Raw genomic sequence first — 72,089 nt, 5'->3', positions numbered from 1 at the left:
TTTTAAAGTTCATGGCTCAATAAAATCTGAACTAAATGGATGAATGAAAGTGAGTATTGTACAAGATTTTGTAATGGTATAATTAAATTAGCTTTTAAACAATAATTTCGAGTCGAATAAAACACCTAGATCAGAATTTTCGCCAATACTGGTTAACCTGCAACCACCTATATGAGAGGAAGTAAGGATAAAGGAACGAATTTTGGAGAATGAGATTTGAAAACACGTCTTTATGTTTAAATTTAGATTATTTTTACGACACCAAGCAAGCACATTAATCAGTTTGCATATTGAATGAGACTGAGAGACTTCTAACTACATTGTAGATTTTAAAATCATCAGCGTATAAAAGAAGTGACAACACAGATCCTGTTGTGTGGAAATTTATACAAAATCAGTATTTTAAAATTGTGGGCATCAAAACTCAGCAATTTACTGCCGAAATCAGTGTATATGCCAACAGTCAAATCTAGTGCAGGGAAGAAAGGTTGATTTTCCAAAAATATAATGAGACAAATATTATTAGTACTATTATTGTTCCTATATCTATTTTTATTATTTATATTTATTTTAACCTATTATTTGGTTTACAAAAAGCAAAAGTTATAATTTTAAAGAGATAGAACCTTCAATGAACTTTACAACAATAACATCGCACTTACATACATATACTTGGATCGTTTGAAAAGTTCGTGTTCAAGGTTATTGATCTAAATCGAATTTGTTCGAAAAATAGCCATTCGTTTCTACTAACTTCTACTTCTTCTAACTCGTTTCTGAATAAACGATTTTTTCCCGCCTGCTATTTCATCAATTTGGGGAACAAATAGTAGTCCGAGGGATCTGAAGGAGCCAAGTATGAAGAATATATCCTCTATTCGGGGATGTCAGACGAGTTAAAACCCTATTTCCATTGATTTTGCAACCACAACTCCTGTGGCGTGCGCTGGCGTGCTGTCCTGATAAAAAAGAAAAATCACACGACTTCCTCGATTTAAACGAATGCCAAACACAAAGAAATCGACCGATCTGGCTGAAACTTCCTATGTATTCTTCCAAGAGATGCTACTAAGTGAACATACGCGCTAGTGTCATTCTCCCTGACTTTTCCAAATATGATCTTTAAAGGAAAAATAGTTCGCAAAAAAATTGCATATACATATATTATTACACATTATACCTATATAACAAGCAGACCCACAACAAAAAAAAAAACAAAAAAATTGACTTGCAAATGTGTTTTAGGCTCAGGAGCGTAGGGCACATTTTTTCCGTACGACCCAGGGCACAGTAGGGGAAAAACAACAAGCGCAATGTATCTTGTTTTTGCTTTTTAATTCAAATTTCAAAATCTATTAACAAAAATTTACAGTTTCGAATAATTTAAACAAACATTGATTGTACGAGTATTCGGAATTAAATTCTCTTCTAGTTGAACCTAAAAAACCTTAAGAAAGTTATAATTAACCCACTTTTTACACAATCTAAAGTGAATTTGTTTTTCCAAAAAACATTTTTTTTTTAATAAGGGAAAAATTGTTCAATTTCTCACTTTTTGTTTAATTTTCTTTGTTTAACTAGAAGCTATACTATACTAAAATAAAAAATTGTTTGGGTTTTTTGTTTCAGATGAAAATTGCGACCTGCATCTTTCCCGCCGCACGACACATGCACACTCGAGGCGCCTCGGCAAAATGCTTGTACCAGGCATAATATGACATATATTTTAACGAAAAATTTTGAGAAGACTGCTGAAAGTTTCGTTTCAATCGAATAGTTTTTTCCTTCCCAAAAAAATCCACGAAAAAATCGATTTTTTGAAGCCTCTAAAGCAAGCTCCTCTCTTAAATCACCTGCTCTACCCCTACTACCTATCCTGAGGACCTTGGCCTATTGCACATCCAATGTAAAACTTTTTTCTATTTTGTCGAAAAGTGTTGGGTTTGAAGTGATTTTTTATATGGAAAAAATAATCTCAGTCGGGACCGGAGCAGTGATTTCTGCGATTATATTGATTTTAACATCGGTTTCTGAAAATCTAGAATCTGACTGAACGCCTTCCGCGTTATTACTTTGAGGAATTCAATTACTAAACTCAGCAATATTGCTGAGAAATTGCTGGATATATGTCCACATGTGCATGCATATGTATCTGTAATATAAGAACATATAACAAATAAAAAAAGAAATACCGCCTGAAAACTGACAGCTTGCGGACTACTTCCACGCAGACAATGCGATAAAAAACCATAATCGCATTTATCGAATTTAAACAAATTACAAAGTCGCATTTACGATAGGTTACAATGATAAAATTTTAACTGGCGCCCGATTCGATTTTCGCAATAATCAACAAGACACTGAAATTCAATTAAATAACGTATACGCCCCACCCCACCACTGATTTTGATTGGCATACACACATATAAAGAGCTTACATAGAGATTACTTCCAACGCTTGTTGACAGACTTCAACAAAAAATGAACTTTACTGTACAGACTCACAAGAGAGCGCAGCATGAAAAAGTCCCATGAAATTTAAATACGTGCAAAATTCACTGTTACGCACTAAGGCAGAAAAACAGGTAAACACCGAAATTTCCGACTTTTTATATTCAAAATAATATTTTTGTTCTGCTTTTACCATAACTCATAAATGTGTACACATTTACAAATACATTACTATATAGTACCTTCAACATGCGCACTTTTCTATATTTTTCTTTCCATCCTCTACTTAAGTTCATAATTTCGTACCTTTGCTAGTTTATTTTTTGCCTCCAACTACATGCAAAGCCTACTTTTCGGTGCCTTTTTTAAACACAATCGCACAGGGAGTTTCAAGTTCGAGATCTTTTTTGGCAGAGTTTTATTGTGACAGCAGTTGTTGTTATAGTTGCAATAACAAACACATTCTCCCAAAATGATTGAGGAATGCTGCTGAAGCGACAATCCTTGGCCGAATATAAATTCGTGTTATTCCGGTAACGTAAAACAGGTACTGTCGTGGGATCGATATTTTAATCATGGCGATGCAATTACATCTCAGAGTGAGCCTTGACTCTGTGCACACTACTCTTCCATTCTGTACGATTGCTAGCAATAAACCTTCAGCTTCTAACGCGTAGTTTTTTTCAGATAGGCTATAACTTGGTCACGCCAGCTTAACCTTAGACGTCATCGGGCCCGTGTCGTTAGGGAATTCGTTGCTAAAAAAGAGTTTTGAGGGCGCAAAATGTATGCTCTGCACAGTCTGTCTTAACCATCGAAGCCTTTAGGATATTATGTGTTTAACGACGTCTTCTCCCCGACATAAGTTCAGCTAATAGAAAAAACTGTTCTACAATTTGGTGTTTGATGCCCACAGCCGATTTCGAACCCGGACCGTCCCGTATAACCCCATTCGAATACGACAGCTGCCAACAAAGCACAGAATAAAAAAGTGAAACGCAAGAAATGTTATTCAATTGGCTAGCAATTACCAGGTTCGTATTCCAGGTTCTTCAATTGAAAATATCACTGAGGGCAAGGAAAAGTATTCGCATTAGACAAATTTACTGGAGATGATATCATTAAGTCATATGCATAGGCGCGGTATACGATCTAATGACCCCTATAGATTCTGCGACCTATTCTCAGAAAGATCATCACACTTGTTTCTCGAATGTAATGCCATATCGAGAAGAAGAAGTAAACATCTCTGCCTGGTATGGATGGAGGGGAGGCACATACGCTCATCTCAGCCCAGTACAACCTACGGTTTATTGAAAAAAACTGAGTCTGGATGAGGTATCAGGAAGAGTAGAAAGCTACTACTCGTACATCTTAAGGCTGAAGTACTTGCCTCTATTTCTATTCACTCATTCTTCTATTCATGAGGCGGTATTGAAGAAGTTTAAAATTGTCAATTGCACGGTTGGATTACGATGTCGAGGTATAATATATTAACATTTTTTTAGGTCTACTGTTGATGGGATGTATACTGGTCATAAGTGTTTTCACCAAGACAAAGCGACGCCAATTCCACTTAGCCAACGAAAGTCATTTATTTCAAATTAAACTTCCGTAATTAACTTAATTAACTATTCATGGCGGCCGCCGTAGGCGAATATGTTGATGCGTGACTACCATCCGGGAGTGCTTAGGTTCGAGTCTCCGTGCATGAAACAGGAAAATGACAAAACGTTTTTTCTAATGGCGGTCGCCCCTCGGCAGCCAATGGCAAACCTCCAAGTCTATTTCTGCCATGAAAAAACTCCTCATAAAAACTATTCGCCGTTCGAAGTCAACATAAAATAGTAGGTCCCTCCATTTGAGGCACAACATCAAGACGTACACCACAAATATGAGGAGGAGTTCGCCCAAACACATAACAGAAGTGGACGCGCCAATGTTTTATTTATAAAAAAACTAAACCCTAACTTGCAAGACCTTGTACCAAACGCACAGATCCACACATACACAAATTGAAATATACAAACATATTACAAATACAGCCAAGCGGAGAGTACGTGTAAGTACAATACGTTGACACAATAAGCACTCGAGTCCTTTTAACCAACTTATATAATTCAAGCATTGTTCCGTTGATGTTGTTGTCGTTAAGGTTGTTGCTGTATTGAATTTTTCGTTGACTCACTTGTTGTTATTATTGTTGTTTATTTGCTTTTGTTGCTTAGTCACCCGAGGCAAGTAAATAATAGAAAAGTGTGGCAAGTGGGTATTAGGCCGCAGAGGAACACAAAACCAAAAGTAGGTCCATATGATATTGAAAATGGTTTTGCATAGCTGCAACCCAGAAATGGGGCACAGCAGAATCGTATTTGCAAAAACGTACTTGTATGCATACACATGCTAGAGCAGCGGTTCTCAAACGTCGTTAAAGGTACGCACATTTGTATGTATCTTTGTGTAATATAAATCAAATGCTATAAAAAATGTGTAGCATGTAAAACGTGCGTCTGGTAAGCTGTGGTAATGAAGTTCCGAGTCAATAAAGCACAATCAAATTAAGATTGAGCAAAATCTTATTATTGTCCTTCACAATAGTCTCCCTCTAACTCTACACAATGACTCCAACGTTGCTTCTACATTAGGAAGCACCTGTAATTGACCTCCATAGTTAGCCCATTCTGCTTTCTTGACTTCCGGCATGCCGCTGTGATGAGCTCCCTAGAGGTGCTAACTCATTTAACAGAATTAGAAAATATCACACAGGCGACTTTAGGACTATAAAGACGGAATCTTGGAACGCCTTTTTTCGCGCTTGTTGTCATTTTATAACATCCAGTTGTTCACTCAGCCACTAAACAAATTTACTTTCGAAGAATGACCTAAGGATTATTGGTCAACTGATCCATTTATTGAAACACCAATCTTTTAATGAACTTTAATGATCGCAAAACCGGTCCGGTTTAGGTGCAATCTGCTATCCAATTGCCCGTACATAAAGTCTTAATAGGACCCGAGCCTTTCCTTGTCATAAGACAACAGACCATCAAGGAGAATATCAAGAGTGAACAGCTCTTACTGGGAGGGTACAACCAAAAGAGGTTTAAAATACTCCTAACCCACCCCAAGGATAATCTGAGAATGCTCACGGGCATTCTCACAGGCCACTGCAGACTGCGAAGTCCTCTGCACATGATCGAGATTTCGTCTACGGATTTTTGCCGTTTCTGCCACCAATCCTAGGAGATTCCAATGCACCTTCTGCTGGAATGCAGCGCTATAGCGCGGAGAAGGTTGAGACATTTAGGCCACATGCAGCCAGAGGAAAGTCACATACGTTAAATCCAACCTAGTTCTATCCTGAGTTTAATAACTCTGGGCTTAGATGCGTTATTGTGATGAGTAGAGGGAGCAAAAGACCATGAGACCGAAGTGCAAACCTCATTCATATATCTATCTATCTATAAAACAATTTAAATGCTGCCAAAAGGGCGAAATTTGTTATTTTTGTGGGAAATTGGTGTATCGACGTCTTTAACGAACTGTTAAGCAGGCAGTTAAAGTTCATGTTTGGGGTGTTTCAGATAAATAGCCATAAATAGCTACCCTACGGGTTCAGAAAATTGTTGTATAAACTTAAGTTAAACTATAGCCTTAAAAAATAAATAAATGAGTACGCATAAAAATTTACACTACAAAAACAAAACCTATAAGCATATTTAATCGACTGCCAAAGGGTAGTGATTAGCCATTTGAAGATAAGAACCCTTTCCTCCACCATTACAAAATATTATTATATTAAACTACTTTTTTGTTTGAGTGAAGGCAGTTCGCGTAGTTAGATTTAATAGATTATGTAACTTTTCGTTAAAACTTAGTTTCGTTTACATTAGTGGTGCAATAAGTACGTTCAATTAAATTTTTTCACAAAAAGTGGCAGGCTGTAATTTTTTGAGTATAGTTTCAAGCTCTTTCGTAGTTGTAGTCAAAGATGGCATTTTTCAAAGTTTTTACTTCATTGATATGTACGAGGCACGCGCTGTAGCAACCGCCAGCTATAACTAAATGCCAGGAACTTAATTTCCACATCTCGAACAGTTAACTGAAGCTAGCTGACTTTGGCTTTCAAAAGTATTCAGCTGCAAAATTGATCGAGTAGTGATTTCAAAATCCTCAGTGGAGCATTTACTCGCATTTTGTGTTTTTTAAGGTACTCTATTTTTATGATGCCCCTAATTCCGTGTATGTGAAGGGTTTTCCAATAAGAGGTGTTATTTTGATTTTCAAAGAAAAATGTTATTTTTCGGATGTTTATTTAATTATAAAGAGAATGGTATGCCGTTAATACTGGAAAATAACATCAGGCAAATGACTACCACGACCACGATTACAGGACAATATCCTTTTCATGAAATTTTCCATAACCGAATTGCAAAGTGGCTGCCCTATGTCCTCGATAGCCTCACGAATTCCACCTTTGAGGTATTGAATCGACCCTGGGCTGTTGGCGTAGACCTTCTCTTTCACGTGACCCCCAAGAAAAAAAGTCACAAGGTGTTAAATCACAAGATCTCGGAGGCCAATTGTGATCACCTCTTCGAGAGATAACACGGTCCGGAAACTTTTCCCGAAAAAGATCAATGGTTTCGTTGCTTTTGTGGCACGTAGCGCCGTCTTGTTGAAACGTTGTCCAGATCAAAACCATCCAATTCCGGCCATAAAAAATCCTTAATCATCTTTCGATAGCGCAATCACATTCAAAATAACTCCTGTTATTGGAAAGCCCCGGCGGCCGCCGTAGCCGAATGGGTTGGCGCGTGACTACCATTCGGAATTCAGAGAGATAACGTCGGTTCGAATCTCGGTGAAAGATCAAAATTAAGAAAAACTTTATTCTAATAGCGGTCGCCCCTCGCCAAGCAATGGCAAAGCTCCGAGTGTATTTCTGCCATGAAAAAGCTCCTCATAAAAATATCTGGCGTTCGAAGTCGGCTTGAAACTGTAGGTCCCTCCATCCATTTGTGGAACAACATCAAGTCGCACATCACAAATTAGGAGGAGGAGTCCGGTCAAACACCCAAAATAGGGAGTACGCGCCAATTAATAGGACTATGAATAAGTTCGTGCGGTTTTACAACAGATGGCGTAACTTGATTATTATTCCATCGATCCACATTTCCAAACATTCATTGGAGAGCTACTGTCGTAAGGCACAAACGTCAGTATAAGTTTTTTATTTGAAGCGTAAACAACAATATTTTTACCACACTTGAAAATGTCGAATTTCGTGCCAAATAATGTGTTTTTGCGGGGAATTTTTTAATATGAAGAAAAAAGCAGCCGAAAGTCATCGTATCTTGGTGGAAGTTTATGGTGAGCATGCTCTAGCTGAGCGAACGTGCCAGAAGTGATTTGCACGCTTTAAAAGTGGTGATTTTGGCTTGGAAGACGAAGAACGCGAGGGTGCGCCGCCAAAGTTCATGGATACCGAATTGGAGGAATTGCTCGATCAAGATCCGGCTCAAACGCAAGAAGAGGTTGCAAAAACTTTGGGAGTTGATCAATCAACCATTTCCAAACGTTTAAAAGCCATGGGAATGATCCGAAAGGTAGGCCATTGGGTGCCGTATGAATTGAAGCCAAGAGACGTTGAACGCCGTTTTATGGCATGCGAACAACTGCTTCAACGGCACAAAAGAAAGGGTTTTTTGCATCGAATTGTGACTGGCGATGAAAAGTGGGTCCATTACGACAATCCAAAACGTCGGGCAACGTATGGATACCCTGGCCATGCTTCAACATCGACGTCGGCGCAGAATATTCATGGCCTGAAGGTTATGCTGTGTATCTGGTGGGACCAGCTGGGTGTTGTGTATTATGAGCTACTGAAACCGAATGAAACGATTACGGGGGATGTCTACCGACGACAATTGATGCGTTTGAGCCGAGCACTGCGAGAAAAACGGCCGCAATACGCCGATAGACACGGCAAAGTTATTTTGCAACATGACAATGCTCGGCCACATGTTGCACAAGTGGTCAAAACATACTTAGAAACGCTCAAATGGGATGTCCTACCCCACCCGCCGTATAGTCCAGACCTTGCGCCATCCGATTACTATCTCTTCCGATCGATGCAACATGGCCTGGCTGACCAGCACTTCCGTAATTACGATGAAGTCAAAAAATGGATCGATTCGTGGATTGCGGCAAAACCGACCGAATTTTTCACAAAGGGAATCCGTGAATTGCCAGAAAGATGGGAAAAAGTAGTAGTAAGCGATGGACAATACTTTGAATATTAAATTTGTAACCATTTTACGTCAATAAAGTTTCAAATTTCGAAAAAAAGCCCTTTATATATGGCTAATATGACCTTAAACTGAATGAAAATCGTAAAATTCAATGTGTGTTTCGACAAGATAACGACCCAAAATAGGAGTCGAAATGGTCCAAAGAATGGTTACACAAGAACAATTTCGAGATTTTAAGCTCAAGTGATTTCGGGTGGCGCTGTCTTTCCGTTAGACTTTTGCAATGATTCTGCGAGACTTTGAAGATTATAAAGTATTTATATTAAATATTCTTTACTGATGCATTCGTCTTTTACTTACGGCAATGAAAAGTAGAGTTTCCTCCTAGTCCTCCAAATTTGGAACAGCCACGTCAATGGAATAAACTCTGTCTGTAGTCGGATAGTGTCTGAACGTTTCTCGTGTTTTTTTTTTTTGTTTTGCAACAGATTTTGCATCACCGCCTAATGCTTCAAATTCACAGCAAAACTTATGAACGAATGAACGGGCGCACGTAAGAAAATAAAATATTTCTAAATAAAAGATATCCGCATGTCTCTTAATTTCTTGAGCTAAGTCGTAGTCCTCCATGTCTTTTCTGAAACAGAGCAAAGAGAAAAATAATGGTTTCGGGAAGTTATAGCCACATTTGTATTATATAAGCTTAAATCCGCTGTTTTTTAGTAAAAAAAAAACATTTTTTTTTATAGAAAGCAAAAAAATAATTTATTCAAAGTATTTGCCCTCGCTAGCTATACATTTTTCCCATCTCTCGGGCAATTTGTGTATACCACGCCAAAAGAATTCTTCATCTTTCGAGGCGAACCACTCGTCAAGCCATTTCCGGACGTCTTCGTACGAATCGAAGTGCTGTTCGGCGAGCGCGTGACCCATCGATGAAAACAGATGATAGTCCGAAGGGGCCAGGTCTGGTGAATAAGCGGGATGAGGTAGCACCTCCCAATTGATTGTCTCCAAGTAGTTTTGGACCATTATTGACGTGTGCGATGGGGCGTTGTCGTGGAGGAAAATCAGCTTCTCAAGTCTTTGTTCATAACGAGGCCTTTTTTCACGCAAAGCACGGCGCAATTTGATGAGTTGTTGGTGGTAGCGATGAGAATTAACAGTTTCACCAGGTTTCAACAGCTCATAGTAAACGACACCCTGCTGATCCCACCAAACGCACAGCATCGTCTTGCGTCCAAAGCGATTAGGTCTTGATGAAGAAGTTGATGGTTGGCCGGGATCGACCCATGATTTTTTTCGTTTAGGATTCTCAAAGTATATCCACTTTTCATCGCTAGCCACCACAAGATGCAGGAACGACTTTCTTTTATGCCTAGCCAGCAAGATTTCGCATGTGTTTTGGCGTCGCTCCATCTGTCTATCGTTCAATTCATGGGGTACCCATTTTCCGACTTTTTGGACCTTTCCCATGGCACGTAAACGCATGGAAATGGCTGGTTGAGTGACACCTAACTGCTCAGCAAGCATTTTTTGCGATTGGGTATCGTCCTCATCCAAAAGAGCCTGCAATTCATGGTCCTCAACTTTTCTGGGCCGATTTTCACGCTTCTTGTCACTCAAGTCAAAATGGCCATCTTTGAACCGACGCAACCAGTCTCTGCAAGTTGTTTCCGATAATGCACTGTCACCATAGGCCTCCACAAGCATTCGATGCGATTCGGCAGCCGATTTCTTCAAATTAAAGCAAAAAAGTAGAGCTTCCCGCATATGCTCTTTTTTTGGCACAAAATTAGACATGATTACGCAAGGAAAAAAGTGTGTTGCTGTATGAAATCACTGATGATGTGCAGTGATTGATGTAAACAGGTGTCGAACCCATGCAAAAAAAAATATGGCATTTCTATGGTAACTTGATATGCTCACTAACGCCATCTACGAGCAATCAGCGGATTTAAGCTTATACACCTGGTATGCACCCTGTATTTGTTGTACACCTATACATACATTTTTATTGAATGTGAGGCGAATCGAACCATAACATTATCATTCACATTTTCAGGATAAAAAGTAGTCGACAACCTGCCGAGAAAATGTTTTCTCTTATCATTGAAAATCCTGACATATTCGTTTCATCCGTTCGAGAGGTAACCACGTTAAAACAATTCAATTGGAACATTGGAATCAATGACCAATTTGTTGATTAGCTAAGCATATGACGCGCCATCATAAGTATGCCGAAGATTATTCAAGTTTATATTATCAATTTCGGGCCCAAAAAGTTGGTAACTATGGCTCCGTAACGTAAATACCACAGTTTAAGAAACGCTGAGGAACAGCAATTCAACCTTTTTTGGTAAAATGTAATAAAACTTTCTTTAACTTTTATTTAATTTTTCCAGCATTTATGTACCTACAAGAAATATACCATGCAATTAAAACCATATAACTCAAAGTTTCAAACTTTCAAACATGGACGGGGGCGTGATGCTACCATTTCAGAACTTAGCGTGCAAGCGACCGACTGATGGAATTTTCAGAATGGCAGGTCAGTCCATTTAAATCAAAGATTTTCAAGCCAGTTCAACGTTTACCGGAACTTCGAAAAACACAATAATGTCCTCCTTACTCAACAATTTCAATCGGTTTTCCCGATACTCAGATATGTACATATATTTTGCTAGTTAACCCAGTCAGCGCAATGAAAATGCCACAAGCCTGCAAAAACATATACTTTTGTCTCCGACAGCTAATAATAGATATCAAGCGATAGTTAAGAATTTAAGCAGAAAAAGAGTTGTCCGCATCAAAACAGCCTGTGATTAAAAATTAACTTTCATTTGGCCCACTCTCTGCACTTGTTATTCGCATTGTTGCTATTGCGAAACCGGGACCAAATGCATTGCGAGGACTCAATGTGGAACATTTTAAAGCGGCAGGAATATTTTATGATCTGAATTTGTATAAGTAAATTTATGGACAAATTTGAATGGCGCCACACTGTAACAGCATAAAAGCAGACAACGTAAAAAAAATGATTTTAAAGCATTCTTCTTATTCAGCTCTACAGTTTTTGGTTCTACTATCGTACTATGGCTATTTTCTACTGTGCAATGGCAAAATTACCTGAATTAGATTATAAATCGCTCCCTCATTCAGCATATTTTCCAGATTTCGCTTCCTGTGTCTAAATATTCGGAAATGGCTTCGCGGCTGGACATTTCCTTCGAGCGAAGAAGTCGTTTATAGAATGAGGGAACAAAGTAATCGTATTATTCGGAAAGCATTGAGAAATTGGGAAAACGTTGGGTAGAGTGGATGGAATGGATGGAGATAGAAAAAGGATATGTTGAAAAATATTTTTTTTTACCGAAAAGAGAATAAGTCATTATGTACTTGACTAGCCCATATATTTCAAATTCGTCGAAGTTATTTATTTATTTTAGTAATCAACAACAACAACAAAAGTTACTATGATACATTAGCCCTGTAAATCAACCAACAAAGTGTTCTCTTTCAGGCAAATCTCTGCCGGTCCTTAAAAATAAACGTCTAATTTCCATCCACCAATTTGGTTTCAGAAAACATCATTCAGCGTTCGATCAAATGCACAGCTTTAGTACTTAACCCACATTGTTTCATTCTCATTGCCATGACTCTGATGCCATTTAAATTTTTGATCAGAATTTTGTCAGTCAGTTGCAATAAAGGTCTGGCTGTGTTCGTAAATGCAACATGACGCGCAAACTACAATTGCATAACAAACAGAATGTTCAGAAATGCCAATATCGCAGCACTGCAATAATCAAGCGTTCAAAAAGACAACAATTCTATCAGTTGTCACATATAATTTCTATCAAAAAATTGTTTACTGCATTTACTGCATTTAACTACGATGTCTGATGAAAAGTAAGCAAAACTGTTTTATTTTAATTTTTGTATTGAAATTTAGTTAAATTATGTTAATAATAATTGTATAGATTACTATTTTTACATTTTTAGTGAAAATCTCAGTAATGCGGAGACACAGTTATTGCTGAGAGTACGGTTGAATATGGAGGACGAGTTTAAATCGGGTAGAAGGAAAAAAAATGTATTGTGGAAGAAAGTTGTGACCAAAGTTAAAAATGTAAATCCCAATATAAGACTGGACAGTACCACAGCGCAGAGAAAATGCTTAAATCTCTTGGTAACGTACAAGCGCATTAAGAAAAGAAATAATTCTTCCGGTAGAGAAGCTACATCCTAGAGGTATTTTGAGGACTTCGGCGAAGTTTATGGTACAAGGCACTCAATGACTCCTCCAACAGCAAATTATTAAAGTGAAACTATAAATTATTAATTTTCATAAAACTTATAAAACCTTACTTTAAAAGTGGCCCAATTCATTCGGAAATGGGAATAGAAAATGTCCTCGGGAAACGACTTTATTGTTTTAATAAACGATTTGTTTTTTGGTATTTTCCTTTTTAAAGACAAACATTTGTACCTAAACGTTTTTCTCTTTGACTTCAATAGCCTTCTTTTTCTTAAATTTAAAGAAAATCTATATTTTCTTTGCTCACAAATTTCGTCTAGTGTTAGATTCAGCAAAATTTCCATTTTCCAAAAATGCAAACAAACGTATTTGCAAATTGTCAAAAATTGTATAAGAAGTATCAAATGTCAAACTTGCAGTGTTGCCACTGATGCTTATGCTGCAAGTCATGTTGCATTTACGAACACAGCCTCTGTTGAATAAAGCCTCACTGAAGTACTAAATATTATTAACTAAAAATACATGCCTTGCGCAGGCCAGTTGCTGTATAACAAGCACCAGTTTGGAAAAGTGTCGTAAGAGTGTTGGAAAATGTTCTCTTTCAGCAGATAAATAACTTAACACATTAACTGAAAAGTTCCGGGCCTAAGACGACAATTAGTACTAACCTTAAAAAGACAGCTTTTAAAATTTCATGATATTCTATTTATTAAATCGTGAGTTAGGTGAGTGCTAAGAGTGACCCTACTTTTTTTTATTTCCAAGACAATCATATTTTAATCTTACACTGTTCTTGATGGGAAAAAATACCGTTCAAGCAGAGCAAAGGCTTGAAAAGTATTATGGGAACTCCGCTCCATCAGAAACAACACTAAAGCGCTGTTTTGCTAACTTGAAATGTGGTCGGAGAGGTACCGATGATGCACAACGCAGTGGACGTCGAAATGAGGCGGTAACACCAGAAAACATAAAAAAACACAAAATCGATTTGAATGATCGAAAAGTGAAGTTGCGTGAGTTAGCTAACATCGTAAAGATATCAAAAGAACGTTTTGGTTTTATATTGCATGAGCATTTGTTCAAAGTGGGTGTCGCGTTTGCACACTGTTGACCAAAACCAAGAACGTGTTGATGATTTTGAGCATGAATTGAACATCGAATTACTCCCACATCCACCGTATTCACCAGATTTGGCTCCCAGGGACTACTGACTAGTGCAGACCTAAAAAAGAAATGACCGCTGGTAAAAAATTTGCTCGAATAAAGAGGTTATCGCTGAAACTGAGGACTATTTTGAGGCAAAAGATAAATCGTTCAACAAAAATGGTAATGGAAATTACGTTGATGAATTCAGCTAATTTTGAACAAAAAACAAACCCTGTTTTCTTAGTTAAGCCCGGGACTTTTCAGCCCATGTGTTATATCAGTTGCGCTAAAATGGAAAATCTGTGGTAGTTACAATAAATATCTCATAGGGAGGAGAGAAAGCGTACGAAAAATAACCAAAAGGAGGCAAATTTCGCCCAGAATTCTGGCGAGAGTACAAGGTTGTTCAATAAGTTTTGCGGTTCGATAAGAGAGTTTGCTACTAATCTATATTTTGTTTTGTTATGTTGGTACACTCTTTATATGAACGTATGGGAAGTTTCGTTTCAATCTGTCAATTTATTATTTAATTACAAGCCATTTAGTATCGACGTGTCACAGTATTTTCTACAATGACAAAAATCAAGTATCGTAAGTACATATAAGTAATTAAATTTTTATTTTTTCAAATCTTTAAAGCAAAGGAAATTTATGAACGAATATTTAATGTGAAGAACTTTTCGCCAGCAATTAGTACAGTAGAAAGATGGGTTGCTCAATTTAAACGTGGTCGTACAAGCCTCGAAGACGACCCAGTCAAGGACGTCCAAAAACAGCAATAACACCAGAAATCGTACAAAAAGTACAGGAAATGGTATTGAAAAATTGTCAAGTGACTGAAAGAGATTTAGTAGAAGCTCTAAGCATCTCATTGGGAGTGTAAGCAATACTTTAACTGAAGTATTGGGTTTCAGAAAGCGGTGTGCACAATGGGTGTCCCATTGGCTAACAATGGTACAAAAACACATTCGAATGCGAACTTTCTCAGCAAAGTTTTGTGTGTTTGGATTTTGTGCGTTCATTCATAACTACGAATGAGACTTGGGTCTATTACCACGATTCTAAACCAAAACGGGAGGCTAAAGAGTTGCGTGAACCTGGCTTTTCCGCTCCGAAACGAGTTAGTGTTCAGAAATCGGCCAAGAAGGTGTTGTGGATTACTAACAAACTGGTAAAGCAATAAATTCTGAATATGAATGTAACCTTTTAGATCAACTGATGGAAAAAATTCGTAAAAAAATACCCAGTTTGCAAAAAAATAAATATTTTTCATCAGGACAATGCACCGTGTTACAAGAGCATTTTGACAATGGCTAAAATCTATGAATTAAAGTTCGAATTGTTGGAGTATCTAACGTATTCCCCATTTTTAGCCCCCAGCAACTTCCATCTGTTTCAAGACCTAAAAAAATGCATGCGTAGGAAGCTCTTTTCATCAAATGATGAGGTCATAATAGCTGAGGAAGCGCATTTTGCAGCTCTTCCAGATTGTCACTTCAGAGATGGAACTCATAAATTGCAATCTCTTCGGAACAAGTGTATTCATGTTCAGGGAGACTACACTGAATAATGAAGTGGATTTCAAACCATAAAATCCGGTTGTTCCTATCGAACCACAAAACTTATTGAACAACCTAGTATATCCCTTAACAAATGAGAAAAATATTGAAAGGTGGTTATCATTTTCAGCGTTGTATCAAATTAAACCAGATGTTTATTAGAATGACGTAATTGTTTCAGATGAGATCATAATGATGTTCTACTTCAATTAGCACAATTTTTTATCATATATATATTTTTTATTTCTCGAAAACTTTTATTACAATTTACATAACGCAACACTGGGTTGAGAGCTGGATTTCGGCAGTAACTTTGTTTCGCGGAACGGTGGCATAAGTTCTATGAGATGAGGAAACGTGAGTTAAGGTTGCTAAGGTGAATTTAGGTGGAGTGGGGAGTTTTGAGGTTTTCTATTTGCCAAAAATTAAAAATTAATTTTTATTTCTGAAACAAGAAATAACTCTCCCCATTTCTTGATCCAAGAAATAAAACTAAAAACGAATCAGTGTTTTTAAACGAAAAAATAACTACTTCATACACTTTTTTAGAGCCAAATATATCATTTATTTCATCATTCAATCATTGTACAGGGTTTGATTGAAAAGTAATGAGCCTTATTTTTTAAGCAGTTTTATTAAACCTTTTGGCTTATACAACTAATATCCTTCAAAATAGGACCCTTGAGCGTCAATACACCGCTGGTAGCGGTCCTTCCACTGCAGGAAACATTTTTTAAATTCATCCGCCGAAATCGCGTTCAATTCGGCTGTCACAGTTTTTTGGATCGCCTCGATGGAGTTGAAACGCCTCCCCTTCAGCTTTCTTTTTAGGCGCGGGAACAAAAAGAAGTCCGGAGGGGACAGGTCTGGGCTGTAGGGAGGGTGGGGAAGCACCGGAACCCCCATCTTGGCCAATGCAGAGGTGCAGAGGAAGACGGTGTGCGCCGGCGCATTGTCGTGATGAAGGGTCCAATTGTTGACGAGGTCGGGCCGAACCCGGGCGACGCGGTTTTTCACCGTTGTGCCACCGTTTTACCTGGACACTGGACAGAGATTGGTTCCCGTAAGCCTCCTTGAGTAGCCCAATGGTTTCGGTACTCGTTTTTGTTCCCCCACCAGCCGATTCGGTTGATCGCTTGTCAGACGCTCCGCGCGGGAAGGCTCATTACTTTTCAATCAAACCCTGTATATGGGTTAACAGCTACACATTTTTTTAAATTCAATGTAATAGATTGTTTATATCCACCTTGGGCAAAATATTTTGAAGTGTTCGAAAGTTTCACTATATCAGTTATTGCGGTAGATCTTTGCAAGCATTCAAATCACTTTTTATACAGTCCAACACGTATTTAAATGCTTCGTATCTCAGCCGAAAATGTTGCACAAAAACAAGGGTATAAAATTGAAATTTGTATGCGGGGTAATACCACATTTGAACTCACCTTTTAGCACTGAGTGTCATTATGTTTGAGTTATCCATTCTTTGAGCTATTCTCTTTTAACCCGCTCGTCATTCTGAAAATCATCCCATACAAACAGAGAATCCGTCTTTTAAATAAGCCAAATTAAATTATAAGTTTTTTTAATTCAGGGTTTTATTAAGTTTTTACAACTTTAAACCGTGAAATTTTGGCTTGCCATGAAATGTTGCTAGTAACATTGACTGTCAAATGAGAAAAAACGTAAAATTTATGAACATCACCCCAGAAGCAATTTTGAAGAAGTGATTTTAAACAAATTAACAAAAAAAATATAAAAAATATAAAAAATATAAAAAATATTTACTTACACTCTTTGCGAAGAACTTTGAACTTATGCATTCGTAAACGAATTGTCAGTTTTCGCTCAATTTTAAATGTCATATTTATTTTAAATAGGTGTGAAAAATGAGAACTGATGAGTACTACTTTGCCGTGAGACGCATATTTGACGGCAACGCATTTGTATGGATTTTGACAGCCATTTCACGTGAAACGCGAACTTAGTACTATGCTTCAGGAAAAATAAGCGAAAAACTAAAGTAGACATGCGAAAGCAATAGAGAGTGCCAAATTTCTCTCCCATCGAGTTTACAGAATAGCCCCCATATTTTATTACTTTACCTGTTGTTGCAGACCAATTTTTGACTTCCCAAAGTAGTGGACAATTTTTGTTTAATTTTTGTTAATTATGTAAGTTTAGAAACAGCACAAAGAATTTCAAATTGGATTTTGTTTTTTATTGTCAGCGATTTTAGAGTGAAAAACAACTTAAATGTAAATGTACAGTTAAATTTACATAAACATAAGAATATAAACACAAAACTAATAATAGGTAGGAGAGATTGTTGGAGGTGGGGAATAGGCCGTATTAACCATACATACGATATCATAAGAGGACATATAAAATTTGTTTTTCGTAATTAACTTTAATTGTGTATAAAAATACGGAAAGTGCAAATAATTTGCCTGACATTCTCATGCTTATTTTCCCACTTTGCTGAAATATGCAAATTAAATTTCTAGATATTTGTAAAGATGTATAAATATTAAATCGATTTTTTTTTTACTGAAATTGCACATACATACATAGCCTTATTTGTAAATAGGTATGTTCACACATATGTGCGGTTATACACAAATATTTGCGGTTCGGCCGCTAGGTAGTCACTATGCCGCAATTAAACATCTATTTTTTTTAATTTGATTTATGTCTTTATGGTATTTTTTTGTTTACTTTCGTTTTTTAGAGTAACGGGGTAATATGCTAATGAGGTTTAGGGCTCTCAATTCAAAAAATATCAATTACATTAATATTCAACATAGGTATTGTATAGTCGTAATAAAAATACGATAATAATATTATTAAAAAATAAATTACTTTGCGGACGAGAGAGCAAAATGCACATATTTTCCCGAATAATTCACATATACAAATTTACATTCAATAAGTATTTAGCTACACTATATTGTATTAATATTTATTTAAATATATTTTTTTATGTAAATACAAATACACATACACGCATATGCATTAGTGTTGATTCTATTTTGCTTTATTTTATGACCCACGCCCTTTCATACTCATCTATTTTTTATAATTTATTACTATTTTTCATTTATTACATTATTTTCATTACATTTATTATCATTTATTACTATTATTTTTAACTACTAAATATATACTAATTATTTATATATTAAAAGCTCCTTAAATTCTTGTTCTTAGATTTTTAAAATTATTAAAGCATATAGAATTAAAAAAATTAATACAAATTTACTAAATATTATTTAAGTCAAATCGCAACAAATACTCGTACATAGATAAACTTAATAAAAAGTGGTAGATATTTACAATTAAATTGAGCTGAAAATTGCATTTATGTATGTACATATATTTGAAGGTCATATTGTAAGTAAAAGTGCGTATGAGTTCGTATGCACGCATATGTATGTATGCATACAAACACGTACACTAAACACGTAAAAACTTAAGTAGCTTAAACACTTTGAAGCAGACAAACTCTTTTGTTTGGCGGAAATGATAGATTATGTCCGAATTATTTGCTTTGGTAACCAGTTATTCCCACACAAACACACATAGCACACAAATTATGCGAAAAATTATTAGACCTGCCATTTTAAGGTGTCTTTTTTAATGTACATATGTAGTAGCCGTAGCCGAATGGGTTGGTGCGTGACTACCATTCGGAATTCACAGAGAGAACGTAGGTGGAACAACATCAAGACGCATGCCACAAATAGGAGGAGCAGCTCGGCCAAACACCCAGAAAAGGGTGTAAGCCGTTAGACGTAAATTTGGCAGAGTTCAAAACCGATGATTTACATTAAATTGTTGAAAAGAATAAGCTTGCGCCTAAAAATAGACAAGCAGTTTTAGGTATTTATTCGTTTGAGATGGCCGACCTCTTGTCTGGTAGCTGATAAAAATTACTTTTCCATCGGAGTAATTGCAATGATTGAAAGTCCGTCCGTAAGTAGCTCTATGAACTTCTTGGAATTTTTTTATTGAAAGAAAATTTTTCTTTTATAGAAATATAAGTAGTAAGCTTCAGAATTTAATATACTGCGTTAAATAACTACTTGAACAGCAAGGAGGCGGTATGTCCAGAATTTTTCTAAAACTTCTGAAAACTTAAAAAATTTAAATTTTGATGAAAATTTTTGGAAATTTTCAAAATTTTGTACAATTTGCTGCTATTATTGCGAACAAGTGTATTGTCTGTATGTATCAATTAAATTACCAAATATTTCTTTACTTGCTTCACGAAACTTTTCATTTAACTTGTTTACTTTCCTGTGCTTAATTTTATTTTCATTATTTAATCAATTAATTAATTTATTATTAATTAGTTTTTTTATTATTCATTTGATTATATTTTTAATTAAGTTATTTAACAACTTTAATTTAATTAAATTTCGTTTCGCTTAGTTTTATTTAATTTAGTTTTATTTTATTTAATTCAGTTTGTTGTAGTTTAAATAAATTTAGTTGAATTTTTCTACTAAATTTTTTTCACATTTTTTTATTTTAGTTTATTTTCTTATTATATTTTATGTTTTTTTTATTATAACTTACGTTTTCCTTTTTTCATTTTATTATATATATATTTATTTTTTTATTATAAATAATTTTTCATTACATATTAGTTTTTTATTTATTTAAAAAGAAAACATTATTTACTTATAAAAACAAATTTGTTATATTTTATTAAATTTTTTACTGTATTTTATTGATTTCTTATTATATTGTATATTATTTATTTATTATTTTGATTTCAATTATTCCACTTCGTTTCATTCGTTTTATTTTAATTTATAAAAAATTCCCCTCTTATATTTATTTTATTTTATTTTATTCAATTTTTTTCTTTTTCTTTTTATTTTTTCCTTTATTTATTTAATTTTTTATTCAAACATAATTACATATTTTATTATACTGTATTTTTAATTATATTTTAGTTTTTTATTACATTTTATTTCATCTTTACTTTATTTAAATAATATTTTTTCTTCTTGTATTTTTTATTATATTGTATTTTTTATGATTTATCAATTTTTGTTACGTTTTTTTTATTCCATTTGATATATTTTTTTATTATGTTGAACTTTTTTATGACATTTTTTAATACATATTATTTTATTTTTATGTTTTTTAATTTCTTTTCATATTTTTTTTTTAATTTTTTATTATATTTGATTTTAATTTTTTCTTATTATATTTTATTTTTTTTTTTATATTTGTTTTTTATTACAGTTTTTTTAATTATATTTGTTTTTTCTTTATTACATTTTCTATTATATTTTATTTTATTTTTTTACATTTCACTTTTTAATTATATTTTATTTGTTTTCATTACATTTAAGTTTTACTTTTTATTATATTTGATTTCAAACATCCTACACATCATTTCTAGTTTTTGTTTCATTAAATTAAATTCTATTTTACAGAAAAATTGGACTTAGATATCATTCCCCATCAAACAAAAGACCTCTTTTCTGCGAGCTAATTATATTAAGAAGAAAATAAGGAATAAAAATGTACTTATTTTATTGGTAGGTTGCTTGTTGGTCGGTCGGTTTGTCGCTTAGTTTTAGTTACTTAGTTGGGCATTTAATGCAGTTCGGTCAATTAAAATTCGAGGGCAGGCCACAGCTAATCCCATTCACAACAGTTAGTTTGACAGTTTTCTCTTACTTTTATTATTTTATTATTTGTTGTCCTTATTCATGCTTTTCAGTTCATTTGCATACACAAACGCACACATACACAGTGGGATTTGATTGAGTTTGTATTTCCTATTTTCTTTTTTCTCCTATTTTTCGCACCTTACATCACTTCCACTATTTTTTATATAGTCTGTTTTTATTTGTTTTTGCTTTTTGCCATTTTAGCTGTCATTCCATTGCTTTTGTTATTCCAACAAACCATTCAATTGAAAGTTACGTTTATTTCTCATTTATTGTAAACTGCCGTCGTAGACTTCCGTTTCCGCTGCGCGTTTTCCACTCAATGGGATTGTCACCACAGTCATTGTCATTTTCAGTGGATGTGCGGCTGTATGGACCGCGGATCAACACCTCAGTTCACTTCAGTTCGTTTTAGTTCAACGCAATTCAGCATAGTTCAGTATGCGTGCACGTCCATGTGAGTGTGAGTGCGTGTGTGTGTATTTATTAGTATTCTATAAATGTATGTATGCGTGTATAAATGTGGGTTGGTGTCAGTTGGGAGATTCAATGATTTCGACGCAAGCGACGCCGATAACTCGAACGACGTTGCAGCGCAATCCGTTGCTGGTGTTGTTGCAGATATTTGGATTGTTGTTGTTGCTGCTTTTGTTGCGGCTGCACGACATCGCCAAATGGCTGATATCATGTACGCTGGTCTTGTGCATCCGTATCACTACTGGTGCTAAAGTGTGCACCCTTTCCTAATCGCTGTCCATTGACACTGCCGCCGCCATTTAACGGCCTTACCCACACAAGATTATCATCCTGTGTTTCGTCGCGCTCCTGTGGTGATGGATTATTGTTGTTATTGTTGTTTTGGTCGGCGTTGTCATCTTCATAGTCCATTATTGCCTGGTTGGCATTGTCATTATTGTTATTTTCGTTGTTATTGGTATGACGCCGTCGTTGTTTATTGTTGTTGTTATTATTATTATTGTTGTTATCGTCCGCCTCTTGTGATTTGGAATCTTTTGGTACTTGATGCTGGACCAGATGCAACTCATTCCTCGCTTTATTTTCCCATTGTTGCTGGTTGGCCTTTACCTATTTTTTATTATTCACGTATTTTTTGTTGTTTGTTGTTTTTAATGCAGCGTAAGGATAAAAAAATTATATATGAAAATCTAAATCAATATAAATATCGATAAAGGCTTGCAAATTGAAAGCAAACAAAGCCAATGCCAAAGGAAAACACCAAAAACGCAAACACAAATGTAGGAAATTTATTCAAAGCATTAGTGGATTGTTAGATGAAAAGCGAAAGAAGGGGTAGAGAGGCAAGAGCATAGAGCGCCAACACCTTCCCGTATGCGTATGCATATCTAACATACATACATAACCACATAGCCACATTTATTTGCTCTAGTTTATTCAAAGGCAAAATTTAGCATTATATGCATGCATACCTACATATGTATGTATGTATGTATGTATGTATGTATGCGTCAGCAAATATCTGTCTCAATTTTGTGCATATGTATGTATGTATTAATCAAGGTATGTTAGTTTACGTGTGGATATATATAAATATGTGAGTGTATGTAGGTATGTATATATAAATGTATGTATGTATGTACGTGCGGCATTTAATAATTAAAGCCAAAGCGAACAGAGAGTGAACACAGCTGAACACGCTTATACCGCATTCGAATTGCGGATGAAAGCTTCAACATGGGAGAGAGGTGGTTCGCATAGCTGGCTCACAATTAATTCCTAAAACGCATTTGAACAATTGACAAATCGCAAGAAAATACACATTCCAGGTAACCACAAATGAGTTCAAATTGAAATTGAAACGCAACCTACACATAATTGTAAACAAATATTTCTTCCAGCCTCAAAACGCTATAGCTTTTGAGTGTCTCAATGTTAGAAAGACAGCTTTACGGAAATTTGAAAAGGAAAGAAATTCTATTATAATATAGAACAGAAACCAAAAAATGATTATTTCAAATAAATTTAAAACAAAATAAATTAAAATAAATTTAATTTAAATTTAACATAACCTAAAAGAAATAAAATAAAAAAATTAATAAAATGTAAATTATACTAAATTAAATGAAATCAAATTAAATAGAACAAAATACACAAAAAACCCACATAAACCAAATAAAAACAATAAGCAAATCCAATAAAAAATATTTAAAAAAGAAATTCCAAAGTTTAAGAAGGAAAGAAGTAATAAAGAAATAATAATACAGTACTGAAATAAACAAAAATTATTTAAAATAGATTTAAAACAAGATAAAATAACCTACAATAAATAAAATAAAAAAACTATATTATAAAACAAAAATAAATATATACAAAAACATAAAAAAATGAAATTAAAAAGCACAAAATACTTTTGTAAATAAAACACAATAAACAAATAAATACAAAAAAAAACAAAATAAAAAAAAAATAATAATATAACCCAAAAATAAACAAAAATGGAATTAACGAAAACAAATTTAAATTCAGCAGAATACAATAAAATTATAAAACTAAAAAGAAATTAAATTCAAAAAACTAAAAAGAAATAAAAACAAATACAAAAACAAAAATAGAATGAAAAACAAAATGAAATAAAAAATGAGTTAATCAAAATAAAATAAAAAACCGAAGAAAAAAACAAAAAGGAAAATAAAATAGTAATAATAATACACAAAACACCAAGTCAATGCAAAACTAAAATAAAATTACAATGAAAAAATTAAAAAGTACCATTATGAAAAAAATGGAACCAAAAAATTTATTCAAAATAGCAATAAAAATAAAATAGAATAAAAAAGGAAGTAAAATATGTACTACAAAATAAAATAAAAAAGAATACAAAAACATTGAGTCAAGTCAAAACTATAATAAAATTACAGTAAAAAATTAAAAAGAAAAAAGTATTCTAAAACAAAAATAAATACGTAAAAAATAAATAAAAACTAAAAAAAATAGTATATAAAAATAATAAATGTAAAAATAAAACAAAAAATAATTATATTAAATTAAATAATATAAAATAAAAATTAACCAAATAAAAAAACAAACAAATCAAAGTAAAATAAAATGATATAAAAATAATAATTAAGAAAACAAAATAAAATATAACATAAATAACAAAAACAACAAAAATAGAATTATGGGAAAACACACAAAAAAAACACAAAAATGAGTAAATAAAAAACAATAAAAACTAAGATAGAATATAATAAAATTTAAAAAAATTATAATTAACAAAAAAAAAAAAATATATATAACAAAACTAAATAAAAATAAAAACAAAATGTACAAATTAAATTAAACAAAAACTTAAGTAAAATATAACAAAAAAATTCAACAAAATAAAGTGGAATGCAAAATCATTGAGTTAATTCAAAACTAAAATAGAGTTACACTAAACATTGAAAAGAAAATAGTATTATAGAACAAAAATAAGTAAATACAAAATATATATAAAAATGAATAAGAGGATTAAACAAAAAAAAACTTATGAAAAACATTAATAAAAAATTAATTATAATAAATTAAATTAAATAATATAAAAAAGAGGAACAAAGTAAAAAAGTAAAATAAAATGAAATAAAAAAAATAATTAAGGAGAGAAAATAAAATTTAACAGAAAGAAAAAAACACAAAATAGAATTATCGAAAAAAATGCTTAATTAAAAAAAATACAAAATAGGATACAGTAAAAAATAAACAAAAATAAATAAATTAAAAACATTAAAATAAAAACAAAATATAAAAAATTAAACAAAAATAAAAAATAAATAAATGATAATAAAAACAAAAAACTACATTAAATTAAAAATTTAGTAAAATATAACAAAATGAAATAATTTAGAATAAAAAATGAAGTAAAATAAAAAAATAAGGAAATACAAAAAATATAAAAAATTAAATTACTTTAAAACTAAAATAGATAAAATAACAAGAAAAAATAAAAAAATTACATTCTACATAAAACAAAACAAAATAAAATAAAAAAGGAATTGATTAGACAAAAACAGATGAGGTTGCAAAAATTTATATTTTAAAAAGTGGCTACGTAGTTTTGCTCTTTGTAGAAAAAACACTATTGGAATAATTTTACTCAATACGGGCTCTTACGCCATCGTTCGTACATACATACCTCTTCTAGGTGAGCTGGTACTAACCTATCTATTTATGAGGCCTTGTGTAATGGATAAAAGAAAGGAAGCATCATTGATCAATTTAGTTTGAAGTGCGACTGGAACACGTTAAAGAGAAAATCCATAAGAAAAGTCTCTTGGAACGGAATACATACGTTACTCAACGTATACGTTGCTCTACTTTATAAATTAAATTTACATTTAAAGAGTACTTGAACAGATCTTTACGACAAAATCTCCCTAGCATACAAGTTGAAGGGCTTCACTATGACAAATAATGGGCTATACACCTCCTAAAAGCAACAAATCCAAAAACTAAATCCAAACTAGTTCCAATAATCAAAGAAGTCCTTGCATAGGAAAGGTTACAGATGTGATGTGGAGAATCACTTCTATTACTAATAAATGGCCATGGCATCTGAAAGTGGAATTAACAACAACTAAGTTGACGAGCTGCTTAATAAATACAAGTACCTATATAAGTAAGCTGTTCAAAGCTAACGGTAAGAAGCTAGTCATACTTAAGACGCCCAAAAAATTTATTAAATATTCGAAATCAAGTAACAGACTCTCATTGGAGGATCTTGTCATCGTTGTGCTCAACGCATCAGATTAGGTACGAAATCAGAACCTCCTTTTAAAAACCTTTGTTTCAGTGGTACACAATATTTAGTAGACAATCAGATTTCATTTTTAAATAGAACTTTTCACTGAATTTAGGGTTTGCACTAAGATGCAAAAACTGCTAATTCCCAGCTTTTGCGGCGTTGTTTTTCAGGAAACTTTTTCTATCATTAGATATTTCATGCACACAGCAGGCATCGAACCAGAGTCCTGTAACCAAATAAAACCTGAATATGCTAATATGCTATTGCGTACCAAATTTTGTAAAACAAAATTGGTAACAATTTCGTCTTCCGGCTATGTCCCATTCCAATCAGCCACACATTTTTTGCTGGAAATTTGATAGTCTTAATAGGCATCTCATGCATCAGCTGATTCAGCACATCAAGCACAATAATACCCAAATGTAATACGTATGAATGATGACAACGCTTGTGATTGTAGTATATGTGCGTGTATGTGTGTGTGTGTGTAAGTATGATAGTGAGTTTTAATGTATTGTAATCTAAAGGACATTTAGAGCAGCGCGACATTGAAGTCTATAATCAAAGATTTGAATAGCAAATGGCTAAAAACACACACACATACACACGCATTTGCAATGAAAATATTTTACGTTAGCAAACATTCTTACTTTGAAGATGTACATATGTATGTATGTATATAGTATGTGTGTGCGTGTACATCAACTTGACTCATAGAAGGGAAATTCGTATTTAATGGACTGGAAATAAATCAAATAAATATGTATGAATTCAGGATGAACAAACATAAATAAACAAATCAACGAGTTAGTGCCTAAAGTAATCACGAATCGCATTTAGCAAATTGGCCAAACGCAGAACGCACAGCGAACATTTGATATTCAATTCAAAGCCGAGCTGATGAACTAAATAAAGTAGCAGCAACAAACTCGAACTTAAAATGAACCTTCATTTTCTTTATAGGGGCAAATCAGTGACTCAATATGCGTTAAATGAGTGCTACAAAACATATGAACAAAATCAATACTGAACGATGTTTTCTCTAAACTAACACGTAGCGAAAAACAAAAACAAAACTAGACACACAAATTAACACAAAATTTTGACGAAAGGACTGCTGCACATTCATACATACCTTAAACGTATTGTCCTGTACCCAAGCATCTGGCTTACCATAATCCGGCGGATTCGCATAGGGATCATACCCCAGAATAGACAACATTGGCGCAATATCGGCCATATCGCGCACCACATTTTCGGGTATGTTACCCACCCACTTGGACATCGCTTCTAAATTCACGGGCTTGATAACCTGATCCGAGGAACGCTCGACCCTAAAAAAGGTAAAGAGAACGTATAGAGATATTTTAATTAAATATGGGTTACAAATTAATTAATAATATTATAATAATATTGCTGTACGAGGTATTGCTTTAAAGAAACCAGGGTTGTAATGGGTCTTTCAAAAGATATGCCCAGATGTTGTTTTAAAATAAGACATGTAAAAATTTAGATTCTTTCGGGTTTCACTATCTTTTCTCAAAATAAGGCTCTTAAAAATTATATCTGAAAAATGACAACATTTAAATGCTCCCATGAGCACATCTGAGAGCAAACTCCGCCAAACAGTCGATTCATGAATGCCTAATTGTGGAGAACGTCAAGAAATAGATGTTTGAGGTGGTTCAGTAACACTTTGCGCTACAGCAGAAATATTCTCGACAGAACGTACAGTTTTTGGTCTGCCAAATGGCAAAGATAACATACAAAAAAGGTACCGTCTAGAAATTAGGCGACTCCAAAAGAAAATTTAAATACCAAATATATATGAAAGGTTAAGGGTTAGATTTTATCTACAGTAAATAAATCTGACAACTACGTAAATAACGGTTGTTTATTGGCGTCGTTGCATTTTTAATACAACATTGAAATAGCAGTGTCTTCAGTTTTTTAAGGTTAATACAATTTTGCACAGATTTAGACGAAAACACGTTTCTTGTATAAAGGTATAGGGATGTTTCTCATATTATGGCGCAGGTCCAATACGCAAAATTGAGGGCACAACGGACACCAATATTTATGTGGAAATAATGCAGAATATCATGCTTCCGTGTTGCAGACAGGAAATGACAATCTACCAGCAGGGTAATGATCATAAACAAACAAGTTGGAAGGCCAAAGATTGCTTTCGCGCATATAAAATTGAGGTTATGGAATGGACAGCTCGACACCCTAACCCCAGATTTTATATAGGAAATCTGTGGACGAACTTAAGAAGTCCCGGTGGTCTAGAATTTTCTAAAAATCGATTGTTTTTCATATTTCAAAAGTGTAGGCCTGTAAGAATATACTGTCAAATTTTTGGAAGGAAACTCCCAGTATTTTCGATTCTAAAGCCGTTTTAGCAAATAGAGTCAGATTCGCCACGCGGCCACTGTCAAAACTTTAAACTCAATTATCTCAACTACTTTTTTCGGCCTGGTGTTGTCAAAAAAAAACTATTCAACCGGATCGTCTAACATATACGTCGTTAATATGTTGTTCACAGCATCAATGGCTATCGCCCGTACTAGAATCTTATTATTATTTCTATTATTTCGTATTTTTTTATTAAAAACTGAAAAAAACCGAATTCCAAATCGCGCCATTTTTTCAAATTTTTGTTTTTTCTTATCCTACGGGACATAGCTGCAGTCATACTGATTAATAATTTTTTTGGTTTTTGTGTTTCAGATAAATAGGTCCGATTTATCAGGAGAGTCAACTTCAGCACCATTTTTAAAATTATTAAAATTAAAAAAAAAAATTCAGTTTTGTATGTCAAAGAAATTAAATAAAACGCCTAAAACATTTAAATATCGTTTTTCATTTTTTTTTATTGTAAAAAAATTCCTGAAAATATCCTACATTTTTGAGCTCCAGACCACCGGGTCCCCTTAATATGAGCTGTAAACAATGCCAAACCGAATAACAATCAACAGCTTTAGGAAATTGTCAAAGATGTATGGCTGTAAGATTCCGAAGCAGCAATATGAGCACTTGATGCACTCAATGCCCCTCCCTTCTGCTGCCGCAACAAAAAATTTAAGAAATTCAACTAAATATTAGTTTCAACTGCGTATCTGCAAACTTTTTCAATACAGTTTTCTTAAATTTTTTTATAAACTTGACCAGAGATTGCGTTCTTATATCCGTTGCTATTTTAATGTTAACGCTGAATTAATATTTTTTGTTACACAAATTTTTGTTTTTCGTTAAAGAATTATTTAAGCCAATTGTGTGTAAAGAATATAATATTTCAAAATATTAATAAAAATCTTTTAACTACATCATCGATTAAATGTTTTTTTTTTTTTTAGTACTGCTATTTGTGTTCGCAACTGTAATTGTTAAGCGCCGTATTTTGAACCAAGATAGTAAAACCTGAAGGAATCTAAATTTGCACATGTTTTATTTAAAACAAAAAACATCTTTTGAAAGATTATTTAGTTTTGATTTATGAAAAGTGAAGTTTTTGTTTTGCTTTTTTTTTGTAGTTTGAATAGAAATACAGATATATTTTTTTCACACTTACTTGGACAGCGGCACACCATTTGGTTTGTTAATGAATTCCTCGTGATGCAGCACCGCATCGTTCCATGGTACATCCAGAAATTTTAATATTTTTCGCATCCACTCCTCGGGATGTAAAACTAATTGTTCATAATAAACCTGTCAAATAGTAGAGACAAAGCGAACAAATGGATTATCGACATTGGCCACAGACAGAACAACAACAAGGCTACAAGAACTATTTCAATTTTAATTTAATTAAGAGCGCAAATAAAATGTAAAAATCGCTTTTTTCCTCAGCTCGCTTGCAAATGTAGTTTATTTTGATTTTACACACGGTATAGACTTAACCATTAAGTCATCAATCAAATGGGAAATGTGAATTGAAAATTAAAATGTGAAATGTGAAAAGTAAAGTCACTAAAACCAGCGCAATTCTGGCAACAAAGCGCAAATAATGTAAAAGTTTCACATTTTTACACTTCTACACTCTGACATTTTACTTTTTATTGGCAGCTTCACGTTGTTTTTGTGCTGCCTACATACATATTTGTCAATATGCTACAAGTTCCAATCAATCAATGACAATCGCTCGCTCATCCTACTTCATATTCGCAAATACTTGAGCTAGGAGCAAACATTCCTCCTACACTATTCCATATACTCTATTTATCGGTTTTTCTTCAGTTTGTCGAACATACGCGCTCACAAATATACTCACCATCATGCAGCGCTCCTTGCCAATCTCCTTGCATTGATTGTGCATCACTTCGATGGCGGCGTTCCACTTCCGCATACATTGCCGGTAGCTGGTCAAATCGAAACCGGTTATCGTCACATGCCGCGAGATGATTGAATGCACTGTGGCGCGTCCATCTCGTACCATAAACAAGAACTTCGCCTAAAAGGAAGATAAAGTTGGCAATACAGTTGCAATGGCAGCCAAAGTAGGCGACCAGTCAAAAGGGAAAACATGAAGAGAGTTTACAGTTAAGTGAATTGTCAAGTGCAAGAAGTGTCAAATGCCGACAAAGATTGATAATTACATTTGGAAATAGTTCTATCACGTAGGAGCCCATCTTCAGTGTCAGCGGGTCCTTGTTACATAGTCGCGGCGCTGGTTCACCGTGTTTGGCGATGATTTCTAGACAAAATTGCGCTATGGCACTGTTCATCACCTCTTTGGTGATGCCCGCCTCCATCAGTCGCATCGATTCCTTCTCCGATTTCATCCAGTGAGAACGTAATTGCAGTATACGTGGTATGACACGTGTCTCCTGGCCACATCTGTCGGTGTGCAATGTCGATATTGATGGGTAGGTTACGTATGAAATGAAAAGGAAATTAAAAAATTACGATTAGTTTGATGTTGAGTGAACTTCCGGTGAAAAATGAAAAATGAAGGCGGTGGGTAAGAAAAATTCAATATTCAGTCAAGAACGAGAATCGGAGCAGCTGTGATGAAAATTATTTCTCGATTGTGGAGGTGCATTAGCATAATAGGGCTGCCTAACAAAACCTTTCTTTAAAAACTCTTACATATATATATTCGATATATAAACAGAAGTACAGTGAAGCTAAAAATAAGTAGGAATCTGGTACAAGCCGTAAAATAGGTGACTTTAAATTAATCTAATTTAATTTTAGAATTTAAAAATATATAGCTTTATTTGAGAAAATGTACTTAGATATACAAATAGTTAGTGAATGGAGCACTTTTTTAAATATTTGAAAATACCGTTATACAAAATTTGACCCTTGATTTCTGCTTTCTTTTTGTTGCCGAACATCAAAAAAAAACTACGAGGTCATCGTTTTTCAATGCCTGAAGAAGCTATTGAAGCCTCCAAGCAGCTCATTCTGGAAGTATTCACTTATGGGAATTGGTTTGGTTTAAGCAAATGCTGAAGTGTATAAACTTGAAATTAGGATATTCTGAAAAACAATAAAGCCATTTTCAATATTATTTTACTGTTTTCTCATTATTGGGCCGAAAATGTTAAAGGCAACCCTGATATATAAGAAAAAATTCGATTTTGAAATAGTAGTACATGAGGACCACTTCTGAGAGGTCCCGTATTTGCTACTTTCCTTAACCTATATAAGATATAAGGCAAGAGGCGTGACACCACCCATAGACATCAACATTTTTAGTGAGTCATAAATTTGAAAACATAAGTCTCACCACATTGAATTTAGTGTGAGGGCACACGACTGACTGATTTAGTATTTTATATGGGAAAAGGAAATAGCCAATGTCGGACCCCTTAAGATAGGTCTAAGTCGACGATTTTCTATTCTGGTATTTATCATCGACAATACTACAAATATATTAAACTTCTCTCTACCAATCGTTATTATCCGGGTTCGAAACCTCAGACATGAAATATATATATATATATATATATATATATAATTGGCGCGTACACTCTTTTTGGGTGTTTGGCCGAGCTCCTCCTCCTATTTGTGGTGTGTGTATTGATGTTGTTCTACTAATGGAGGGACCTACAGTTTCCAGCCAACTCCGAACGGCAGATATTTTTTATGAAGAGCTTTTTCTTGGCAGAAATACACAGGTTTGCCATTGCCTGACGAGGGGCGACCGCTATTAGAAAAATGTTTTTCTTAATTTTGCTGTTTCACCGAGATTCGAACTTACGTTCTCTCTGTGAATTGCGAATGGTAATCACGCACCAACCCATTCGGCTATGGCAGACATGAAATACCAACTGATAAAAAAGTATTTTCGTATAACGATCGTCCCTCGACAGGCAAACGTCCGAGTATATTTCTTCCATGAAAAAACTACTCATAAAAAACCACCTGCTGTTCAAAGGCGACATAAAATTGTAGGATCATCCATTTAGACAAACAGAAAGAGGAGCTCGTATATATACAGTGTACAGGAGATGAAACAGAAATTGATGAATAAATAAATATTTCTTGAGAAAAATTAAAATTCATCTTATTTTTTGAACACACCTCGTTTATATAACATAACCTCAAATCCATTTTCTGGTAACGTTTCGTACTAAGGCTGGTACTATGGTGATATGCACGCGTACGCGACATCCAAAAGGAAAACTATTATATAAGGTTGTCAAAAAAGTCTTGCGGTATTTTTATTGAATTTTCAATTGTTCATAAAATTGGTTATAATAATGCGATTTAAGTCAAATATGCGCCGTTTTGTTCGATGACGAGTTCCCAACGAGATGCCAACTTCATAATGCCCCTCTTATAGAAGCTCGCTTCCCTATTGTCAAAAACTCGGAGAGCCAATTTTCACAGGACTCTCTTGTGGACAACTTCCGACTACCAAGCTCGTTCGCCATGGACAGAAATAGGTGGTAATCACTTGGTGCGAGATCCGGACTATACGGTGGATGCAAAAGAACCTCCTATCCGAGCTCCCGGAGCTTCTGGCGCGTCACCAAAGATGTGTGTGGCCTGGCGTTGTCCTGATTGAAGACAATTCGGCCTCTGTTCATCAAAGATGGCCTCTTCTGCATGAGTGCTGCATTCAAGCGGTCAAGTTGTTGGCAGTACAGGTCCGAATTGAGCGTTTGGCCATAGGGGAGCAGCTCATAGTGGATGATTCCCTGCCAATCCCACCAAACACACAGAAGAACCTTCCTGGCCGTCAATCCAGGCTTGGCCACCGTCTGGGCAGCTTCACCGCTTTTCGACCACGACCGTTTGCGCTTCACGTTATCGTAAGTGACCCACTTTTCATCGCCAGTCACCATCCGCTTCAAAAACGGGTCGATTTTGTTGCGATTCAGAAGCGATTCGCATGCATCCATACGGGCAAAAATGTTTTTTTGCGTCAAGTTGTGTGGCACCCATACATCGAGCTTCTTTTTGAATCCAAGCTTCTTCAAATGGTTTATAACGGTTTGATGACTCATTCCCAGCTTTTGGCCGATGCTACGGCTGCTACTATGCCGGTCTCTTTCGATCAATTCAGCGATTTTATCGCAATTTTCGACGACAGGCCTTCCGGACCGTGGCGCATCTTCGATCACCTCTGCACTAGAACGAAAACGTTGAAACCATCGTTGTACGTGGAAATGGAAACTGTATCGGGTCCATAAACTGCACAAATTTTATTGGCAGCATGAGATGCATTTTTGCCTTTATCGTATTAGTACTGTAAAATATGCCGTATTTTCTCTTTATTTTGCTCCATGTTTGCGACGCTATAACTCACGAACGACTAAAAGCAAACAACAATTAATCAAACACGTGTTAGCACGTGAAAAGAGCTTTCCAAAAAGCTCTAGCGTGAACCGATGCGACGAATACAACTAGAACTACGCGCTTGCAAAGACAAGCTTGCGGAAATACCGCAAGACTTTTTTGACAACCTTATATATAAAACAATTTTATTTCGACTCATATTGTTCGGTTTTATTGTTGTGCTCAAAAGAGTTCAAAGTATTTACAACAATTTATAAATTTCCACGTGCGACTATGGCGTTTTTCGCTCCTCCATCTACCCAACGTCTCGGGGGAGCTATTCAAACTTTAAATTTGATGCTTTTGTACCAAATAGGTATTTGAGAAAAAAAATAATGTGAGCGAATTTCAAAGAAATAGGTAGTGATGAAATACAATTTCACGTCCAACCGAATATTCAGTTTCGTATGTCGAATAAGCCATACACACGTTTTTCGGTTTTGGTTTAAACAATATTTACATATATATTTGAATGACATTAGCTAAATTGAGTAAATGCACTAGCGAAACTATTCATTTACATATCATGTTTGCTTATTTACTCAACTTATTGAATCTCTACGTGAACACATAGGAATGCTAAGCGAAAAAATGAGAACTGAGTACTGTGTTTGGCAATGCCAAAGCCGAAAAGGGTTGTGCATGAAATTTGCATCAGTTCACAATGTTTACTGGAGAGATAACGGGGTACAAACTACGTCCTGGAAGAGCTCACCTAAACTAAACTTCAAAATACAAACTCTGACAAACTAACGTCTGCTGTACTCAAATACGGCAGCGAAGAACTAGTAAGGTGCACTCATTTAGAAGGAGAGCCTTCAACCTGCGCCGACCATAATCACCCCTCACCATATTCACAATACGTCAAATCTTGGGAAAGAGCCGAGAAAAAAATAATAGTATGCATCACTCTTTGTCAATTTGGACTACTCTGAAAAGATCTGCTTCAAGCCGCTTAATACCAAACAGGTTTTCGACAGAAACTCCCTATCGTATGGTTTCTATGAGGTTCAAAATAGTATGCAGAACAAGATCGATTAAGCGATTTAATAAGAGTGTCTATTTGCGTGTGTTGTGGATATTGATATCATCGGCCTTATCCCATTATTGCCTGCCCATTAACTCCGCTGTACGATTTATTATTTTTATATAATATTTTTATAGAAGCTGCTGTACGAAATTTCAAGTTTATAGCTTTTGTCATACCTAAGATCTGTAGTGGGTATTCAAATACCAAAATGGCTGATCCGGGCTCTTGGTGAAGGTGCAATTTCTAATCAAAGGCAATCTTCTGTTCGCCATAGGAGGCGGTTGAAATCAGCATCAAGGAAAGCAAATGTAATTACAAAATAACGTGTGTGCCAGGATACATTGAACAGATAGTAGCGCAAAGCTTTGGTCCTTAGAATGCCAAAGACCAAAAACAAAGATTAACAGTTTATAGTAATTTAAACAAAATTTGACATTTTAAACTCTAAATAAATAGAAAAAAATTAAATCAGTTTCTACCTGTTCAATGTGCCTTAATGTGTACTGGTATTTTATAAAAAAAAGTCTTATAAATAAATGTTATTACTACGCGGTTAGACTATGTTGACACCCACAAACCACGTTTTTTATATAAAACAGACTGTATGTATATCATCTGTTTTATAAGTTACTCTTCTGCCGATTGGATATTTAAATACCCAAGTCAGGCAAATTTGCACCAGTATTTCAAAATTAGATATTACAAAAAAAATTTGAAACCAAAAAAAAAAATTTTTCAACAAAAAAACATAACAATAAAAAATTAAAAAAATACATACAAAAATCTATATTAAAAATTAAAAAAAAAAAATTTGTTTTAAATAAAAACAAAAAATTAAAAAAGTTTCCAAGGCATTTTATTTTTTAATTAGTAAATTGTGTCCTAAAAAAGAAATTACAAAATTTGTTAAAGAAAATTTAAAATTTTGAAAAAAATTTAAGAAAAAAAATGAATAAAAGAAATTTCCAAAAGCCTTTAAAATTTCACCATTTACTATATTAAGTAAATTGATTAAAAAAAAACAAATGTTTATAAAAAATTAAAACAAACGTAAAAACCAATTTGTCAGAAACAAATTTAAGTTTCTGAATAAATACTTAAAATTTTTGGAGAAAAAATAAAAAACTTTGAAGAAAATAATTAAATTTCCAAAGGCATTTTGTGTTTTATTTGTGCTAAAAAAGAAAAGATTTATAAAAATGTCTCAAAATTAAAAAAAAAATGTTTTCAAATTTTTTACAGCTTACTTTTTCCTACAAATAACCAATTTTCAGAAAAATTCGAGACGATTTCCAAAATATAATACTTGGAATAACTCGGAAGATAAACTGGTTGCGTTTTTTTCTGGATCTCTTATTTTTGTAATATTCTATAAAATTGTATGCATATATTTTTTAATTTTTTGGTAATTCCGATCTTTGATCTTAAATAAGAAACATCATAATTGAATTTTCGTTTTACCTTCTAAAGAACGTAATTTACCTCATCTTCTTCTAGCAAAACAAAAACTAAGTCAATATCATTCCAATTTCCGAGATATAATCTTTTGCGCAACAGTCCATTGGATATTTAAATATCTTTTCTTAACTCGAAGTCATCGATACGTTCCCTGTCATCGAACAAATAGTTTGTGCACTTTTGAACTTCCTTTATTTGCGAACCGGAACTAGCAACAATATTCCTGTTAGCTTTGATATCCAATTAAATCCAATAATTCTAACGAGCAAATGTAATTATGAACTAAGTAGCCATTTCAACAGCAATGTGCACTTGATGAACTAAAATTACACTTTATCCTTCATCATGACCATCATACTTGTATGCAGATATATGTATGTATTTCTATAGCTCAGAAGCAAGAAGGATAGAATACAAGATTGCGCCCATCAAAGAGGCGTGAGCTCAAATTAGTGTCATTGCGTGAGAGAAATGCGAAATTGAGAACAATATGCAAGAAGACGAAATTCTACAAACAATATACGAATCGCACAAGTTTGACGTCACACACACACAGCAATTCTGAGACTGAGCACAAGATGGGCACCATCTTTATACTCTGTACCTGAACAGACAACCCTTGAGAGAGTGGGTTTGAGAGAAAGGCTTATGAACCTTTGCGCGTTGTGGTGCTCATACTCACCAACGTAAACTTACGGCCATATCAGCTGACATGATGAAACAACGATCTACGATACTACGGAAGGGAATGGTGGTAAAAACTCATTTACATGGGACTCTCTCTTGTCTCTGCGTTAGAGTGACTAAGTCACCATGGCCAGTTAACACATCTTGAACGCTTTGTTGAACTCTTCCAAAAGAACTTTTTTCTTCTTTCTGTTTTAGAAAACCGTAAGAAATGAAGTATACGCAAAGGATACTATAAAAAATGTGAATTTTTTCTGGCGAAAAGTAAAGAAGATTTTCTTTTTATCTCTTTCGTTTAATATCCATATTAATATTATAGAATGAGTATAACTATTTTAAACTATTTATTGAAAATTTAGTAATTTGAAATTTAAGATCCTTCAAGAAATTAAATTGATGAGAAAATTAAAGTAAATAAAATCTGTAGTTTCATGTGTATATGAAAATTTTCCAAGATAACAAAAAAAGTAGACGTTTGGCGAGCGGTATATTGCTCACATGTAAATGTACCACATCAAATAAATATTGATACCAAATATAATAGCATGTTATGTATTCTCTTATTTAATACTAGCTGCAACACAAAAATGTCTAAACTGCTTCAGTCGAACAATAATATAAAATTTAGGTTAAATGTCCACTACTGATGAAGAGCATTCAACTCATCATTTTACTTTGTAAAATTTTTATGGCAAAATATAAAAACCGGATCACTTCACTTCATCACATTATTCTGCAATATTGAAAATTTGAGATTTAGAGACCCGTTTCGACCGAAATTTGAAAAAAACAAAAAATAAAACAAATACTGAATTTTCGGTTTGGTTACAGTACAAAAAACTCACACAATCAGTTATGGCTGGAAACTAATAAAATTGCACTTAACTACTTGTATTCGTATTCATTCAGCTACATTACATTCACCAAATTCTTCCAATTTCAATCGCTTTGAAATTTCGATACCTACAGCAATTCTTCAGTAGCTTTTACGCTTAATGATTTGCTTTTGTACGTTTGCCATTTGGGTTTGCTTTTGCACAGCTGCTTTGTGCAATCAACACCGAAGATAAACAATGCACAGATACACTACTGTTGAGGCAGACAAAAAAGCTGGCACACTAACAAACAGTGGTGGAATAAAGACGGAAAATTAAAAAAAGAAGGGAAATAGCGAAATCAATAGCATACTTGTAGATAAGTGTATACAATATTCCAGGCAATATCCTGCCTGAATGGAACAGTGGCAGGGCTCTTGAACAAGGTCTTTCAAGATCATGTTATGTTCTGACTTCAAACAAGTTCATGGTTATGTTCTGACAAACACATAAAGGGTGACCACATAGCAGTGATTGCTATCTTTTCATACACCATTTCTTGCTTGCCGAACGTGGGAAAATTGTTTAAAAATATTGGCGAAATATTTTAATTACTCAAGGGATGAGTGTCAATAACCTAAGAAATTTCGTCTATAAATCACGAAAAATGAAATAACATTACAGAAGTCTGTTAACGATTTTTTGTTTTTCAATATTATGTCTTGGTTTCTGGCTTAATAAAAATTGTGATACATAAGTCGAATAAGAACTGGAATAGAAATGATTAGACCTACATTCTGTAAGTTTGGAAAGATCTTAAGTTGCCTTGACTTCGATATGAATCTTAAAGTTCCCTTTGTGTTCATGTGTGGTCACATGATATGTGTTGGACACACAAACTCGCTAACATGAACAGACTCGAGACCATGGAAATGTGGATTTTTAGGCGAATTTTAAAAATTCCGTGGACCGATCCGGATTCTAATATGGAGTTTCTACGACGTATTAATCGAGACCGTGACCTTCTATAAACGATAAACTGTCGCAAGATAGCTTATCTTGGACACATAATGAGAAACACCAAATACCAAATGTTACAATGAATATAGGAAGGAAGAATTGAAGAAAAACGATGCGTTGGCCGTTATTGGTATCCTCGAACCAGGCACATTTTTCGCTCAGCAGCAATCTCAACAAACAAGTTTGTTTTTATTATAGTAAACACTAAGATTGACTGTTGGCCTGACAGATGACTGCCATCAGGACAACCACGGAATGCCTCATGATGTCTCGCCTGCAACATCTCTCCAACGAGATGCTCAGCACGCGATTCCTGCTAGGTTGCTACCATAGGAATAACCCCAGCAAGCACTTGCTAGAGGCCAAGCCACCTCCAAGGCGAGTCAAGAAACATCTTTTCGACTATACTGACGATATCCGGGATCAAACACGACTACAACAGTTAACAGTTAAAAGACAGACAATGAACAAAATTCATCGGGAGTCTCTTATAATCATCCTAAATTCCCAACGGCACTTGGGCATCATTGGAGTCCAACCATCATCACCCATTGCAGACAAAGAGCTTTAGCTGCCTCGTGAGACCAGCATAATTTTGGCTCAATTACGTTCTAGATATGGCTTGATGAGTTGCTACAACAGTAACAACATGGACGGAACGGTGCGGTTTATGGTATGGCGGCATCATCGTATTTTATTTCTTGCGAAATTAGGAAAGAGGCTTCTTACAGTCAATGATATTCAGTGTTGAACGATATTAACGATGTTTCTATAGCCAGATATCGCCAACATTGATATATCCGAGCTATGGGTCCAACAATATGGCCATACATGCCATGCAAGCGACGCGACGCTCGAAGTTGTAACTCAAATGCCATCAGGCAACTGTCGATTATTTTTTCTGCGGCTACGTAAAGTCCTTAGTATACGCCAGCAAGCTATCCAAGCGCAGTCAAAATGTGTGTCAACATTGCCAGAAATACGTCATCAAAAATGTGACCGACCATTTGAAGCACTGCCAGCGAAGCCAAGGCATCCATTTAAATGATAGCTTTAAAATAAAACCCAAATTGATTGTGAGATATCAAATCGTCAAAATCACACCCTTGTTATTTTATTTAGATTTATTACCCTGGTTACCCTATAACACCAATTTTTAACAGATTCAACATTATTGAACTAAATCTTATTTATCTGTATACGAATCTTGAGCAAAATCGCACTCATCTTAGTAAATTGTACATTTCTACTTGACACCTGTCAAATCAAATGCCATCGAACACTCCTAAAGAAGAAACTCGCACTTAAAATACCCTGCATGTAGTGAGATTACAAAGAATTGGAGTGGGACGAGGCAATCACATGCCAGCTATGCGTCTACTTACACTTCATTTTACATTCCTCTATCTCGCAATGACTGATGTGTACGACGCGCACAGCAAACGAAAATAAAGGAGAAGGAGAAGGAAGCAGCTAAATTTCCTTTTACGCTTTTCTGGTGTGTCGTACATAAGTTTGTGTGTTGTAGCGGCATGAAAAAAGTAGGAAAATTTGCAATGAATCTAGAAAACAAATGACAACGCATAACTCGTACCGAGCAGCCAGTCAGCCAGTCAGCCGAACAAACCGACTCTACTGCCTGCCACAATTCCACGGTCTTTGTCTTTTCACCGTTATTCGTCGTCACATAAATTTCTAGCTGTGTACTTTTCTTACACGATAGTTTTATTTCGGCGATTTTTTTTTTCTTGACAAAAACGAATGGTAGTTATCAGTAATGACCATAAATTCTGCAATGCAGGAGAGCACGTGCGTAATTTTGTTAAATTTCAGCCATTTCACTTGTGTTGAAATTTAAATGTCTAACTAAAATTGAATGAGTATGAAAAAACAAAAATACAAATATGGTAGAACAAGTGTGAGCAGATACCAAAAGTTTATACCCAATGCTTCTAATTGTAAATTGGGAGCAAGTCAATAATATCTTCAAACCTCTTACTGCTTTTAAGGCTCATCAATCAGCAAAAATATATATAATTCTTGCAATTACAATGGAAAGTGAATATTAATCTCACTCATTTATGGTATTTATATGCACCTCACCTACTTAGCAGTGTTGTTAGGTCGAAGACGCGCCACCGCCATTTTGATGATTTTATGCTCCAATGTCCTTTGCCCGTTTTTGTATCTATTAATAGCGATTTGAGGCCTCACTTCGTCATATGTACATATGAGGCCATTCCACTTTCTCCTAATATATTTTAATACTAAATGAATACTAAAACTAAAATATAAATCTTATATAGGTAATTTTAGACATTTTATGCCGTTCCGAAGCAGAGTGATTGCATGTCGAGTGGTGCAAGTAATTTGGACATGGTTTTCAATTTTTCGGAAAATTCGCGAACAAGACGTGATGTGTGAGCTGGTGCATTATCGTGATGCAAGAACCATGACTTGTTGTCCCACAATTCCTTCCTTTTAAGACGAATGTTCTCGCGCAAACGCTTTAAAACCTGTAAATAATATTCAGCGTTAACCGATCGGCCTTGCGGAAGGAACTCCGAGTGCACCACACCTTCGTAATCGAAAAAAACAGTCAGCATAACCTTAATTTTTGAGCGACTTTGGCGTGGTTTTTTGGGTTGATGTACGGCCCTCTTTGAACGATCTGTACCACTGGAAAACACGTGCACGCGATAGAGCAGAGTCCCCATAGGTTGTCTGCAACATTTTTAAGGCGTCTGAAGCCGAAATTTTGTTGGAATAACAAAATTTCAAACTAATTCTTTGTTCAACTTGAATTTACATCGTTAAATTCGAAGAACACATTCGAGCTTAACTTGTTTACAGTAGCACAGAAAACAAACTAAGTGACATATCACGCTGAAATTTGCCATGTAAGCTTATAACAGTTCTACCAAAAAACAAAAAATTTATTTTTGCCATATGTCATCCGCGGACCGTTTTATTGATAACGTCTCGTTCATATTTGAGCAGAAGGTATGTACATATGAGGCCATTCCACTTTCTTCTAATATATTTTAATACTAAATGAATACTAAAACTAAAATATAAATCTTATATAATTTTATGCCGTTCCGTAGCAGAGTTATTGCATGTCGAGTGGTGCAAGTAATTTGGACATGGTTTTCAATTTTGCGAAAATTAGTTTATTTGTAGGCTTGAGTATAGTAATATATAATAAGAAGTAAGCTGAAAATTAAAAAAAAATTAATAATTTTGAGATTTATTCAATGTAGAAAATTTTGGTATAGAGCTTTCTAAGTCATATAGCTCTGGTTCTTTCCCACATTTTGATAAATGGTTTTTAGGATAAAATATTTTTAAGCAAAATATTTTTTGAAAACAATTGTTTTTGTACCAAAAGCAGACGTGAAACATCATGAGAGATTTGTTTTTTTTTTGCTTTTTTTTTTTTTTTTTTTTTTTTTTCAGAAGGCTCGGGAAACAGATCGATTGCTACCATTAAGCTTCCCTTTAGCTAGTGTTTGCACTGCTCTACCAACAGCTTACCTTTATGTAGTTTTACCTTGGGTTCAAAAATTGCAGTACATGTTGGCATGCAGTATATATACAGCCACACCAACACATATACACCAGAAAGGTACAGGCATTTATCTACGAGGCACTACAATGTACATACATACGTAGGCATTGCATTTCAGCAACGTTTGCCAAGAACTCTAGGAAATGGCGCAGCACCATCAGCAAGCTGCACCTTCAACTTCAGTTGGAATGCCACCCGCATACAACTGCTTGTCAGTTTCGTTTCTTCAAATATGTACAACCTTTTTTGCAAAAAAAAAGTTCTGTTTCACTTCAATTTCGCCCATTTTGTGGAAGCTTGTACTATATTTGTACTGGATACCTATTTTGGTCAACAAAGAGTAGCTTAAAAAAGAAGAAATTATATCAACATTTACAAGTGTGTAAGAGAAGCCTCAATGGTACGCGCGCGCCTGTTAGTATGCAGGGCATTTTACTTTTATATAAATATATATATTTTTTTTCGTTCGTTTCATTTTACAGAATGTCCTCTTTCTGGCCTCGGTTTTCGAACATAAATATACAAAAACCGTACATCACAACGAATTATCTTATCCGTCCATTTTGGAAGTGCAATACAAACGAGGCAGCCAGCCAACCAACTCAGTTGGTGCAACTAAAGCAACGGAGCAGAAAGGCAGCCAGGACAGCCAGGACAGTTGGAAACCTTCAACCAAGAGAACTCAACTGAATTTATAGCGTGCAGCAGGAGGCTTTTATGTTTGGCACTTGGCAGCTGCTTGCCAAGCTTAGAAGCACCCTCTGATTTACACACACACATATATACATCTATACGTATATTTAGCATAAATATTGTAATATGCTATGGCAAGCTCTAATCTGGATTTTCGTAAAATATAAAATATGAAAAGGAAATATGAATGTTCTTAGATTCCTTATGCACAATAATGCGTACGGGTATAAAGGCGGACATACCTATGAATGTCCTTGTATATGTACCTTCCAACTAGTAGATGCTTATGTACAAACGGAGCCCACAATTATCCATTTTCATCCAACATTATTCAATTACAATAAAATACAGTATTGTACATAACCAGGCAACTTTTTTACTACAGTTAAGGAATTGTATCAATATTCCGGTAGTATCTAAAACTTCAAGTAAATCAATAAAATAAATGATTCTACGAAACTTAATAATTAAACTGAAAACTGATTTGCTCACAAAATGGGCTGGGCAAACCCAAAGCAACCCTTGCTAATCTGCTTTGCGTAATTTTGATAAAACAAATACCCTTTTTTCTGTAAGGTACTAAATTTCTTGCTTTCCTTCAAATATTTATTCAATTAATCATTATAGCCGCAACTTTAGTAACCCTTTTAATAAAAGTTTAAGAAAATACTATTTTCTATATTTCCATAATAGATTATAATTTATTGACCTTAAAGCAAAACCTATTAAAGTCACATAAGTTGTTTTACTAAAGGACCACGGATGTAAATTTTAATTTTTTATTTAGATTCGTAAGCCATTCGAAGGCGGTAACATTTTTGTGTAGGGGTCGATCATCGTTTATTATAATCCTATGTTGTTCATACTCGGATTAATATGCAAAAATTAATGATTTTGCAAAACAAACTAATACCTGCTACGTGCTGGAGTCGATACATTCCAAACACATAGCTTTTTTACAATCCAATTTGGTTATATCCGGAATATACACCTATGTTCACAATAATAGCAGCGCGACATATTACAAAATATTTATTTATTTTTTATTTAATGTTTTCTTTATACAAATATAGTCCACACTAAAGCTTTGGACAAAAAAGAAATTAAATTTAAAAAAATAAATTAAAATTTAAATTAACGAATATTTCAAATTTGAAATCAGAATTTCTATAAAAATTTCGAGAATGCAATTTAATAGCCAATTAAATTTTTTTTTTTTTGTGCTGGCGGTCTTGTGTATGTTTCCCATATAAATAAAGGAAACTTCCGAGCACTCGTTATATAGAAGAAACTTCACAATTTTCTCAACAAAAAAGAACTTATCAGAAATCAACACGAATTTTCAGCCACTTTATACCAAAATTTAATGGAATATAACACTGCATACCCAGAATTTGTTTCTAAATTCTGACTAAAAAGACTGAAATGTGATGATTTTTTTTACATTTTGTAAAAAACTTTGGCTGTACTATGAAATATATTCATAATAAATAAAAACAAAAATATAAAATCACACAAAATAAAAATAAAAACACCAAAATTTTAAAAAAATAAGTAAATATATACTGTAAGATGGCGCTGCTATTATAATATTAACTACATATAAATAATTGTTTAAATATGGAGTTGTAGGCAAAATGTTCTGTTTTTTTTTTGGTTTTAAAAGAAATGAACACCCTAGCAGGCGATGCAGTGATATAGTACAATATTCCGAAACATCATATTTGTGCTATAAATATATATATAAATATAATATATCTCAACTATTTAAAAATAATAAGTTTTGGAAAAAACGTATTTATTACGTGGCGCTGGAGTCGAAATGTTACGAAAATCGAGTTTATGGCCGCTTTAGATTCAGAATAGATTTTAATTAGGTTAGGTTAGGTTAGCGATGCCACCTAGACCACGAAATGGGTCTGTTGTGAGCCGCAGTGGCTGGGCTACACTTCCCCTTCCAGATTGAACCATGCTGAGCATTGAACAAAGCGTAAAAGATTGTTGATACCTAGTGTATAGATTATCTATAATATATTCATTAACAAGTATATAGAATCTTAAATATCGGTTTCTGTTTCTGGCTAGAGCCGGGCATGTGTAAAAAAGGTGTGGAATTATATCCAATTCCTCCTCATTCTTGCAGCTACGACAGAAATCATGCATGTAAACGCCTAATCTTCTTGAGTAATTTCCTATGACACAATGTCCTGTGAAGTACATAGGTAGTGTAAGGTCCTAATTTGAAGTATACTCAATTTTTTAATATTCCCGGACAGACGTAGATTTAGCCGTGGTCATGTTTGACTAGCAATTTCACAGGTATTGGCACTAATCTATCTTTGATTTACAAATTATTTATGTTTGGCATACATGTACCTTCACTTGCAAGTTGGTCAGCCCATTTCCATGGTATATCTCTGTGGATTGGAACCCAGCATAAGATAATACGATATTATTTGGCCATCTCACTGAGAGGTTGGCGACAATGTAAGATACTCCTTGATGTTATTTGGAAAGTCTCCAGGGCCAGTAGGGCAGCTTGGCTCTCTGATAGAATGCAGATATCTGTTGAAGATATTTTGTTTATCTCTAACCATATTAAGGCCTCATGAATGGCGTTTATTTTCGCTTGAAAAACACTACAGTGAACCGGTAGTTTAAAGGATTCTCTGATAAAAAGCTCTTCGCAATATAACCCTGATCCCACACCGGTGTCCATTTTAAATCCGTTGGTGTAGATCTGACCGGGTGTGTTAGGTGATGGATCTTCTTCAAGCCATTCCAGTCTAGAAGGGATTTTGAATGAGAAATTCCTTTCCAAGCCGAGAATGGGAGGGTGAAAATCACAACCACTGGGTATATATTACTTGAAAGAAATATTTTTTCAGAAATTTGAAACACTAACTCGTATTTTTGTCGCTATATTTATAATATTTGTAGTAATACTGGTCCGATTTATCTAACCATAGGTTTTTTCTCTCCTCATAAACTTCCAAGCAACTATTTTTATCGATCTCATTATTAGCTTTAAGGCGTGAAGGGTTAAAGTTAGATATTTCACCAGGCGGCTGAATAAGCAGATAAAATCTGCTCTATGGGGGTTAGTACAAGAAGCACTCTATAAGTTGTATGTCCTATATACCTCTAACACAAGAACTGAGAACAAGATGCGTGGTCAGCGGGTAAGAATTTTTAATTCTTTATTTGTTCCTAAATTTGAAGATAAAAGTAGTACGAATTTACTGACTCATAAGAGAATTTTATTTTAGTTATTGCACTGACTCTTTACGCACTCACATATGAATAAATTTTAATATATTTTGCTCCAGGGGCAGGATTGGATTTAGCAAACTAGTTCAGGTTCAAATAGTTCAAGTTGTTTACGATGTAAGGAAAGTTTTTATTAGGCAAAGATTTTTTAGCTCTGGTTATGTGTTAAATGCAAAACTTGTTGTAGACGAAATCGCTGTTTACTTCTAATGTTATAGTTACAAGGTAGCGCTAAATTAGTCATCTAATTTTGTTTTTGAAAAACTTTATTACTAAATAAAATAAAAATAATTTTGAGTGATGGAAATTTTTATTTTGATCTTTACACGCTCCATTGCTTGCCTGTTGGTATACTGCAAATGTGTAGTTCACAAGTGTCAAATATGACGCCATTTGCACTAATTATAAATCTTCCGAAAGATTGATTAATTTTAGGCCACCTTGTATATACTGAACTGCGATTTATAACTAAAACATAGGGACTTCTGGACCAATTTTGACAAGTTTTGCGTTCGTTATTTAATTCTAGTAATTGTTCTTATGAAAATGTAGTTCATTATATCCCAAAAACCATACAAATTAAAGTTTCAAACTTTGTACAAAATTTTTAAAAAATTTCATTAAAATCTCAAGCTTTTTAATCAGAATTTTTAAAAAATATCAATGGCAGTTTTATACCATTAAATTTTGATATAATGAAGTGCAAGTTGGAAGAGGCTTTTATTTTTGATATGAGTGTAGGCGTGTAGGCTCCCACCAAAGAAATGTTTTTAATATTTTAAAATGAATACAAAACATAAATATTGTTCGAAAAAATTTGTTGTATTATAAACTGACAGATAACTTCATGGCATTTATTTTTTGAGTATTAAATCTGGTATGGCCCATTTGATAAATCATATTTTGGACTGCTTTTTCCAATCAATTTGGCCGTATAGCGTTAATGGTGACTTGCATATTGCAATAAATCGATTGTTAAGCGCGCTGTATGGCAATTTGCTCCGTCTTGTTGGAACCAAACGTCGTCGATATTTAGCTGATTAATTTTTGGAAACAGAAATTCAGTAAGCATGGTTCGATAACTATTCACCGTAAAGACAGTTCCTTTCTCATTTCGAAATTAATAAGGACCGGTGATACCTCCAGTGCTCTGTGAACTTCGCGAACAGACTTATTTTTTTTTTTTTCATTCATTAATTTTTTCACATTCTCAGCTGACAAACCATAGTTATCGATTAACTATAGTTCTCAAGCATGCTGCTGAAACCAAAGATCGTCCTAGTTCGTCATCAAATAGCGTGCAGATAACGTGCGAATCGTTTTGGTTGTTAACATACCTGCTTAGCGGAAAATTAAAATTGTTTTCTAGAAAAGCAGTGTCTGAGCGAAACAGCATCCACTTTGGAAATACGCTTTTGATATTTCGAAGTGTTGAACAGTAAAGCCAACCATCTCATGCCGCGGTGGTCTGGTACTCAGCTTCTGCCAACGTTTCGAGCGCAAAATAGCTGAGTGTCACAATTTGAGGTGATTGCAAGAAAAACCCCCACCGATGGTTCACACTTTATAAGCATTTCATACATCTCTATGGATGTTATACAGTGGCACAGTAAAGTCTACATACCCCATTGAAAAGCGAGGTTTGGAGATTTCTGTGAACATTGTAGCATTAGAATATATTCCAAACAAATCCAATCTAACAACAAACAATAAATTTTAACAAAAAAATTTTAATCCAAAAATATTTATTAACAAAAACAAAGAAAATTCATTTTCCAAACACAGAAAAGTCTGCATACGGCTTTGTAGTGGAGTACACAAAATGCAGTTCTGTACTCAAACAGTGCTACCAATCACTTCAGGCGTCTTTCTAGATACCGTTAGTTAGAAAGAAGTTTAGTTCTTCGATATTAATATTGTAGCTGTGTTAATTTAACCAAAATGTGTAAAGAAATCTGTGTTAAAGTACGTGAGCTAATTGTGAAATTGTATAAGGAAAAAAAATCTTTAAGAGAGATTGGAGAACTGGTCGGACATCCAAAATCAAGCATTCAAACAATTATTAGGAAATATAATCACAGTAATAGTGTAGAAAACAAACCAAGAAGTGGTCGCCCACCTAAACTGACTCCTCGTGTTAAGCGAAAAATATTGTTAGACGTGGAAGAAAATCCAAGAATAACAGCAATAGAAATTGCAAAAACCCTGAAAAATCAGGATATTGCTTCAGTGCATCCAGAAACGGTGAGACATTTATTGAGAAGCAATGGAATCCACAACCGTGTGCCTCGAAAGAAGCCATTCATCAGCAAAATAAATATGGAGAAACGAGTCGAATTTGCTAAGAAATATATTGATGCATACGAAGATTTTTGGGCTAATGTTTTATTTAGTGACGAAAGCAAGTTCAACTTGTTTGGCTATGATGGCAAACAAAAAGTATGGCCTCGAAATAATGAAGCATTATTGCCCAAAAACTTGCTTCCTACGGTGAAGCACGGTGGTAGCTCCATAATGGTTTGGGGTTGCATGTCAGCGGCTGGGGTGGTTAATTTAACATTTATTGATATTAATATGGATCGCATGGTATATTTGGACATTCTCAAAGATAATTTTAAGCAATCCGCGAGTAAACTGGGTCTTACGGCGGGTTGGTACTTTCAGCAAGATAACGGCCCAAAACATACCGCTGGTGTTGTCAAAGAATGGCTACTATATAATGTGCCCCATCAACTTCATTCCCCACCCCAGTCACCGGATTTGAACCCCATAGAGAATTTATAGGAAAAATTGGATCGTCGCATTAGGAAAAGGACAATTAAAAATAAACAGGACCTCAAAAATGCTTTACTTGAACAGTGGAATTTAATTTCGAATAATTACACAAAAGTATTGGTAAATTCCATGCAAAATAGATTAAATGCTGTTCTAGAAAGTCGTGGCGGACCCACCAAGTATTAATTCTGTTGTCTTTTTATTTCCTTTTAAGTGAAACACATTCTTTTTACAAAGTATGCAGACTTTTCTGTGTTTGGGAAATGAATTTTGTTTGTTTTTGTTAATAAATATTATTGGATTAACATTTTTTTGTTAAAATTTATTGTTTGTTGTTAGATTGGATTTGTTTGGAATATATTCTAATGCTACAATGTTCACAGAAATCTCCAAACCTCGCTTTTCAATGGGGTATGTAGACTTTACTGTGCCACTGTATATGTATTTTCAAAAATATTCTGCTGAAGCGCACTGTACTTTCTATGTGCTTTTCTTATTCTAACATATTCCCTGTAGTGTTTGCTTATGTAATAATAGTTGCATAATTTAAGGACCCAAACGAGCATAAATCAGAATTCATGAAATACTCGATAAATAAATGTACAATATATATGAATGTACAATATATGCCTGAAAGTGTGTATGTTTTGCTAAACTGTGCATACTGGTGATGATTTACACTAACAACGCGCTTAACTGAACGAATAGGCAGATTATCTATCCTTATATTATGTGTATACATACTCGTATGTAGGTTTGTACACTCTGCTGCTATGACAAACGGGCGCTCCGCTCTGATGGCAATGAGTTGTGCTGATAGAAATAGTAAGCTCACAGTTCTGTTTGTACTCGTATTAGAATTTACACCACATACAGAGTAAATTGATATGACTTCGCAATATAAGTTGTAAATAAGAAAGTCAGTTGCTATGTCTACAATATTATGATGTTATTTTCTATTTGGAACAACATTTGGACAAGGGTTAATTAGAGTTTTCGATGGTCACATATGTAAATAAGTATAGCTTGGAGTTTTCTACGAAATTTGTAAGTCATACACACACGGACAAAATTATTCACACGACTACTATAATAATTTTTCAATCGATAAACTGTGCCTTGAGAAAAAATTAATGTAATTAAAAATGTTAGTATAAGAAAAATACACAAATTTATTGCTTATTTAAAACTAACATAAACTTAACAGAACTTTACTCCTTGAAAGAAAAATTAACAAAAATCTCAGAATTCTTCATATTTTTAAGGGACAAAATTATTCGCACAACTCAATTTTACAGAATAAATATTAAGTTCAATAAAATTTTAATATTTAGCAGGCATTTCCTTTTGCCTGATGACTTCATTTAGTCTATTTAGCATAGAGTGAATTATTTTTTTAATCAAATTTGGACCCAAATTTTGCCATTCCTGTTGGAGTACGTCCTTTAGTTGGGTTTTGCTAGTTATGTTAATTTTAGCGACACGCCTACCAAGTTCATCCCATAAATGTTCAAAAGGATTCAAGCCTGGAGACTGTGGTGGTGTATGATCCACATACGCACGTCGTGCGTAATAGGCTTGGGCTCATTATAGTGTTGAAAATAAAAGTTATTTCCAACACAAAGTTTTTTCGCCCTTTCATGCAAGTTTTCTTTTAAAATATTATGGTAATGTAATTTATCCATAGTACCATCAATAAATACAAGATTACTCACACCTGCCGTTGGCATACCTCCCCACACCATTACACCTCCACCACCATGATTCAATGTCCTTACTGTATTGCATTTTTTGAATTCGGTATTGGTCTTCCCTTTTATTTTCATTGACTTTTCTAATGAGTGGTTTCCTTTGTGTCATTCGCGAGCTATACCCGGCACGTTTTAAGGCCCTGCGAACTGTTTTCGGATGGACTTTTTTATTTTTCTTATTATATGGCGTTCGTCACTGAGGGTCAATTTGCGAGGTCTTTCAGTATGAGGTCGACTCTTAAGATTTGTTTGCCCTTTAAAACGTTTTATTATGCTATAAACAGTACAACGACTTCGATACACCCTTTGACCGATTTCTGCATATGATTTGCCCTCATTATGCATATGCAAAATTATTTTTCTTTCAGCTTCAAATGTGTCTGGTTATTTCCGACCCATGATGAATTAAAAACTCGAAAGCAAGACTTGAAATTACCAAATTAGTTGAGTTTCGAATGATCATAAAAAAATATTTATATGTATTTACTAAAACCTTGAATGTAGGGCTAATGTTTAACTTTTTCAGTTTTTCGAACTTATTCGAAAGCATAGGTTGGTTTGTTATAAAAATGAAATCAGTTCAAATTTAAAATTCATAGTTTGTGTTAATAATTGTGTACGTGTGTATGGGAAAATTGTCTGTTTGTATTTCTGCATACGTGATATGCTCCACTTCTAGCTACGGCAACATACCATGCCAAAGTACATGCCAAGGCAATCGATGATGGAAAAGGTAATTAAATGATCTAATTACCAGTAAAGGGGAAATGCTATTGCAGCTAAATGCAGACGTATTTATTTTCAAGAAAAGGAAAATGAAATAAAACTTATGAAAAAACGTCAATTTCAATCGAATAATTAAAATTTAATTATAAAAGTAGAAAAGTGAAGACGCGAGAGAATGCAAGTTTATATACGCGGTGAACGTTTTAACTTCAAATAAACCTGCACGGAAGCAATCACATAGTTTTAAGTTATTTTAATTATCTTTTTGCACAAATTTGATTTAACACGAGTTAAAAGGACAAAAAAAATGTTTTACACGAATTATTTTGTTTTAAGGCAGTAGTCTGCTTTAGAAGCCGAAAAAAAGCGTTTTTTTAGCAATTTTTTTTGAAAGGGAAGGAAATGATTGCGGTAAACGGAATTTTAAGACGATAGTGTACTATATTTAAGGTTTAAAAAACAATATTTATTTTAAAAAAATATTGAAATTTTTTAAAGTTGTAAGTATTTTTCTGGAGCGCCTGGAGTCTGCACTTGTAAATCGGTGCCGGTGATGGAGGTCGTGCGATGCATCTGAAACAGTCGAACCAAATTTTTTTTAAATTTTTATAAGTTTCTTTTCTTTATGAACTAAAAAAATACAGAAGAAGTTATAAAATTCCAAATTTTTTCGAAGTTTGAAAAAAAAATTCACTTTTTTAAGAAAAAAAATTGACTTCAAGTTGCAAAACAAGTAGTTTAAATAATACTTTTGTCCAACTTTTTTAGTTCAAATAGAAGATAATTTAATACTGAAGCTAGATCACTTTGGTTTTTTTCGATCGGACATATATTCTTTTTGCTATCGCCGGCACCGTTTTCTAACACTTGTGAAAATGAAAACTCGAGAAAACGCGCTTTAAAGTTCTGCCTGAGCATTCGCACCTGCTCGACGCTCGGCCACCAAAACTGCTCTAGCTTCGAAAATATGTCGAATTGGCCTCTGGAATTTTAAAGACATATTCTTGGATAGTTTTGGAAGAGATTTAAAACAAAACAAAAAAATCGATTTTTTGAAGCCTGTAAAGCAGACTACTGCCTTAACACGACTTTCAATATTTTATAATTTTTCTGTTAAATCTCAAAAAACAAATAGAGTGAGTTTTTTCGACGCATGTACAAAGCGTTTAAATTCTTCTTCTTCTTAATTGGTGCGATAACCGCTTACGCGATTTTGGTCAATTTTAACAAAGCGCGTCAGTCGTTTCTTTCTCGTGCTAACCGGCGCCAGTTGGACACACCAAGTGAAGTCAAGTCCTTCACCATTAGATCTTTCCAACGCAGAGGCCTTCCTCTTTCTATGCTACCACCAGCTGGTACTTTCAGAGCTGGACCGTTTGTATCCAATCGGTCGACATGACCCAGCCAACATACCCGCTGGATCTTTATTCGCTGCGCTATGTCTATGTCGTCGTAAGGTTCGTACAGCGCATCGTTCCATCGCCTGCGATCGTTTGCAGGATGGTTTCATATGTAGAAGTCCACGCAAGTGGGGAAAAGGAAAGGGAAACTGATCACCATTCACTTGAAAGTGGCCAGGACGACTCTTCTACATATGCTCCAAACAGCTCACAACTTGTGCGATTAGCCGAAGTATCGAAAACAGTTACTGAGTTTTTATTTCATTTAAACAAACAAATACTGGTGTTCCTGTTTGCTCGAGTTGCCATTGGCGGTTCGCGCACAATATTGATTTGGACAAAACTCCTTTTCTCTTCAAATGAGCTGCGGTCTACGCCCGTCAAGCAAATCAGCATTTCAATGGGCTGAAAAAAGCCAACCGTGTTCTTATATATAAAATCGTTGCGATTTTATTTTTGATTTTGAATAATTATTTGAGTTTTTATCGTGAAGTGTGAGAATACAGAACTTCACTTATTTTTGCTTCGAGTTTAGGTTCTAAACCCGCTCAAGTTATAATGAAAACTCCAAATATGAATAAGTCAAAATTTTCGCCAGAAAAGCGCTCTGAATACTTAAATCTATAAGAAAAAAATATTAAGTTTTGAAGGAATACATTAATTTCCTTTTATCAATATTTTTTTTAATATAATAGATAGAAAATAAAGTTATATGAAAAAATTCTTGACAGCCTTATTATTTAAAAAAAAACTCTTTATAAAAATTTCAAGCTAAACTCAAATAACTAATCACCCCTTCCGAAAGTTAGAATTTACGTTCTCGACGGTGCGCTTTGTTAAAAACAAAAAAATAAAATTGCATCCCATATGAAATGTAACGTAAATGTAAAATGTAAAAAAGAACCGAAGATATTTCACTTTAAACAATTCTAAAATTTTCAGCACTGAATAAATTGCAAAATTATTGTATTTTTATCGAAAATGTTTCAGTTTACTTCTTATTGTAGCTCAACCTGCAAATAAAACATTTTCAGAAAAATTTACTACAATGTCCAAAATACTTGGATCACTTGACATGGAATCGCTCAACAGCTACGAGTTATTTTTTGAATAATAGGAACATTGACGTTTAGTAATAACATTTTACCTATACAATAGTATAACATTTTGTACTATAAGTTATTTTCTACACAAGGCTATTTTGGAATTTAATCAAATGTTTCTAAATTTCCAAAAGTCATGGCACAGTTATAATTCAATCGCCCACGTGGAAAAGTGTTTACCAACTTTCATTCAATAGCAGAGGCAGTCATAAATCAACTGAGTAAAGTTAACCTACATTCCCACTATATAGAATACAAATACCAACGGATTACCTACAAATATACATATGTATGTACACAAATAGCCACCGAAGTACAGACGTTATAATTTCTGAAGCAAAACGCGCTACTGGAGTCAATTTTTTACAAAATACATATTGCTTATTACACAATTTTTGAAATACTGCATTTATCTTAATATATCTTAAATGGTATTCGTACTTTTGAAATATGTCCATAAAGACATTTCAAATTATTTAGTCAGATGTCGCAGTAGACGAGTGAACGGCATGCGTTCGCCATCAAAGCGTATTTCAAGGCTAATGACTCGTGTGCAACTGTTCGCCGTAAATTTTGTCCACGTTACAATACTCGACATTTCCGTGATACCTCAAGTGAAGGGTCCGGGCAACAAGTTCGGTACCACACAGCTCATGGCCACAGCCGGTCATCGAGTACAAATGAAAATATTGAACTCGTCGTTACAAGTTTTCACGATAATCCATGTCAGCTCGTGCACACGAAAGTGGCTATACTGAGAACTCCATTATTGTGCATCAAATATGAGGAAGGATCTTAGACTTCACTCTTTCAAAATTCAAATCATGTTAGCGCTCAAGCTTAACCAATACAATTTGCGTAAAAAATTCTGCGAGACAATCTTTCGTGCGGTCAATACTATGTATATTTCGGAGTGATTTAGCACGTTTTCATTTAAATGGAAATGTAAATAAGCAAAATTATCATTACTGGTTACCTAACGCATAGAACCCACTATTACAACATTAACAGCCACTTCACAGACCCAAAGACACTCTGTGTAGTGCATTGTCAAGCAGTGGAAAAATTGGTCCGAGTTGTGTAGAAAATCGTCAATTCCTGTACCCATGCTGAACGTCTATTTTTTGTCGTCCGATCTTAATCCTATGGATTGGAGGTACCTCAAAAGTAAAATCGATGGAACAAGCCCAGCGACCGCCTCAGCACTACAAGTAAATATTGTTCAAGAGTTTAATTGGCATTCCGCCATCAATTCTCCAGCGGTCCACGTTTAGTGGAAATATTAAAAAAAACATCTAATCCGCACTTGCCTTTCTTGTAATAATTTAATTTTATGCTTTCATTCGAAGAAAACTGCGGCTCAGGATCATTGAATGCTCTTAAATACTGGCAGCCGCTTTGTAATTAGTGAAAGAACGCAAATGATATGCCATTAAACCTTAAGAAATGTTAAGGTACATGCTTTTCGCGAAAAGCTCTACGATAGTCTGGCATCCGTCGTACCAAATTTACATAGATTGGCTATAATAATCCATTTAAAATCGGTTTTTTTTAATTCATTGATTCAGTGTTCTCTATATCGGTGCATAGGAGTCATGAACCGTTCTAACCCACCCCAGAAAAAAATCCTTACTCTGCAGGTTTTTTAAATATAAAGTAAGAATGCGCTTTAAAAGAAGAGGGCAGTCAATTACACCACTGATGATATCAAAGTTAAAGTAGAGTGAAAGAATACTCCTTTTATTTCGTAGCGAATTCAAATTTAATAAGGCACATCTTGCAACATATAAAGGAATCGCATGATCAAAATTAAGCAATCTACGAGCGTAACGAAGAAAATGTTTTTGAATTCGTTGAAGTCTACATATTAATATGATAAAGGTGATGCATGGCCATTTATTTCCTTACTTTAGAGTATCATTACCGAAACAGTTCCCAAACATATCTAAATTTTTCGCACCATTGGATCCATTTTTAACACAAAATTTAATACAAGCTCGTTGTTGCAAATTCAAATCCATTTTTAAAACTGTAAAAAATCGAAAACACGTGTAGGTACAAATGTCAGGCAATGATGATAAAATTTTGGTAGGAATGTTAATATGCCTAGTCGTAGAAAAATGTTAGGATTAATACACGTATTTATGCTTAAAATATACACAGGGTCTATTTTTAGTCCATTCCTTCTGGCTTCAGTTCAATCTTAATTTTCCCTCTCGAATATCAAGCCACTTTCGATCCTTATTTTAACTCCCATTCCACTTTTGATATATCAAATACACTTTTTAACATTAAGAAATATAATATATTCTATACTCTCTCAATAGATGATTGGAGATGATGAATGTTTTCTGTAGCTGAACAGTTCTAGATCTTGACGCCTAACAAATTCTTACTACTCCGTCGATTAGTATTATTATTGTAAATATATCTACACACATGTATGTACACATGTTTGTTGGGTAAATATTCCCAGCCATTGGTATACATATGTGCATACTACATCAGACATAAGCACAATATGTACGGTCGACAGGCAACCAACACCAAAGTAATTAAATCAGCAAAAAATTTCAATTTCAAAATGCTGATAATCCCTAACTGGAATTTGATTATCATTTCTGCGGGCATATTTTTACCACAATAACACGTGTGCAAATTGATATTTAATACCCATGTATGTGTGGCGAAGGAATGAAGATGAGTTAACACACACAAATAGCTGATCCAGCAAAACTCAAGGAATAGAGGAATACAAAAACGCTTAGCTGTGGCGGAAGCATGAGCACCTAAATAAAGACATAAAAAAGGCTGATGAGAAAGTAATTTGCATTGGCAGCTGAACTGTTGAAAGGAAAATCAATAAACCAACAAACAGGTACACACACACACACCTACTAAATATGTGTTTATATACCAACTTCAGCATAAAAAAAGCAAAAATGTAGACCACGCTACTGAAAGTCGCAAGAGAACCTCATGAAAATAATGGAAAAAACACTTGTTTGTTTTGACGTGCATTTGCTTGTATGTAAGTACAAACATGCATATGTAAGTATGAACGACGATGAGTGCCGGCCGGCTGACGCTTATCGCGTACCTATGGGGCCAAGTCGATTAAACTGTTCGAAACCAAATACACTGCGCCTATTTTTGCCTAGTCATTTGTTCTTGTATGTACTCGTATATGTGCGTGTATCGACTTAACTTGAGTGCCAATGCATATGTATGCACTCAGAAATATCTCAAACGTTTTTCCCTAAGCACTTGTTTTGACGGCACTGAGCCCTTTGATGGCTGCCACTACGTGAAGCACGTCAATATTGTTGTTACGATATGTAGACATGTACGTATGTATGTATGTACATCTGTACACATGTTTAAATAATTGTAGTTGAACGCAACCACTTGACTTGCTTACGCTATTACGTTTATACACACATACATTTGTATGTAAATGATTTATGGGTCACTCACCTCACATCCGGATGTGCATCCAACATGGCGCGCATCAGCGTCGTTCCTGATCTGGGCACGCCGCCAATAAATATAAGCGGCATTTCGCGACCATATGAGTAAGCTTTTTGATCTTCGCCCACAACATATTTCTGCAAAGAATGAAAGTAAATAAAATAATTAAAATTTTCGTACGATTGAAGAACAAATAACAATAAATTTGAATGTGCGAAGTGCGAAGTGCGCGTAACGAATTTTAACCTTCGGAAGGCATTGGGCATTGAAGTGCGAGACACCCTGCAAAATATTTACTGGGCTGGAATTTGTTTACTTTTAGTATCTGCATCTAGGTTATTGCTTATCTAGGTTATTGCTTTTATTTTGTTGTAGATATTTTTCAGCGAAATGATTAAATAAATAAGTAGCGCTTTCTCAATTCGTGTGGACCAAAAACTAGTGGTTGTGTACAGTTATATCTTATTATTTTAATGAGATTTTCGAACGAAATGTAAAGTACTATCACTATTGCCTAAGATGCTTTCCATTTAAATTCAACCGGGCTATTCGGGTCATGTTCTTCGATTTCGATGTAACTTAAATATGTTGCTCTCTGGTCAAAATAATGAGACACGTATTTTTTTGTTCGCCCGAAAAAAATTTTTTTCAAGAGTTATCGGCAATTTTGTTTTTCGCCTCAAACTCGATTTTTTTTAATTATATAAGAAAATTTTTTTTTTAAATGCCCATAACTTAGTCAAAAATGAACCGATTTTAATAATTTTAGGTTCAAAATGATCGTAATTACATACACAAGCGACTTCATGTAGAAACAATTGCAAAAAAGTAGTTGAAATTTTTTTATTTAGCAAAAAAGAAAAAAAATTGAAATTTTTTTGAAATTCAATATTTCAAAAAGTGTATTTTTTTTTTTTTATAACTTTTTCCAAATCAAAAGGACATCTCAAACTTTAATTGAGCTGCATGCCTAGTAGCTAAAATGCGTTGTTTTTGAGTAATGAATTTTTGAGTAAACACCCTGTTTCGCAGTTTTTGTTTTTTGCAAAAGAAAAAATTTTCAACTACTTTTTGCAACTATTTCTCCATGAAATCGCTTATGTAAGTAATTACGATTATTTTGAACCCAGAATCATTCAAATCGGCTTATTTTTGACTAAGCTATGAGCAATTAAAAAAAATTTCTTATATAGATTCTTTCCATTTCAATTCAAAAGGGCTTTTCGGGACATGTTCTTCGATTTCGATGTAACTCAAATATGTTGCTCTCTGGTCAAAATAATGAGACACGTATTTTTTTTTTGGCCCAAAAAAATTTTTTTTCTAGCTTTATCGGTAATTTTGTTTTTCGGCTCAAAATCGATTTTTTTTAATAATATAAGATTTTTTTTTTTTAAATGCTCATAACTTAGTCAAAAATGAACCGATTTTAATAATTTTGGGTTCAAAATGATCGTCATTACTTACACGAGCGATTTCATATAGAAATAGTTGCAAAAAAGTAGTTGAAAATTTTTTATTTTGCGAAAAACAAAAAGTGCGAAACAGGGTGTTTACTCAAAAATTCATTACTTAAAAACAACTCATTTTAGCTACTAGGCATGCAGCTCAATTAAAGTTGGAGATGTCCTTTTGATTTGGAAAAAGTTATAAAAAAAAAAAAAATACACTTTTTGAAATATTGAATTTCGAAAAAATTTAAATTTTTTTTCTTTTTTGCTAAATAAAAAAATTTCAACTACTTTTTTGCAATTGTTTCTACATGAAGTCGCTTGTGTATGTAATTACGATCATTTTGAACCTAAAATTATTAAAATCGGTTCATTTTTGACTAAGTTATGGGCATTTAAAAAAAAAAATTTCTTATATAATTAAAAAAAATCGAGTTTGAGGCGAAAAACAAAATTGCCGATAACTCTTGAAAAAAAATTTTTTCGGGCGAACAAAAAAATACGTGTCTCATTATTTTGACCAGAGAGCAACATATTTAAGTTACATCGAAATCGAAGAACATGACCCGAATAGCCCGGTTGAATTTAAATGGAAAGCATCCTAAGCTTTTGCTGTGTTAAATGTCAAAACTGTCGTGATATTAGACTTTGCTTCCACATATGGAAAACTTGTATTCTTGTTGAAGCTTTTTGTATTTGAGAGAATTCTTCTGGAATGACAGTTCTTAGCCGGATAAAAATCCAGGGCACACAGAACCGACTGTAGTGTCAACTAGAAGAAGACTTATGAAGCCTTTCAAAAGTGACGCCAAGATGTCAGTAGTGAATAATTCCTAAACGATAAGTGTTTTTTTTCGTCATCTTTGACATTGTTAAGTAGACAGGTGTACAATTTTACATAATAGAATAACGCGATAAATTTATTGAAACTTATTATGCAAATGGTCGATCTTTAAGAATAACTTTTCGTAAAATTGTGATTTTTTTTATGAAAATAATCCTGCGAATGGGTCGACAACTAAAAGGTTGGAGCAAAAATTTCAAGAAATTGATTCTGCCGAGTATAGAAAACGGATTGGCTTGCCAAAAACTATACGTTCTGTTGAGAATATTGCTGCTGTAGCGCAACCTTCTACGTCGATATCTCGACGTTGTCAACAATTAAGTATTCATCGATCGACTGTTTGGAGGATTTTACCTGTAGACATGCTCATGGTGGGCATTTAAATGATGTGACGGGAAAACTTTAATATAATGTATATCGCTTTGAAAAAAAGGTTAAAAGGCGGGGATAGAGGGGTGTATCCCCATCTTAAAACTGAAAACCGAACCTGCCAGAGGCTTATAGTTTTAAAGTAATTTAATGTTAAAGTTCTCTAATTAGCGAAAAGTTGGTGTTGCCATACGCCTGATATATAAACGAAGTTCGTATGCAGGGATGTTCAGTGGAAGGTTCATTGCAAAACTGCAGTATTTTTTGCTGTAATTTAAAATTGAGAAATATTTTTGAAAATACGTATCAGAAAAAATAATAAAAATTAAAATTTCATTAAATTAATTAACACAGTATTTTTGCGTAGAACTTCTTATCGCGTGGGCGGCCTTCGGCCGCGCTTCAAAATAATATCCCTCATCAGTCCAACTCCGGCTACGCAATCCACAGAATTTTTAGAGAACTCCTTCCCGTGTTAAAACCATTGAACCCAAAATTAAAACATTATATGCGTGTATGTAGTAAGGAGGCACAATAACTCCCATCCCCATCATTAACACTAAACTTAAATACTTCATTTCTGGTTCATTTGCAGGCATCCGGCAACACCATACTGTTGTCATTCCAATCTTCTTCTTATTCGCGTTTAAAATTGGAAAGTGATTGCATGGACAAATGAATTTGATTTGATTATTAGACCCAGCAGGATTACAGCTGACACTAATCGAATGAAGTATCGAAAGAAATGGCAGTTGCGGTATCGAATCGGAAAAGCCATTGTTTTTGTGGTTCTTTGGAAAAGCAAAAACGTGCAACATACTTTAGCCTCAGTTCAACAGAGACAGTGAGTTACTTTTGGGCACCGACATGTCACCGGTTGGCCGCTACTATCTACCCTCTGAAGGGCATTAGAGCTCTTAAATTAAACCGACATGGCAACAGACATTAGAATTCATGTACGTATTAAGGATGCCAATTATGCGACCCTGTATTTGTAAATTTTTTTAAGAGACATGTTCAATTGAAGCGGAAAAATCATTTTTATAACAGAAAAAGTCCCTAAACGGAAACGCTTAAGTATTTTTAAATGCATATACACTTAACTGCTGTCTCTTGTTCTGCTACTAATGAAAAAATTTTAACTTAAAATAAAAATAATATACTTTTTAAACCTAATTGCAGAATACAACTAGTGTTTTTCAGGCAGAAGCCTTTGCGATACTGCAAGCATGCAAAATTCTTAGGGGACGTGGGAGCGAGGGAGATATTAACCTATTTTCCTATAGTCAAACCGCGGTCAAAGCTCTAACGGCGCCATGGTGAAGATCTAAAAGATCTAGTCAGCTCCTGTAAAGAGGAAATAAAATCTCTTGGGTGTGCAGGTAACATTCCTCTGATCTGTCTTGCAGGACATAGGCACATATAGGGCTGATGAGCTTGCCAGGAAAGGGACTGAATTGATCTCCGAGAACTCCTACCCGGTCATCGACACCCCCAGACTATTTTTTAAAGGCGAATTGCACAACTTATTTTTTCAGGAAACACTGTGACCCCAGTATAATATACGGAGGACTCAGAAAGTCCATTCTAATTCAAAGTTCGCCATTCGATTTCCAAACTCGTAGCTGTGTTTACCGGTCATTGGAGGACCGCCACACACGCGAAAAAGCTTGGAGAAACGCTATTGAAGAAGTTGTGGACACCTTTCAGAGAAGGGCACTATTGAGCACTGTCTCCGTAAATGTCTGGGCTTGGCAGCCGCACTATGAAGATCACTGGGTGCTCCTTTCTTCGACAGCCTGGGGAAGTACACCAACCTAAATCCCATTACATTAACAGCTCTGGCTGGCTGTAGATATCTGCCTGCAGCAAAACGGCGCTTTAGTACTACTTGGGGTGTGTAGAGTGGTACTACAACCATTTCGCCTATCTACCTAAATCCGTCTTATATACCCATTTATTTATTAGACGTTGAAAAAAAATGAATATCTAAATCCTGGGTCTACTCCCCAGATCCTAGTGCGTATACAATGTGCACGCATCCAAAGGGAAGGTTACGGTTTTTCCGCCAGGATTTATTATTATTATTATTATTTAATTTTATAACTTACGCAAAAATGTTTCGAAAAAATATTAAGATTTACGTGAGTTGGGTCGATTTGAAAATACTTCCAAAAATTGAGTTTTTCATAAATAAAATTTGTTTTTAAAAATATTTCGCCAAAAAATGATCTCAGATGAGAGAAGAAATTAAGCTTAAAAGGTATGCATACAAAAGTTCGAAAATCGAGAACAAAATAATGACTTCCTTTTTTTTGTTTTAGAGTGATGCACCCTAATGTACATATGTAAGCGAGGGTGTATGCATTTGTAAAAAAAATTGCTTGCAGCAAATATCTCTTACCTCTTCGTGCACCATTAGCGATCCATCCGGTGATGTCACGTCGTTCTTAAAGAAACAAGTTGGTGCGAATTCGGTGAATTTGAAGACGAACATAGTGACAACGACAACGGCGACCATCACCCATAGCGTGGCTTTTTTGTTGCGATATTGTAGACGCATTTTGAAGCAAATTGCCGTTTCTTGGCTCCACAAAACACACAATTACTTATTCTACGTAAAACGCACACACGCACAAAGAGGCACGAAAATACCGACTTTCCTATACAGGACAAACAGTCTAAATACGATAACTGTAACTGTAACAGTGACGCCGCAACGTGTACTTGTAGCCGACGGATATGTTACAAATTTATTTACGTATATAATTATGTGAGTATCAACAGACATGCATGTGTATGCGAGTGTGTTTGTGTATGCACAGAGTTATGAATTTTGAGTGCAACGTAAAAGTGCTGAAATTGCAAAGCTTCAAAGGGCTCTGGGAACCGTTGAAGTGACTTGAGAACTGCCAGGGTTTTTGCCGCTACTTTTAAAATTCTTCTCTTCCTTGTTGTTTTTTTTTAGCTTTATGTAGTAGGTTGATGTCTTTACGATTGTGCGTTTAAGGTTTAGCAGATTCGTTGCCACCGAGCTGTTGGCTTTATGAATGATATATTTATTTATATATGTATATTTGTCTTGAAGAATACTGCGCTACTTTTACTACGCATTGACTTTGGTGGCAAAACGTTTTTCAAAAACTTGCCAATGGATGATGCCAAATATTAATATTTCATTTAAAGCTGCACAAGATTTGATTTTAGCGCTAGCATATAACTGTGATATTAGTCGCTGCTCCAGCTCTGCTATGTAATATTATTTGGACACAGCACAGATAAACCGCGTAATGATGATGATGAGGATGTGTATGGCGATAACCTCGGGGACAATGCGTCTAACGACGTCACAGGCAACGTTGACGATGACGCGTACAGGAATGGGTACAGAAGCGAATGAGTGCTAAGGGGAGACTGTGCGACTCTTGAATTTACGTTCTCTACTTTTGTTGTTTGAATCTTTTTAATAGTTGTTAGTATCCTTTTAGCGCCCACTATGCATGCTTTACACTGTTGCAATTGAGTGCTGCTTCTGCTGCTGCTCTTCAACAACATTTTAAGTTAACAACGCGCGCTCATATTTCTTCATTTGTATGCTGAAAGCGAACCAAAAGCATGAAACAAAAAAATAAACACACACATACAGTGTGGTGGCGATGATGAGTTGCATGCAATGTGGCCACAATGAAGAAAATGTAAAGAAGGTGGCAAAGGAAATTACTCTGCTCTGCTACTGCACTCGTCCGTACTTATGACCAACTGCCAACTGCCAAGACCTACTTATACTCAGTTGAATTGCTATGTAGTAGGTGCAAGCATGCCTTCTCTCACCACTTATCTGGGCAAGTAAAGACAAGTGACTTCCTCGCGTGCTTACTGTGCGCTGAATAATTTCCCAGCCACATACGCCCCCACAGCCGGTTTGGTTTGGCACTCTTGCACTTGCACTGACTTGCACACCTTTTTCACGTTGAGCTTATAGCACTTTTTTGTTGTATCTAGAATTTTTCTGCTTCTTCCGTATCCACTGTTGGTTAAGACGAAAGAATCGTCTTGCCTCTCGTCTATTTTTTTTCTCGTTTTTTTACTCGTTTTTCTTCTTCTAATGTTTTAAATGCCGTAAATGATTTAAATTTATTATTTTTATTGCTGATGGTAAACTATTGCTCTGGCTTCACCTTTACGTCTTTGCTCATATTAACCTTAAGGTGTTGTTAGAGTGCCATTTATCTGAAACAATAAAAAGTTGAGAAAGTAAGAAAATGCTAAGTTGTTGTTGATTAAATGTACTTAGTATTTATGGTACAAATAAAAACGTGTGGCATGTATTTCGACCTGAAGATGTTTTGTGACCTCTTCCCCCCACAATCCTTCGTTCAGACTCAATAGTCGCGTGAAGTCTAGGATAGTACATGCAACAACAGCAACACTTAGGCTAGGCGTTCAACAAGTAGCATTAATTTTGAAATACAAGCGCCGCACAGTGGCTTATTTTTGCAGTAATTACATTTTCTCATCTTGACTTTTTAAAAATACAATGATGCAGTTTGTTAGCTCGTTATCCAAGTTTGAAACATTTATCACTTTTTATGTTTATTAATACATTCATTTTTATATTTTCACAATTTTGTGGGCATAACAGTTTTGTGGAACAGCATAAAGTAATCGAGGTAGATATATACATATACCAAAATGCTCAAATTATGAGAGAAGTTGATTTAGCCATGCCCTTTCCTCTGTTCGTCCGTCCGTATGCATAAAAACTCGAAAGCTCATATATTTCAATGAAACTCCATACACGTATTAATTGCCTTTTGTCTAAGGTAGTTTGGAATTGAAAATTGGCGAAATCGGACAGTAACCATGCCCACCTCTCAAATAACGGTAATTTTCAAAACAGAAAAATTGGTGATTTCAGTGTTTTAAATGAAAAACGACATTCGACGCAAGTGGGCCTAATCCATGATAAGCTCTTAATAAAACTCGCTCACACTTGTTACACGTATCGCCCACCACCTCATTTAGAAGCGACATAAATATTTTTGAGAAAGGAACGACTCCCATTTTTTTACAATTTTTTAAGACTAAATTTCCGCCCGTCTGATGCTTACGGGTATATAAAGTTCGGTCCGGACCGAATTTCGCCTTTTTTACTTATTTTTGATTACGCTTCCCATGCAGTGCAACGAGACTGCAAAGCTCCAATGACTTACATAGTCCAGAGTAGTACATAACCTACCTGCTTACGCACGAGACAGAAAAATTGTACACTACAAATTTCATTTTTCAAATTAAGTTTAAATTTAAATTTTAGTATTGAATTTGTGTATTAATCACAATTGGTTTTTCTTGGTATTCTTACAAAAACTCAAAACCTTAAAGCGTCTATGAGCACCCGCCTATGAGGTCATAATGTAAAATATTTGTTAAAAAAAAAACAAGAAACAAAGAAAGAAGTAAAAATTGTTCCGTATTATCTGAAATTAAATGTTATATTACTTATTTGCATGCGGTGCTGCTTAGTTCCACGTAGCCTCTCAGGCTGTGCAGTCTCCCTTTCCTATAATTTTCTCACTGCCCGGAGAGTAAATATTACTTCCTCTTACTTTGGTAGGTACCATCAAACTGGGGGCTCCAGACCACAGCACACTTAATTAATTAACTTTGAAGTTAATTTGAGAACAAACAATTTTCTCAAATATTTTACACTTGATATTAGAAAATTGTTTACATAGCAAAGGATTGGTGGATATGCTAACCGAGTGGTGTGTGTAGTTACCAATCAGTAGATCCTCTGTGAAGAAGAAACATCAAAAAGTATAGAAGAAGAATTTCTATAGCAATTGCGATCGCTTCCCAGCAGAAAAGGTTAGCCTCTGATTGATCTACCATAACAAAGTTTCTCATAAAAACTATCCCGAGGCAACATAAAACTGACATACAGTTTCGTAGAATATAACAAGACGCATCAACTTGGAGAATTTCAGGCATAGAAATAGTGTAAGTATAAGTCACGATATACAGCTCAAAGCATTAAATTGTAATAGAACAAAAAGAAGTTTACACTTCGACTTAAAGATCTTTCATGCCCTCCGCTCATTACACTATTTCATCCAAACAGTATCTCCTCCCTCAATAAACCTAGAAGGAAGCTGGTTTGAGCTCAGCGTATGTGATTTTTCTCTGACCATACCAGATCAAAATGTCTACTCCTCCTTTTCGCTATAGCATCGCATTTGAGAAGGTATGTTGGAGTTTCCGAGAATTGGTTGCAGAAGCAGTAGAAGTCGGTGGACCATATTTATTAAATTAATATTGAATGGGCTATAATAAAACTGCGTACCGAAACGTTTTCCAAAAATTGTGGAAGTTTGAAATTTTGTTGAAAATTTGCTGAATTTTTACAATTTTTGTATAAAGTTTGAAATTTGGAGATATACAATTTTTGCTAGACGGTGAACTGTACTTAAAGAAAAAAATTATGGACATTCGGAAAAACAACTAAAAATCTTTAAAACTGATCGAAATTTCGAGAGATGACGCAAAAACAAGAACGGTGTACGATGAAGTCTTGTCGAGGCCCTATGCTCCCGAGCGGTGGAAAGGAGAAAAAAAAACTTTATCGCGGGCTGTATTATAGAAACTTAAAAAAAACACAAATTAGGCCAAAAATTAAAATATTAAATTAATTGTGATAAAATCACTGGACGAAATAAATGAAACAGTTCATGTTAAAATAGTTCACGTCATGGTTTGGGAATGCATCTGAGCATCACAACTGTCAATTTCGGGAAATCCGGGATAAGTTCCACTTTCACTAGGTACTACAAAGATCAGAAGTATTCTACTCATGTTGTAGAGTGGCTATTATATTATTGGTTAAAGGTCATTCAAACTCCCGCTCAATCTCCACACCTCACTGTCATAGAGAACTTATGTTCCCTTTTTGAGTGTTTGGCAGAGCTCTTTCTCTTATATGTGGCGTGCGTCTTAATATTTTCCACAGAATTGAAAAAGCACTTCTTAACGACAGAAGGTTTCTTATGTGAAACTTTTTCATGGCATAATCCTTGAACTACAAGAATGAGCAAAACTAGCTTAGGATAAAAGGATATAAAACCCGATCAGGCGAAAAAGTCATCAACCAAAACGAATTATAATTTTTCACAATTTTTTATTTTTATACTAATGTTTATTTATTTTTCACTGTGAACCGTATACATGAATTAGCTATGTGAGGTTAGGTTAGGTATTTGGCCACAAAGGAGCTCACTTGAACTTAAATACGGTACCAATGAAAGGGAAAGCAGAAAAGCAGGAACGGGAATAGGTAAGGGCGAAACACCGAGCAATGTATTAATCACATTTCATTAATTCTTTTAAGTGTAACATGAAGGTAATATTTTTTTTTTGTTTACTTGAATTTATTTACTATATTTATTAATAAAAAAAATAATAACTTAAACTGTTTTGCTTACTTCGTCCTGTATTGCAAATATATTGATATTTTATGGTTTACATTGTGACTCACTGTATTTATACACAGTCGCATACCATAAACAGCCGACACTTCCACTTTTCGTTTATTACCGATAATAGACCACAAGAGTTGCTTCAGGCGATAAATTTCAACTCAAATGTAACAACATCACATCAATAAGCACACAAACATCAAAGCACTGCTCTATTCTACGTGTTTCTATTTATAGTTGTTTTTTTTTTTTTTTGGTTGAATTTAATTCGACCACGTTTTGAATTGCGGGGAGCTGGGGGTGATCAGAATGACAATGTAAATGTTTAATATTCTGATGGAGTATGAAAATAACTAGAAACACCATTCGATTGGGGTCAAGCGGCTGCTGTTGTCACAACTATCGCTGCTATTTTTTTTGTTACAGAATGTATTGCGGCAGTTCCAGCAACGTTTAGACGGAATGTCGTTGCTGGGATTGTGTCAATCATCGGTAGTTGTTAATACTCACAGGAAGAAGGTTAAGTGTAGAGTGAATTTATAATATTTTTTTTATGTTGTTTTTGTATGTTTCGATAGGAGAGCAATAAACCGTCCCGTAGAATAGTTCTGGTCCAACTGAGCTATAAAATGAAATTAACATAAGCGTTTAGCTTTTTTGTTAGGTTTTTAGTTATTTCTTATTTATTTCATTTTTTCCTTTCTTTTTATACCACATGCATGAATGCATAAAAGTATTATATTTTTCTTTTTACTTTCTTCTTCATGATTGGCGCGACATCAACTTAATCGATTTCGGCCGAGTTTAACAAAGTGCGGTAGTCCTTTCTCGTGCTAACCGGGGCCACTTGGGCACACCAAGTGAAGCCAAGTCGTTCTCCTCCTGATCTTTCCAACGCAGAGGAGATCTTCCTTTCTCTGCCACCACCAGTTGGTACCGGGAGGAATATTCTCATGGTATATCAGATATCTTCATCGTCCAAGCTTCTGCGCCCCACAAAAGGACAGGCATGATGAGTCTTATAAAGCGTTAGTTTTGTTCCTGGAGAGAGGAATTGCCTACTTAGTTCAAAATAGCACTTGTTGGCAAGAGATATTAGAATCCCCCTTTTTTAACTTAACGTCTTTTTAAAATATAGATAAAATCATATATACAATATTCACTATTTCATTTTCTATGGTTCATATGAGATATGAGAGGCCTGAACCACTTTGAGCAATTTGTTGGTAGAGTTTCAAAATGACTTAAAGATAAAACTGAAAAGTAATTTCTTATTTCATTTTCATTTCGATTTATTCAGTCTACAACTTGACTGGTATATCTTACCGATTAGGGGTCCTTTCCAAAGTCCGTGAAAAGTCACAGAGATGGCACTACTGGCGCGTATTGAAGTTATGTTTAGTTAATAACATCTCTTGGAAGAAGACACAACAAGTTTCAACCAGATCGGTCGATTTCTTTGTCTTTGGCATTCGTTTGAATCGAGGAAGTCGATTAGGGATCCTTTCAAAAGTCCGTAAAAAGTCACAGAAATGGTACTACTGGCGCGTATTGAGGTTATGTTTAGTTAATAAAATCTCTTGGAAGAAGACACAACACGTTTCAGCCAGATCGGTCGATTTCTTTGTCTTTGGCATTCGTTTGAATCGAGGAAGTCGAATGATTTTTCTTTTCTAACAGGACAACGCGCCAACGCACGTCTGAGCAGTTATGGTCACAAAATCAATGGAAAGTGGGTTCCAACTCGTATCACATTCCACCTATTCTCCAGATTTGGCTCCCTCGAACGCCTCGGACTACAATTTGTTCCCCAATTTGAAGAAATTTCTGGCGGGGAAAAATAATTTATTCAAAGGAGGAGATGATTGCAGAATCAAATGGTTATTTTTTAGACTTGAACAAATCCTATTATGCGAAATCAATAAAAAATTAAGAAGTGCATAAACCTAAAAGAGACTATGTCGAAAAAACAAAGATTTAAACCAAACAATTACGGAGTTTTGCACGGACTCCGTCGTAAAATTTTACTTAAAAACAAGGTATACGTAAATAACATCTCCTAAGGGAACATCTCCAACAGTACACAACGTCAATGGCATATTAAGAAACCGAACTCGGGGATGAAATCTCAATTTTTATTTTTTTTTTTGTTTTTGATATTTTATTATACTCCCAAAGTGCTCTGATTATGGGAAGCTAATTAGCTGTACACAGATGGAGATAAAAGGAATTTTTAACACGAATGTGTCTATTTCAGTAAGCCAAAAAAGCTTTTACATATTATTAATCAATTCCGTTAACAGCCAATAAAATAATTGGGATCTCAAAAATTATATGAAATTATAAATCATTGATTGAATCTAACAGTCATGTGGAAGTGCTATGTTAGAAGTAACTGAGAGTACTTTTTTCAAACTTAAATAACCAGCAAATGTTACATGCATTGGGTATAGAGGCGTTTACTCAAAGCTAAAACTTTTTTACTTATTTTTTCTCTCAGCTTTCTGTTTAGGACAAATAAAATGAAATGGTACATAAATATTTGTGCAGCTGACTGAAAACACATTCACTTAAAAATGTTCGCGGGCTTTTCGAGTGTTGAGTTTGATTGAAATGCCGCAACGCTACGATATACAAGGTACATACATATGTAACGGGTGATAACAAAAAAATTGATTTTTGTTAAAGTCCTTATACTCAATTTGTAATTTCTATTTCCAGGAAAAAAAAAATTTTCATTAAGGCAGTAGTCTGCTTTAGAAGCCGAAAAAAAGCGTTTTTTTAGCAATTTTTTTTGAAAGGGAAGGAAATGATTGCGGTAAACGGAATTTTAAGACGATAGTGTACTATATTTAAGGTTTAAAAAACAATATTTATTTTTAAAAAATATTGAAATTTTTTAAAGTTGTAAGTATTTTTCTGGAGCGCCTGGAGTCTGCACTTGTAAATCGGTGCCGGTGATGGAGGTCGTGCGATGCATCTGAAACAGTCGAACCAAATTTTTTTTTAATTTTTATAAGTTTCTTTTCTTTATGAACTAAAAAAATACCGAAGAAGTTATAAAATTCCAAATTTTTTCGAAGTTTGAAAAAAAATTCACTTTTTTAAGAAAAAAAATTGACTTTAAGTTGCAAAACAAGTAGTTTAAATAATACTTTTGTCCAACTTTTTTAGTTCAAATAGAAGATAATTTAATACTGAAGCTAGATCACTTTGGTTTTTTTCGATCGGACATATATTCTTTTTGCTATCGCCGGCACCGTTTTCTAACACTTGTGAAAATGAAAACTCGAGAAAACGCGCTTTAAAGTTCTGCCTGAGCATTCGCACCTGCTCGACGCTCGGCCACCAAAACTGCTCTAGCTTCGAAAATATGTCGAATTGGCCTCTGGAATTTTAAAGACATATTCTTGGATAGTTTTGGAAGAGATTTAAAACAAAACAAAAAAATCGATTTTTTGAAGCCTGTAAAGCAGACTACTGCCTTAAGATGTCTCGAAGCAAAATATGGCGAGGGAGTTCCAAGATCTACTTTATATAGAATTCTTAAAGCTATGAAAAGAAAATGTAGCAGTGGAAAGATTCCATTGATTATTACTTAACGCGGCCTACCGCCTCAAGGGTAAGTTCAAGAACAAAAATGGCAAGAGCAAACGCGATTACGTCGCAAAAATAATTTGCATCAAAGTTATATCGGCAAAACGTTAGAAAAATAAAGTGCCGAAAAAAAGTTAAGTTGAACAAATATGTAAAATTATGTTTCAGAAAATCTCAGGTGTCTGGAAATGATTGATTGTATACAAATGGCAATTCAAAACGTGATTTCAATGTGAAATTGAAGTTCAAGCACAAATTCGAAGCAAAAGTAAAACTGTACATCACACACCCATCACAGGGAATTTCGCAACCTTGGTTCAAGCCAAGTAGTCTTGCAGCGAACAATGAAGTATACAAGAAAGAATGTTTGGTCAAAATTTTGATACCTTTCATGAAAAAAACACCATTCTGAAAGCAACTATATCTTCCGCCTTGACAAACCTTCGTTCCATTACGGTGTTAAGGCCTAAGAGCTTTTAAATGAGCGAAAAGTTTTTTTCGTACCAAAAGAAGATTTCTGTAGAAATTTAAGTTCGATGGTATACAAAAAACTGGACAGCTAAAGATTATGAAGAACTCGAAAGAGACTACATGCATGTAAGCGTAAAATTTAAGACAATCATTCGAAGGTATCCCCGAAAGACTCCGATGTACGACTGACCAGAAACCTTT

General features: G+C 34.5%; 1 protein-coding gene across 4 annotated transcripts; it reads right to left on the bottom strand.

Moving 5' to 3' along the window:
* Positions 1-21,040: 21,040 nt before the first annotated feature.
* Positions 21,041-62,930, bottom strand: LOC129236856 (protein-tyrosine sulfotransferase). Of its 4 annotated transcripts, XR_008581723.1 has the most exons (8): positions 62,753-62,930; positions 57,691-57,821; positions 30,719-30,959; positions 30,394-30,573; positions 29,695-29,831; positions 27,256-27,454; positions 26,771-26,860; positions 22,357-22,447 (listed from the first exon to the last, which is right to left on the bottom strand). XR_008581723.1 is itself a non-coding variant. In XM_054871126.1 (7 exons), the coding sequence occupies exons 1-7, from the start codon at positions 62,909-62,911 to the stop codon at positions 22,046-22,048; spliced, it is 1,449 nt and encodes a 482-aa protein (XP_054727101.1). In that variant the 5' UTR covers positions 62,912-62,930; the 3' UTR covers positions 21,041-22,045. The 4 variants fall into 4 exon arrangements, 3 of the variants coding, with proteins under 3 accessions (XP_054727101.1, XP_054727103.1, XP_054727102.1); XM_054871126.1 differs by lacking the exon at positions 26,771-26,860 and having other exon boundaries at positions 21,041-22,447; XM_054871128.1 differs by lacking the exon at positions 26,771-26,860 and having other exon boundaries at positions 22,293-22,447; positions 27,294-27,454.
* Between the last annotated feature and the right edge of the window lie 9,159 nt (positions 62,931-72,089).

This window comes from Anastrepha obliqua, chromosome 2 (genome assembly GCF_027943255.1).
Source record: "Anastrepha obliqua isolate idAnaObli1 chromosome 2, idAnaObli1_1.0, whole genome shotgun sequence".
NCBI classification, from domain to species: Eukaryota; Metazoa; Arthropoda; class Insecta; order Diptera; family Tephritidae; genus Anastrepha; species Anastrepha obliqua.
The sequence above is the reverse complement of the archived record's forward strand: the minus strand, read 5'-3'. Positions and strand labels throughout refer to the sequence as shown.

Excerpts from the sequence above, each read along its gene's own strand:
- LOC129236856 (XM_054871126.1), bottom strand. The coding sequence starts at position 62,911 with ATGCGTCTACAATATCGCAACAAAAAAGCCACGCTATGGGTGATGGTC. Across the intron at positions 27,455-29,694 it reads AATGGTGTGCCGCTGTCCAA|GGTCGAGCGTTCCTCGGATC; the intron begins GTAAGTGTGAAA and ends TACCTTTTTTAG. Across the intron at positions 22,448-27,255 it reads TACAGGACAATACGTTTAAG|GTAAAGGCCAACCAGCAACA; the intron begins GTATGTATGAAT and ends AATAAAAAATAG.